Source organism: Heterodontus francisci, chromosome 35 (assembly GCF_036365525.1).
Source record: "Heterodontus francisci isolate sHetFra1 chromosome 35, sHetFra1.hap1, whole genome shotgun sequence".
NCBI lineage: Eukaryota > Metazoa > Chordata > Chondrichthyes > Heterodontiformes > Heterodontidae > Heterodontus > Heterodontus francisci.
Genome location: NC_090405.1, coordinates 22,574,660 through 22,646,748, shown reverse-complemented (window position 1 = coordinate 22,646,748; position 72,089 = coordinate 22,574,660). Strand labels below are relative to the sequence as shown.

Sequence of the window (72,089 nt, the reverse complement as noted above, 5' to 3'; positions counted from 1 at the left end):
GCAAGGGTGGAGGGGGAAAGGGAATCGGGAAACACTGTCAGGAGTGGGGGCCAATGTGCCAGCTCTGCAGAGGGAACAACACCAGGGTGCCATTGGGGCAGTGCCACTTCATTGAGGATGACAAATGAGGTAAATGTGGCTGGGTGTTGTTTACTGTGAAGGCCTTGCACTCAGGGAGGGGCAACCTGTCATGGGCCTCATTCGAGGCTCCCATTGAGGAGGAGGAGGAGGAGTAGAGAGGAAGGGAGGGAGGCGCAGGCACCAGCAGGGGCACCACAGCAGCTTGGGGGCCCACAGGAAGGCCAGCCTCGAACAGGAGGCTGGAGAAGGAGGCATAGGAACACGTCAGCCGAGGTTCAACTACCTGCAGATGTCCGAGTGACAGTGTCTCCGCAGACTGCACCTCTCCACGGAGGTCGTCACTGATCTCTCTGCCATGATGCAGCTGTGCCCCATGCGACTTGGTGGGCACCTGATGCCAGTGTCACTGAAGGGCACCGTGCCACTGAACTTCTGCACCACCAGATCATTGTGGGGATCCACTGGAGATATGTGTGGAATCTCACAGTCTGTAGTGAATCAGTGCATCAAGGAGGTCACCAATGTCCTGTTCAGGAGGGCCGGTGACTATGTGCACATTGATCCAAACAGTCAAGCTGAGAGAGCTATAGGATTTGGGGCCATCGCTGGATTCCACCAGGTGTAGGGTGTCATTGACTGCACCCATGTGACCATCAAGGCTCCTGCAGACCAGCCAGCAGCCTTCAACAGGAAGGGCTTCCACTTGCTCAGTGTGCAATTGGTCTGCGACCACTGCAAATGGATCCCATAGGTGTGTGCACAAATCCCGGGAAGCAGCCACAACGCCTGCATACCAAGGCACTCCCAGGTGCCAGAACCTTTCCGCGGCCCCATCCGCTTTCAGAGATGGATCCTTGGAGACAAGGGCTACCCACTGAGGACATGACTACTGACGTCTGTGAGGAACCCACGCACGGATGCAGAGGAGAGGTACAACACCTGCTGCGGGTCAACCCGAGCGACCATCAAGGAGGCCATTGGTCTCCTGAAGATGAGATTCAGGTGCCTAGATCGATCCAGTGGAGCCCTTCAGTATGTCCCGGCGAGGGTCTCGCATATCGTGGTGGTTTGCTGTGCACAGCACAATCTGGCATTACAGAGGGGTGAGGTGTTGACTAGTGAGGATATCGTGGAGTGTGATGTCTCCTCTGATGATGAGGATGTGGAGGAGGATGCTGCCCAAGCAGTGCCAGATGAAGAACCTCACGCACAGCAGGAAATGGGCCATGAGATACACACAAGGGAGACATGAGACACCCTTATACATTCAAGTTTCCTTTGAGCCTTACCACCTTCTGGAACCACAGCAATAAAGTCTTAGCTTTAAGCAGCCCTGTTGTCGCCTCCTTCCTTCTGCACTGCAGAGTCCAGGTACACATCGCACAGTGACAAGGCCGAAGCTTTGTGAACTCAGGGCTTGGTCCCTCACTTCCAGCCCCTTGGGAGGAAGGGTTTAAATGAAGTCCCAAAGGGCATCAACAATAGGAAGGAGATATAGTGAGAGAACATCATTTCTTTCTTCCGTGTGACACCAAACGCAACCCTATCCATCTGGAATGCACATTCACCATGAACCCTAAGTGAATCTAGGTGCTCTTCTGAAATCTTTTCCGGGTGCTCCTACGTGGTGCTCCCCCTGCTCTGTCAGCTGAGATGGAGACAGGCTGCTGACCTTGCTTGGGATGACATTGGTGGCCGTCCTCTTGCTGCCTGAGGCCTGGAGGGCCCCGGCACACTGAGGGCCTCCTGCACAGGTACAGAGACCCCCCTCTGTCATCGAGGGTGATGGAGGCAGGCACTGGCATCACTGGTGTCACTGGCAGAGGGGCTTTAGAGCTACTGTCCACACCAGGAGCACCCAGAGAGGAGACCCCAGATGTAGCAGCCAGCTGCTCCTCCCCAGTTATAAGACACACTTGTACCTCCCTGCTGACCTGAGAGGGACGTGGACCTGGTGGAGAGTTCAGGTGCCTCGTCCCCCCTCTCGCCTTGTCACCACTGGATGGAGCTCATGGACAAAGTGATGGAGTGCAGGTCTGCGCACATCTCCGGCAGCCACTGATTGGTCGGCTGGATCTGGCTCTCCATCAGAGTCACCAATCTCTCAAGGAAGGAAGCCAGACACACCCCCATCGGAGACAGTGCAGCATGCAAGGCCTGGATGGACTCCTCCATCATCCGAGCTTGGGTACACATAACCTCCGGCAACTCTGCCAGATGTTGCCTGACCTCTTGCTGCAGCTGCAGCATTTCCCGTGTTGCTGGTGACACCAGAGGCACGTCATCAGCCTGGGACTCAGCATGGGCCTGGCCTCCCACAGACTCCCAACTGCCAGTGGCCTCGGCTGTCACAGCCTCCGTCAGCTGCCCGGGCCTGTCTGTGACGTGCTCACCAGCTTGTGTGACCAAATCTAACAGCGAGTGGATTCCCACCGAGTGAGGGTTTCTGTGCTGGTGGAGGGTGCAGGGGAATGATGTGACGGTGCACCCTCTGAGGCTCCCACCTCCTCCTCAGAGGTGTCCGGCTGTCCCCCAGTCTCTCCAGCTCTTCATGCTTGTCGTTCATCCTAGCCTGCATGAAAAAACAGTGACATTGAAGGGTTAGGGTCTGCCCATCGCGACATTCCAACCACCCCTACTGTGCAGCTCCATTGATGCAGTGGTGAACAGATGTGCAGTGTGGTTCCTTTGCAGCGGATGCTCCCTTGTGCCCCAGGAGATGTTCAGTCACTCTCTTGGGTAGGTGACCCTGTCTCTCCATCAGCTATGGAGCAGCTGCCTTGCTGCCCGGCCTGTTCCATGGCCTCCTCCTCCATCGGGATGAGGACACGGAGATAAGGCACTCCACCGCCAGTCTTGACACGCTCTTTCCGATTGTGGGCTGTCTTCTCCTGCAGCCACTATGATCAACAAAATTAGTCTCCCAGCGGGGACAAACCCAATATCTCTGATGGTGATAGTCCAGCAGTCCATGATGGGGACACACATATTCCTCCTGCATGTGGCCCCCTCTCGAGGGACTGTGTGAGTTTATACAATGACTGACGTGCACCTCTCACCGAGATGCAGCCAAGCCTCAGGCAGCATGTCCTGCTGCCCTTCCCCAATACACATGACTTAGTGGTCACTCCCTTTCCACCAAACACTCCCTCTCACTCTGCCACATGCAATGTCCAAAGGGTCCAAAGTGTTTGGAGTTCTCACCTGAGCAGCCTGGATCAGGTCATTGACCCACTTCCTGCACTGGATCCATGTCCTGGGGGTGACCCCACAGCTGCTGACTTCACCTACTATCTCCAGCCAGCTTTACTTGGTCAGGTGGGCAGGTCTTCACCTCCCATCCCTGGGAAAGAGGATCTTCCACCTATCTCTTGCCACCTGGAGGCGAACCTGCAGGAAGGCATCGCTAAACTGTGGGACCATGGTCACTGCAGGCTCGCATTCAGCTCCTTACCTATCAGGCAGCAGAGGCAGCAGAACGGGTCCTGGGGCAGCAGATGCAGCAGAACAGGTCCTGGGGCAGCAGAGGCAGCAGAATAGGTCTTGGGGCATCAGAGGCAGCAGAACGGATCCTGGGGCAGCAGAATGGGTCCTGGGGCAGCAGAACGGATCCTGGGGCAGCAGAGACAGCAGAATGGGTCCTGGGGCAGCAGAGGCAGCACAACGGATCCTGAGGCAGCAGAATGGGTCCTGGGGCAGCAGAGGCAGCAGAACGGGTCCTGGGGCAGCAGAACGGGTCCTGGGGCAGCAGAGGCAGCAGAACGGGTCCTGGGGTAGCAGAGGCAGCAGAACGGATCCTGGGGCAGCAGAGGCAGCAGAACGGGTCCTGGGGCAGCAGAGGCAGCAGAACGGGTCCTGGGACAGCAGAGGGCTCTCAGGAAGACACTCCTTTAAACCAGGCAGCAGTGAATGCAGGTCTGGCAGCCCTTTCAATATGGTGCCAGCACCTGCCGTTGTGTCAGATGTCGGTGCCATCGGTGCCTCGTTCCCTGCCTCTGGTCCTTGTTTACATGGGCCCCACGCCTCCCCTTCATTAATTGGTCGGCTGCTCCGTGATCGGGGTCGGTCGGCCACATTTCACTCGTGTGGTGATGACACCCGCTTCCGGTGCCTCTGCCGAGAGCCGCACCGTTAGTTTAAAATTCAGCCCATGGGATCAAGAATGGAAAATCTCCCCTCTGATTCTCTCTACTTAAACTGATGGAGACACCAAATTAAAACTGATGAAACCAGGGATTGTCTCCTGGTTCTTCAATCTAGTGTTCTCCCAACTGAGCTATTCCATCCTCACTGTGAACTCATCTTCATTGGAGACAAATATAACTCCAGGTGGAATTTCCCCACCCGTTCATTCCTCACTTCAGAGGAATGGGACCCGACCAGATCGCGGAACTCAGATTATGTTAATGTTCTGCTCTTGATATCTTAATATTATCTTGAGTTTGAGCCACTTTTAATCAGGTTCACGGACAAATTCTTCCATCATCCCTTCTCCCACATTCTCTCTCTCTCATTCATTCTTTATTCCTCACAGTCCAGAAAGGGTTAGGAATCAGAGCTCACCTCCAAACCCTCTGCACACAGACCTCTGTCTGTTACCCTGTTTGATCCAAGAGACCAGTCAATAAATTACACTCTTTATAAACACAGAAAGCTGCCTCAGAGTGTTGGACAGAGTTAAAGACACTGAAGTCTTTTGAAAAAAGTTCATCTTACGGGTTGTTACTGAACCCACAGAGCAGGACGGGCCCAGGCTCCAGCTCCAGCCCCAGCCTGTGCTGTGTTAGCTGATGCCACCTGGTGTGATACTGAGCCACACGGAGCAGGAAAGGGCCTGGTTATATTCATGGCCTGTGTTGAGTTAACTGATCCCACTCAGTGTGGTAGGAGCCACACAGAACAGAATGGGCCCAGGCTCCTTCCTCAGCCTGAGGGATGATAGTTCTTCTCACACGTTGTTGTACAGAGCCCCACACAGAACAGGGAAATCTCAGGCTCCATCCCCGGCCTGTGGTATTTTACTACATCGCACCTGGTATGGTACGGAGTCCCCAGAGCAGGAAAGGTCCAGCTTCCATCTCCGGCCTGTGCTGAATTAGCTGATCTTACCTGGTTGGCACTGAACCACAATCAGAGAAGGATGGGCTGAGGCTCCATGGCCTGTGGTGTGTTAGTTATTCTCATTTGGTGAGGTACTGAGCACCATATAGAGCAGGATGGGCCTGTGCTCAGTGAGCTGATCTCACCTTGTTTGGTCCTGCGACCCATACACAGAGCAGGACAGGCCTAGGCCTAATCCTCAGCCTGTGTTCAATTAGCTGATCTCATTCAAAAGATTTTGATAAGGTTCCACACAAGAGGCTTCTCTATAAGATTAAAGTCCCTGGTATCAGTGGTAATATATTGATCTGGATTGGGAACTGACTGGCACGACGTAGGCAGAAAGTAGTTACAGATGGATCTGGATCTGTTTGGAGACCAGTCACCAATGGTATCTCACAGGGATCGGTGTTGGGACTGTTGCTCTTTATTATTTTTATTAATGATCTGGATGTAGGTGGAGGGGGCACCATCTGTAAATTGACAGATGATTTGAAGATCTGTGCGAGTGTTTAGACTGTAGACGATACTCGACTGTTTCAGGCTGATCTTAATGTGTTGGGAGATTGGGTTCATGACTGGTAAATGATGTTTAATTTGGGTAAGTGCAGTGTTATTCATGTGGACAGGGCGAATGCTCAACATTCATACACGCTTCAGGGAAAAACATTAAAGTAGGTGGAAAAAAGAAAATAATTTTGAGCAGAGATCTGGATGTTCTAGTGCACAGATCTCTAAAGGTACAGCAGCAATGCTGTGAAGTGATAGTTGGAGCAAATAGGGGGTTGGGCTGCATTCAGAGGACAATTGAGTATAAGATGAGGCATATTCTTTCATGGGATGTGAGCGACACTGACAAGTCCAGAATTTGTTACCCATCCCTAATTGTCCTTGACAAGGTGGCGGTGAGCTCCCTTCTCGAATTGCTGCACTCCATGTGGTGTAGGTACACCCACAGTGCTGTTAGGAAGGGAGATTCAGGATCTTGACCCAGCATCAGTGAATGAACAGCGATATATTTGCAGATCAGATGGTGTGTGACTTGGAGGGGAGCTTGCACATGGTGGTGTTTCCATGCATCTGCAGCCCTTGTCCTTCAAGGTGGTGGAGGTCTTCGGTTTGGAAGGTGCTGTCTGCGGAGCCTTGGTGAGTTGCAGCAGTGCATCTGGTAGATGGTACACACTACTGCCACTGTGCGTCAGTGGTGAAGGGAGTGAATGTTTAAGGTGGTGAATGGGGTGACAATCAAGGTGGCTGCTTTGTCCTGAACAGTGTCGAGTTTCTAGAGTATTGTTGGTGCTGCACTCATCCTGGTTTGTGCCTTGTAGATGGTTGACAAGTTTTGGAGAGTCAAAAATCACAAAATTATTACAGTGCAGAAGGAGGCCATTCGGCCCATTGTGTCTGCATAGAATCATAGAACATAGAAAGTTTACAGCACAGGCAGGCCAAAAAACGAGCCACCCAGCTGAATCCCATTGCCCAGCATTTGGACCGTAGCCCTGCAGGTTCAGGTACTTGAGGTGCACATCCAGACACCTTTTAAGTGAGTTGAGGGTTTCTGCCTCAGCTACCCTTACAGGCAGTGAGTTCCAGACTCCCACAGCCCTCTGGGTGAAAAAACCTTTCCTCATCTCCCCTCTAATTGTTCAACACATCACTTTAAATCTATGCCCTCTAGTCACTGACCTCCCTACTAAGGTAAATAGACCCTTCCCATCCATTCTATCCAGACCCCTCACAATTTTGTACATTTCAATCAAATCTCCCCTCAGCCTCTTCTATTCCAAGGAGAACAACCCCAGTCTATCCAATCTTTCCTCATAGCTGCATTTTTCCAGTCCTGGCAACATCCTCGTAAATCTCCTCTGTAACCTCTCTGGTGCAATTACATCCTTTCTGGAATGAGGTGACCAGAACTGCACACAGAACTCAAGTTGTGGCCTAACTAATGTTATATACAGTTCCAGCATAACCTCCCTGCTCTTATATTCTATACATCGGCTAATAAAGGAAAGGATTCCATAAGCCTTCTCAACCAACTTATCAACCTGTCCTGCTACTTTCAGGGATTTGTGGACATTCACTTCAAGGTCCCTCACTTCCTCTACACCTCTCAGCATTCACCCATTAATTGTGTATTCCTTTGCTGTGTTTGACCTCACCAAAGGCATCACCTCACACTTCTCCAAGTTGAATTCCATTTGCCACTTTTCTGCCCACCTGACCAGTCCATTTCTCCAGCTCTCCTAATGAGCATTTCACCACGTGCCTTGAGCTGAGTTACTCATCACAGAATTCCCACTATCTGATTTACTCTTGTAGCCAGAGTATGTATATGAATGGTCCAGTTAAGCTTTTGTCAATGGTAACCCCCAGGATGTTGATGGTGGGGGGATTCAGCGATGGTAATGCTGTTGAACGTCAAAGGGAGATGGTTACATTCTCTCTTGTTGGAGATGGTCATTGCCTGGTACTTATGTGGTGTGAATGTTACTTGCCACTTAGCAGCCCAAGTCTGAATGTTGTCCAGGTCTTGCTGCTTCTGGACATGGACTCCTTCAGTATCTGAGATGTCCCGAATTTGTCCTTTTATGAAACCTTGGTCAGGACTCACTTGGAATATTGTATCCAGTCTTGGTCTCCTCACATGATGGGTGATATTGAGGCTTTGGAAAGGGTACAGAGGAGAGACATTCGACGAATTCCCAGTATAAGACATCTTGGTTTTCAAGTTAGACTAAAAGATTTGGGACCCTACACCTTAGAGAAACCTAGACTGAGGGGTGATCCGATTGAGGTTCATAAATAATGAAGGGTCCAATTTAGCATGGGAGAGGAGTCATAACTTTCTATTGGAAAAGGCCAGATGGCACCCGGATCACATTAAATTTCATTTTCAGTGGTGGGTTAACGGACCAGGATGGCCGAGTGGTTAAGGCGTTGGACTTAAAATCCAATAGACATGTGTCTGCGTGGGTTCAAACCCCACTCCTGGTATCTGTGCTTACAAAATGTTACTTATTCTGTCCCTGACTTTTGCCTTGCACCATCATCTCTTCTGTCATTTAATCACTCTTGCCTTCCAACTGATCACAACTGCCGATTATTTGATCTGCCCCAGCACCGTTCCTTGGCTCTGCGCTTGCTTATAAACTGGTAAATCTTTAACTTAATCTCCTCTGTACCCTGACAATGACCTTCTCATCCTTCCTTGATTGTGGTTCCTCACAGGATCCGCTGCCTCTCCGACTCCCCTCCAGGTCACTGAAGGCCCTGAGCCTTGGTCTCGCTTTATACGCTAGCTGGTAGTTGATTCCTTGCAGGTCTGCCACCGCTCAGGAGAAGCTCAAGACCCAGATCAAGCGAAGTATCAAGAGGAATGTGAACAAAGGCTCCCTGGTGCAGAGCAAGGGACAGGGCGCCTCCGGCTCCTTCAAAATCAGCAAGAAGGAAAACCCAGTGAAAGGTGGGAAAGAAGGTGAAGAAACCAGCAGCCAAGAAATCTTTAGTGAAGAAACCAGCAGACAAGAAATCTTTAGTGAAGAAACCAGCAGACAAGAAAGTGACAACAAAGAAAGTAACAGCCAAGAAAACGAGCAGCAAGGCGGCGGCAACGCCAAATAAGGCGGTGAAGAAAGCAGTGCTTCAGAAAAAGTCTCCTGCGAAGAAGGTCAAAAAAGGCAAGAGTGCGGCGGGCGGAAAGGCGCTGAAGAAAGTGCAGACATGGAAGAGCAAGGTCAAGACGAAAGCAGCGAAGTCTCAGAAAGCAGGGTCTGGAAAGAAGTGAAAGCGCGGGAAACTTGTAAACATCTGAACACAAAGGCTCTTCTCAGAGCCACCCACATCTCTCAGGAAAGAGCTGATCCCCTGATCAAATGATCCCTGTCCCGGCCCCGCCTGCAGATTCCACATGGAAATGATTTGGAGTAAATCCAGGATCCCTGGTGACTCCCCTCCACCCAGCCCTTTCCCCACTCTCTGTAATAAAACAGAGGGATATCCGGCCCTCACTCTAACTGGGGATGTGTTCGGTGCAGTCTCAGTTCACAAATTCAGGGGGAGAGTCTGTAAGACAGTAACACTGGCGGAGAAACCCCACCTCACAACTCAAACCCCAACACGAGTTTCTCCAATTCAGCTGGAGTCGGGTGACAACAGGAGCTGGGATAGGCTGTGATCGGGAATGTTAGGAATGGATTTGTTCAGGGAGGAATGTACCTGGAATCTCCGAATATAATAGTTCCTTATTTCCCCAGATGACACATTCTGCAGTGAGAGTGAAAAGTCTCTTCACTGCTTCACATTTACTAATTGTTTGGTTCTAGATGAATAATGAGTCAGAGAGTAATGACAGGATCTGAAGCTTCTCTCACACCAGCCCTTGAATGACTCAGTGTGAAGTGTCCAATGTGTGAAGCAACTGCCAGGGTTTGTCAATCTGAACAGTTTCAGCTCAGTTCCTGGGGGCCTGAAATTCCAACAGTTTGACTCTGTCTCTGATTGGTCACCCGCTTCTCAATCCAATTCTTAACCAATCGGAGTGTCACATAAATTAAATAGAAGTTCTCATTGGCTGAAATTTTCCAATTGGAAAAAGCCCGGCAATTCCAGAGCAGGAAGGAATTGAAGTGATGGAAAATTTCAATTTTCAGGCAACAATTTTAAAACCTCTCATTTTATGTTCTGTTTTACTGTATTTACCGTCACAAAATCCTGACGCGATTTTAGGAATCGTTTTCATTTGTCAATCTGTTAACTGCAAGCGGCGGGAGGAAGGTCCGGTTCAGCAATTTAAAACGGGACAAATATCAGCTTCCACTCTGTAAAAGGAACAAATTAGCGACTAACCGCTTCTCACAGGCTTCTCGGGGACTGACAGAAACGAGCGGTTTCTGATCTTTTCTCCTGAAAGAGGCGGATAATGCTGCAGGGAGCAATGAACTGCCCTTCACTTTCTGGCTGCTAATACACCCCTGACTTTAAACAGTTCAAACAGCGACTGATGCTTCTGTCGGAAAATGAGCAGATTCACCAGAATGATCCCGGTCCATCATGGCCAAAGACATCCAGCTGGCCCGCCGCATCCGCGGGGAACGCACCTAAAACCCAGCTTCAGTAACAAGTGTAACAAGGGCTCTTTTCAGAGCCACCAAATCAGCAAAGGAAAGAGCTGCCATCTCTGTTCATCATCAAACCCATTAGATTGGAGGGGCGGTCACATGGTTTCTGTTTTGTCACATCACTTTCCCGAAAGGCCTGTTGGACTGAGAGCTAATCTGGAATTTAGAAAGCAGCATTACCGGAGACTCATTGCTGCTCAGCACAATCTCAACCCCGCTCCTGGGATCCGTTAGCTGGCATTTGGGGAAAAGAAATGGATCCCAGTTTTATTTGGAAGGCATTAATGGAGCCGGGTCCGTTCACATGAGGGTTATTTACAAACATTACCCAATGAGTTCACTAATATTTGAATCCATTGGAGATCAGTACACAGGATATGTGAGGCAGCTCGGTCACTCTGACTGAAACCGCCAGTTCCCCGGGGCTGCAGACCCTGACACTGCGGGGAGAGAATCCCCGACTCTCTCCCGCCGCCGGGGGAAACAGACAGCTCTGTGTCCGGAGAATAGGGAGGGCCGGGGGGAAGGCACATATTAAAGCGCTGCAATGGACTCAGCTCCTGTGTGTGCACAACTCTCACTGATTCCGTCCTCTGGGAACAGTGCGGTCGAAACAGATCAGGTTAGGAGAGAAACACACAGCCCGAGAATGGCCTCTTCCTTCCTGCATTTACTCTGTTCCGGGAGCAGATTCTCATTGAGAAGCGGCGCTCAGATCACCAGAGAGAAAAAAAAAACACAATTCAAACTGTCCAAATGAAAAACAGAGAATTAACCCGGACACTTCCATTATTAAATTAATTCATCAGCTCCGAACCAGTTCCCGTTAATGTACCGGGATAATCTCGGGATTTATAAAATCGAAGGCAGCGGGATTTATTAAATTGTTGATTCTGACACCCTGTAGTTCACTTCTTCACTTAACTGGAGGGGGAGATGTGTGAGCAGAGAAACAGAGCGAAATCCAGAGAGGGAACTGAAATCTTTTTTTTTATTTCCAAAATATACTTTATTCATAAAAATCTGTAAAAATTACATTGCCAAACAGTTTCCAAACAGCACCAAAAAATACAAACATTGCAAGGGAGATCAGTTTCCTTCAATACTGTCATGAGTTTCTTCCCAACCCTTCCGTTTCACAATTGTCATATCAATTACAGTTTTACATTTACAGCAATTGAGAATATTAACGATACAGTTCGAGGGGTTTCCCATGGATCCAGCCCCTCAGTCTAGCTTGGTGGGGGAACCTTACACTGTGGTCTTTCCCCATTGAGCCTTTGCTGCAGCTGCTCCAAGCTTTAGTGCGTCCCTCAGCACGTAGTCCTGGACCTTGGAATGTGCCAGTCTGCAACATTCGGTGGTGGACAACTCTTTGCGCTGGAAGACCAGCAAGTTTCGGGCAGACCAAAGGGCGTCTTTCACCGAATTGATAGTCCTCCAGCAGCAGTTGATGTTTGTCTCGGTGTGCGTCCCTGGGAACAGCCCGTAGAGCACAGACTCCTGTGTTACAGAGCTGCTTGGGATGAACCTTGACAAAAACCACTGCATCTCTTTCCACACCTGCTTTGCAAAGGCACATTCCAGGAGGAGGTGTGCGACCGTCTCTTCCCCACCACAGCCAACGCGGGGGCACTGTGCGGAGGGGGCGAGACTTCGGGTGTGCATGAAGGATCTGACGGGGAGGGACCTTCTCCGCCAAATGACTTTGACGGTCTGCTCGGGGAACCATCCGACAGGATCCACCGTTTCCTTTTCCCGTAGGGCCTTGAGGACATTCCGTGCAGACCACTGCCTGATGGACCGGTGGTCGAAGGTGTTTTCCCGCAGAAACTGCTCCACGAAGGATAGGTGGTACGGCACGGCCCAACTGCATGGTGCGTTCCGCGGCAATGTGACCAGGCCCATCCTTCGCAACACCGGGGACAGATAGAACCTCAGCACGTAGTGACACTTGGAGTTTGCGTACTGGGGATCTACACACAGCTTGATGCAGCCGCACACAAAGGTGGTCATCAGGATGAGGGCCACGTTGGGTACATTTTTCAACTGAAATCACACCTGGACAGATGTGTAACAGGTCAATCCACTGTGACAATAACTCCATCACTGACTCCCTCCTGACAGTAACCAGCCCTTTCACAGAGACTGTGGGTGGCTCTGAAAAGAGCCTTTGGGTTATTAGATGACATTTTGGCCGCTTTACTTTTTCTGGGAGCTCTGAGCGCTGGTTTTCTTGCGCAGCAGCACGGCCTGGATATTAGGTAGCACCCCGCCCTGAGCGATGGTCACTCCTCCCAGCAGCTTGTTGAGCTCCTCGTCGTTGCGGACGGCCAGCTGCAGGTGTCTGGGGATGATGCGGCTCTTCTTGTTGTCCCGGGCCGCGTTACTGGCCAGCTCGAGGATTTCAAGCGGTCAGATACTCGAGCACAGCAGCCAGATAGACCGGGGCTCCGGCACCCACACGCTCAGCATAGTTACCCTTTCTCAGGAGCCTGTGAACACGGCCCACCGGGAACTGCAGTCCAGCCCGGGAGGAGCGAGACTTGGCCTTGGCCCGAGCTTTCCCGCCGGTCTTTCCTCTTCCAGACATTTCCACAATCTCACAAATACTTTCACAAAGAATGAATAATTTCCTTAGCATTAATAATAGCCAGTCGGCGGTCAGGATGGCCGAGCGGTCTAAGGTGCTGCGTTCAGATCGCAGTTTACATTAGAGGCGTGGGTTCAAATCCCACTTCTGACAAGTTGTGTTTTGACTGAACTGGAGGCGTTTGGGAGCAGCGGTGAAGAGCAAAGAGAAAGCAGGAAAGAACATGGACAAACAAAGTAACAATGGACCCAAAGATGTTGCATCAAAACATTAGAGTAAGAGGCAACGAAGCAAACAGCAGGGCACAGAAAAGATCAAAAATGTAACCTTTGTATCGGGGTGGAAGATGTTGCCAATATCCTTAATGAATACTTTACTGTTTTTCCCGAATGAGAGGGTGATGCAGATATTGTTATTAAGGAGGAGGAGTGTGAAGTATTGGACGTGATAACTTAAGGAGAGAGGAAGTATAAATGGGATGAGCATCCTTGAATGTGGATAAATCACCAGGACCAGATGAAATGTACCCCAGGCTGTTGAAAGAAGCCAGGGAAGAAATAGTGGAAGGTCTGACCATCATTTTCCAATCCCTCACTGCATACAGGTGTGGTGCCAGAGGATTGGAGGTCTTGTAACGTTGCAATAAAAGCAAAATACGAGGCAGATCAAGCATGGCTGATCCTTTCGAGTAGAGAAACAGGGCTGAATTCCCTGAACCAGTGCTACAGCTTTCAGAATAGAAGGAGCCTATACACACCTGATGGGTTCCACTTAAACAAAAGAGCTGGAGGTGTTGACAGTCAGAACAGATAAAATGTGGAGGAGTGTTTGAAGCAGATGCTGTGTGGTTACTGTAGTTGTACTATGGAGTTATTTCAAGGAGGTGATTCTGAATGTAATGGATCAACGTGGACCCGTCCAAGGCAAAGGTTCTAAGCTTCCCTGTGGTCCAGCCTGGTTGAATGGAACTGAAGCAAACAAATCATCCAGAAGTGGAAAAGAAATATAAGGCCATGAAAGCACAGAATTCAGATGGATGCAATACCAGATGGTATGGCAAGAGTGTAAAACAGCAACAGACTGGTGAATAAAACTTTCCCATTGAATAAGACAAGAGAAGAGAAGGGTAATAATGGTGTCAGAGGTGAGTTGTGACACTATTCACATTCCACCTTGATCTGAATAGGACTGTTGAAGGGAGTGATTGAGAAGAATAGAGGAGAAATGAAAAGAAAGGAGAAATAAACAAAAGGTCTTTTGATTTTAGAATGCTTGTGTTTGGAAATGACAGAATGTAAAGTGTGTGTGTCAGAAGATATAGAGCGAAGTTGGGTATGACAAGATCACAGGAAAGTTGTGCCCTGAGACAAGGTGTGTGTTGACAGGAAAGCTGCTTTCTTTTGCACAATATGTATTTTATTCATATAATTTGTGCAATTACATTGCAAAGCAGTTCAAATTTAATATTACATAAGGTACAATACAGATCAGTTTCCTTCAATAATGTACATGATGTATCTCACTATCCCTGCCTGCACAGGTTATATTTACAGTATTTACATTACACATCAAACATTCTCTGGTGCAAACAGCCCGAGGGGTTTTACACGGGTTCCAGCCCCTCACTGTACTATGGCCTACTAGGGCCTTAGACTGCAGCCTTTCCCCATTGAGTCTCCATGGTGGCTTCCCCAAGCTTTAATGCCATCCCACAGCACATAGTCTTGGACGTTGCAATGTGCCAGTCTGCAACACTCGGTCATGGACAGCTCTTTGCACTGGAATACCTGTCCCACGGCCGGGCTCGTTCTCAAGAGAGATCATTTCAAATGAACATTTCCTAAATCCGTGCTTTCTCTCTCGCAATAAAGAGAACAGGATGTCTGGCAGATTCAGTGTGAGACAATAACACTGCCGGGTAAAGGCCGCTTTCCAACTCCAATCTTAACATAGGAGATTCCCCAAACAGCTGCAGTAAGGTGCTGTAAACTGCTGGAAGCGGATGTGTGTGGAAATGGTGATGTTACTGAGGAGGTTTCTTGTTATAGAATGGACTGTGTTTTGGTGGGAATATTACTGAGTGTTAATTGCATCGGGACCATATTTAAAAGCTCCGGCTTTCTGGAAAGCCTTGACTATGAAGGCCGAGTCTGGAAGGGTTTGTGTGGAGAGCTGGGTTTCGGTTCTACTGTTAATAAAGGGTTTGAAATTGGCAGCCCGGAGGAAACTGGAGGTGGAGCTGAAAGATGAGGGGCCGTTCTCTCTCTGTCTGTCACTCTGGGTGTCTCCTCCATCTAGCTCTCTGTTTAATCTTCACTCGTGTCTCCTCCCCTCGCTGCTCTCACTCTGCCTTTCTCAGCCAGGTCCAGGTGGCCTGTATAAAAAGGAGCCTGACAGAATCAGTCTCTTTTATTGTGCACTGATTTGAGGAAAGAATCAACATGTCTGCCAGTAAACAAGAGTATGCTCCAGGCTGGCAGCATGTTAGAATCCATGAGGAAAGGCATCAGCACCCTCATCGACAAGCAGAAGGGGGAGAGGACAGAAATCAGAAATTGGTGGCCCAATTTCTGCTTAATGCTGACTGCAAGATTCTGTCAAAAGACGTAGCCAGTTGATTCAAGTCTGCTCTGGAGTTGGTGATTCACCCTGATCAGACCTATACTATACCAGGCAGGACAATCTCTGATAGCATTGCGCTACTCAGGGATATGATCACCTATGTACGGGACAGGAGGGTGGACACCTGCCTCATCAGCCTGGACCAGGAGAAGGCTTTTGACAGGATATCACACACCTACATGATGGATGTGCATTCCAAAATGGGGTTTGGGGAGGGAATCTGCAATTGGATCAAACTACTCAGCACAAACATCAGTAGTGCAGTCTCAATCAATGGGTGGGAATCAGAAAGTTTCCCGATCCAATCTGGAGTCAGACAGGGCTGTCCTCTCTCCCCTGTCTTTGTTTGCAGTATTGAACCCTTTGCTGAGTCTATTGGGAAGAATGCGAGCATCAGAGGGGTGACAATCCCAGGCAGCGGAGGCACTCAGGTTAAAACCTCCCTGTACATGGATGACGTCGCCGTTTTATGCTCGGATCCACTGTCTGTGCGCAGAGTGATGAGCATCTGCGACCAGCTCGAACTAGCCTTGGGAGCCAATGTTAAACACGGCAAGAGCGAGGCCATGTTCTTTGGGAACTCGGCTGACCGATCCTTTGTCCCCTTCACCGTTAGGTCAGACTACCTGAAGGTGCTGGGGATATGGTTTGGAAGGGCTGGGACGTGCACCAAAACCTGGAAGGAGCGAGTAGCCAGGGTACAACATAAGCTGAGCATGTGGGAGCAGCGATCTCTCTCCATTATGGGTAAGAACCTGGTCATCAAGGGCGAGGTGCTCACATTGCTGTACGTGGTGCTGGTCTGGCCCATACCGCATTCCTGCGCTGTGGCGATCACCTGAGCCATTTTCCGCTTCATCTGGGGATCCAAAATGGTCCGAGTCCGGAGGGACACGATGTTCAAACCTCTGGATAAGGGCGGGAAAAATGTACCCAACGTCGCCTTCATCCTTAGGCTACCTTTGTGTGCGGCTGCATCAAGCTGTGTGTAGATCCCCAGTTTGCAAACTTCAAGTGTCACTACGTGTTGAGGTTCTATCTGTCCCCGGTGTTGCAAAGGATGGGCTGGTCATATTGCCGCGGAATGCTCCATCCAGTTGGACTGTGCCGTACTGCCTATCCTTCATGGAAAAGTTTCTGTGGAAAAACACCTTTGACCACCAATCCATCAGGCAGTGGTCTGCACGGAATATCCGCAAGGCCCGACGGGAAAAGGAGATGGTGGATCCTGTCGGATGGTCCCCTGAGCAGAAGTCCAAAGTCATTTGGCAGAATGCCTCATCACCAGAACTTTCAAACAAGCACCAAGATGTAGCCTGGCTGATGGTGAGAAGAGCCCTCCCTGTCAGATCCTTCCTGCACACCCGAAGTCTCACCCCATCCACACGCAGCCCTCGAGGTGGCTGTGGTGGAAAAGAGACGTTGCCCACCTCTTTCTGGAATGTGTCTTTGCAAAGCAGGTGTGGAAAGAGATGCAGTGGTTTTTGTTGAGGTTCATCCCAAGCAGCTCTGTTGCACAGGAGTCTGTGCTCTACGGGCTGTTCCCAGGGACGCACACCGAGATAAACATCAACTGCTGCTGGAAGACTATCAATTCGTTGAAAGACGCTCTTTGGTCTGCCCGAAACTTGCTGGTCTTCCAGCGCAAAGAGTTGTCCATGACCGAATGTTGCGGACTGGCACATTCCAAGGACTACGTGCTGAGGGACGCACTAAAGCTTGGGGCAGCCGCAGCAAAGGCTCAATGGGGAAAGACCACTGTGTAAGGTCCCCCCACCAAGCTGAACTGAGGGGCTGGATCCATGGGAAACCACTCGAACTGTAGCCAGAAAATATTTGTTTGCTGTAAAATGTACATGGCATGACAATGAAATGGAAGGGTTGTGAGGCAACTCACTCCTGTATTGAAGGAAACTGATCTCCTTTGCACTCTTTGTATTGTTTGCCTTGGTGCTTTTTGGAACTGTTTTGTGATGTATTTTTTTTTTACAGATTTTTATGAATAAAGTATATTTTGGAAATTAATAAAAGAAAGTCTGGCAGAGGTAAAGGAGGGAAAGGACTGGGCAAAGGCGGAGCAAAGCTGCACCGCAAAGTGCTTCCTGATAATATCCAGGGCATCACCAAACCAGCAATCCGCCGCCTGGCTCACCGTGGCGGGGTCAAGCGGATCTCGGGTTTGATCGATGAGGAGACTCGCGGGGTGTTGAAAGTTTTCCTGGAGAATGTGATCAGGGATGCGGTCACTTACACTGAACACGCCAAGCGCAAGACGGTCACTGCCATGGATGTGGTGTACGCTCTGAAACGGCAGGGCTGCACTCTCGACGAATTCAGCGGCTGAACAACTCGACCCTTTCCAGCAAACACAACAAAGGCTCTTCTAAGAGCCACCCACCGCCTCACAGAGAGAGCAGTGACCTGGAAACGGGAGCTGGGATAGGCTGTTTAGAAATGTCTGGAATAAATCTGTGCTGTGTTCGGGTATAAAACTGGAATCCCCAAATTTGACATTTCATTTGTAGCAAGGACGTGCAGTGGATTTGATTTTCGAAACGGGCTGTGTAAACAGTGCCTGAGGCTCCACATTTAGTTATTTCCCCCGTCCACACATACCCTCAGTGAAAAGCCACATCACTCCTCCAGAATCACTCATTGTTTTCATAGAATTTCAAAATGATTTCGCTGCCATGAGGGAATCCGGGAGTTTTGCAGCAGCCGTTAAATCGGTCACTGGAACCAGACCCACTTGTGATGTTATTTCCCCCGAGACGGTGTTTCCTGCACTGAAACTGACAGGGTTTGTGAAACTGATCAGTTTCAGCTCAGTCATTCAGGGACCTGGAATTCCCGCAGTTTGAGCCCGCGCTATCCAGAGCCCACTTCTGATTGGTCACCCTCTTCCCATTCGCATGTCTTAACCAATTGCCGAGCCTCGAATTAGAAAATACAGCAAATCATTGGCTTAAATTGTCGTCCTGGCAGAAAGGTTGAATTCAAAAAAGCTGCCAATTTCAGTGTTGGGCAGAATCGAATTCCTCAACGAATCTCAATAACGAATTGGCAGCACATTTTATACTTTCCCCGATTTTCCTTTCCATCGATTGGGGTGCTAATTCATTCGGGTGCGTTTGCTAATACTAACTGTAATCCTCAGATCCATTTAACATTTCAGTAATCCTATTAAATACAAAAGGAATTTTATGATTGAATTTCCATTGGAAGATAGTGAATTAGTACCCCGATCGATGGAAAGGAAAATCGGGCAGAGGATAAAATGTGCTGCCAATTCGTTATTGTGATTTGTTTATATAACTGACCAGGACTGACTTCACCCGAACGCAGCTACTAGCTCCCACCTCACTGACCGCTCTCCCCCCTCTGCAACTCGCTTTCTCCCCCTCCTCCCTACTGGCGAAATTCCGCACTCTGGCTGTTCGCTCTCCGCACCCCCACCCCCCACCCTGTCCCAGCCCAGCCCACAGCTGCTAGCTCTGGCCGTGACACTCGCTCCCACATTTCTTCACCAGGCGCCACCTGTAGAAGCAGGAGGGCCTCAAGGGGTGACGGGGCGACGTAGGAGTGAGTGGCTGAGAGGAGGGAAGCGGCACGGCCTGGAGCGAGTGGCCAGAGAGTGGGGTGGTACGAAGCGAGGAACAACTGGCCAGGGGAGTGGGGGGATGGGGGAGCAGCGAGGTCTGGAGCGAGCGGCTGAGGGGGGGAATCGTCGAGGCCTGGAGTGAGTTGCCGAGGTGGGAGAGCTACAGCTTCAAAATCTCCCATTCAGCCACTTCCTCCAGCCAAGTGGTGGGGGGATGGGGTGGCTAGATACCCAATGACGCTTTGTCACACATGCACGAAGATGGATTTGTTGCGGAAATGTGATGACGTTGGCGATGCAAAATGACATCATCCCGTGCACGCGCCACTCAATCCTGGCAAGATGTCAAAAATCACTGTGATTTTTTGGTCTTTTCAGTGCACTCCTCTTTCTTTAGTTGCTCTTACTCGAATGTATTGAAGAAACATCTTTGGGTCCATTTTCATTTTACTTGCCAATATTCTTCCATATTCTCCCTTCACCGCTGCTCCCAAATCCCTCCAGTTCAGTCAAAACACAACTTGGCAGAAGTGGGATTTGAACACACGCCTCCAGAAAACACTACGACCTAAACACAACTCCTCAGACCACTCGGCTATCCTAACTGCTTCACGCTTGTGCTAAAAGCTGAGAAATTATCCATTCTTTGTGAAAGTATTTGTGCGATTGTGGAAATGTCTGGAAGAGGAAAGACCGGCAGGAAAGCTCGGTCCAAGGCCAAGTCTCGCTCCTCCCGGGCTGGACTGCAGTTCCCGGTGGGTCGTGTTCACAGGCTCCTGAGAAAGGGCAACTATGCTGAGCGTGTGGGTGCCGGAGCCCCGGTCTATCTGGCTGCTGTGCTCGAGTATCTGACCGCTGAAATCCTCGAGCTGGCCGGTAACGCGGCCCGGGACAACAAGAAGACCCGCATCATCCCCAGACACCTGCAGCTGGCCGTCCGCAACGACGAGGAGCTCATCAAGCTGCTGGGAGACGTGACCATCGCTCAGGGCGGGGTGCTGCCTAATATCCAGGCCGTGCTGCTGCGCAAGAAAACCAGTGCTCAGAGCTCCCAGAAAAAGTAAAGCAGCCAAAATGACATCTAATAAACCAAAGGCTCTTTTCAGAGCCACCCACAGTCTCTGTGAAAGGGCTGGTTACTGTCAGGAGGGAGTCAGAGGTGGAGTTATTGTAACAGTGGATTGACCTGTTGCACATCTGTCCAGCTGTGTTTTTTAATTTGCTCTGTTTTTCTGCTCACACATCTCCCCCTCTAGTTAAGTGAAGAACTGAACTACAGGGTGCAGAATCAACAATTCCCAGGAGCGGGGGGTGAGATTGTGCTGAGCAGCAATGAGCCTCCAGTAATGCTGCTTTCTAAATTCCAGATCAGCTCTCAGTCCAACAGGCCTTTCATATTTTAAATATCACAACAGAGCTGAGCGGGGGTGAGCGCAGCCTCAGCTGCACCGAGTCTCAGGGGCTCTCAGGACCCCAATCAGAGCCACCAGGCCTGGCGGGCGTGCAGCAAGGACCCCGGGGGAGGGAGGGTGCACCATTAAAGTGATGGTGCAGCACCTCCCCCATCCTCGCCACCACTTCCCGGTTTCTTCTCCCGTTTATCTCAACATGAAGAAGACACTTTTGCTCTGGACTACACTGGTTATAAAGTAAGACCCAACTTTGTCTCTGAAAGTGATGAATAGCAGCAACAACAGCAGAATCCAACCCCTGCAGTTACATGTGAACTTGCTGATGTTGCAGCAGATTGAATGACTGAGTGAATCCCTTCCCACACACATGGCAGGGGAACGGCCTCTTCCCAGAGTGAGTGTGTTGGTGTTTCAGCAGATCATTACTGCTTTTAAAGCTCTTCTCACAGTCAGAACATTGAAAAGGTCTCCTCTGATTAGTGTGAACAAGTTGATGTTCAGTGAGGTTGGATGACTGAGTGAACCCCTTCCCACACACGGAGCAGGTGAATGATCTCTCCCTAGTGTGAACTCACTGGTGTTTCAGCAGGTTGACTCTGGCTGGGTTCAGTTCTACACTCATTGGTTCCTCTCTCTCTCTTCCCCTGAAGGTGCTGATTCTGACTGTATGTACGTGCTCTCTCCCCCTCCGACCCTCCCTGTCCAATGTAGCATCTCCCAGTTTTGGTGATGTGCTCTCCCTGACCTGTCTCCATTTCTCCTTCTTATACAGACTTGCCCTGACTGTCACTATTTCATAGAATCATACAGCACAGAAGGAGGCCAATCGGTCTTTTGTGCCTGTGCTGAATCTGTGAAAAAAATGATGCAATTAGTCCAACCCCCTGCCTATTTCCCCATAGTCCTGGAGAAATTCACTTTGAAATATTTGTCCAATTCCTTTATGAAAGTTATAATTGAATCTGTTTCCAGCACCCTGTCAGACAATTCATTCCAAATCCGAATCAGTTACTGGGTAAAAAGATCTCTCCTCACCTCCCCTTGACATTTTTGGCCAACAATCCCAGCTTCACCACCCTGTCCAGAGAACTGAAACCCCTCATCTCTGGTATCATTCTCGTAAATCTCCTCCGAACTGTCTCAAAAGCTTTGATGTCCTTTCTGAAACCTGGTGCCCAGAACTGGACACATTACTGCAGCTGAGATCGAGCCAGCGACGCCCACATCCCACGAACGGATTAAAAAACGCTCCCTGCCAAATCCCCAATTCTTATCCATTTACAGACGCTCCTTGCCCAGTCCCCAAATCTTATTCATTTAGAGACGCTCCCTGCCCAATCCCCAATTCCTATCCATTTACAGACGCTCTCTGACCAGTTGACCTTGCTGGCGGGCAGTTTCGGGAAGCCTCACAGGGAAAAGCTTCACCGCCACCCGCAGGGACACAAACGGGATTGTTCCATCCTATTGTGGCCTTGACGCCCTGCTCCAGCTGTGTGCACCCGCTACGGGCGCGGTCTCCCTGCACTTTGTGAATATTCCACTCCAGCTGCAGATGGAGCTCAGCCACTACCGCGCCTGCTCCTTATCAGAGACAAGGCAAATTCTGGAGCGCAGAGCATTCTGGGTACCACAACTGTCATTAATGCCAATCTCTGACATGATAATCAGGTTTTATTTCCTACATTACATTTCCTGGTATGTTAGTGCGTCTTTTCTTTTGTACCTGTCAGTGCCTGGGAGGAGAGAGTCAGCTTCACTTTGTAGCCGTGAATTTCTGGTGTGAGAATGTGGGTTTTTACTCTGGATGTTTCAGTTTTTGGTTTGTGACTGTTTCTGCTATTGCTATGTGAGTTAACTTTGTGGAAAGAGATGCAGTGGTTTTTGTCGATGTTCATCCCAAGCAGCTCTGTAACACAGGAGTCTGTGCTCTACGGGCTATTCCCAGGGACGCACACCGAGACAAACATCAACTGCTGCTGGAGGACTATCAATTCGGTGAAAGACGCCCTTTGGTCTGCCCGAAACTTGCTGGTCTTCCAGCGAAAAGAGTTGTCCACCACCGAATGTTGCAGACTGGCACATTCCAAGGTCCAGGACTACGTGCTGAGGGACGCACTAAAGCTTGGGGCAGCCACAGCAAAGGCTCAATGGGGAAAGACCACAGTGTAAGGTCCCCCCACCAAGCTGAACTGAGGGGCTGGATCCATGGGAAATCCCTCGAACTGGATCGGAGAAATTTTGTGTGCTGTAAATGTAAAAATGTATATGGCATGACAATGAAATGGAAGGGTTGTGAGGCAACTCATGATTGTACAGAAGGTAACTGATCACCTTTGCACTGTTTGTATTTTTTGACTTGATGCTGTTTTAAACTGTTTGGGAATGTAATTTTTACAGATTTTTATGAATAAAGTATATTTTGGAAATAAAAAAAAAATGAGTTTCACCACCTATCTTTCAACAACTTGTATGTGAACATCAGCTTTTGTCCAGATCTATCAGTTTCTGATATAGAGTCATAGAGTTACACAGCACAGAAGCAGGCCCTTCAGCCCATTGTGTCTGTGCTGGCCATCAAGCACCTAACTATTCTAAACCCATTTTCCAGTATTTGGCCCGTAGCCTTGTATGCTATAGCATTTCAAGTGCTCATCTAAATACTTCTTAAATGTTGTGAGGGTTCCGGCCTCTGCCACCTCTTCAGGGAGTGCGTTCCAGATTCCAACCACCCTCTGGGTAAAACTTTTTTCCTCAAATCCCATCTAAACCTCCTGCACCTTACCTTAAATCTATGCCACCTGGTTATTGACCCCTCCGCTAAGGTAAAATGTTTCTTCCTATCTAACCCATCAATGCCCCTCATAATTTTGTAAACCTCAATCTTATCTCCCCTCAGCCTTCTCTGCTCTAAGGAAAACAACGCTAGCCTTTTCAGTCTCTCTTCATAGCTGAAATGCTCCAGCCCAGGCAACATCCTGGTGACTCTCTTCTGCACCCTCTCCAGTGCAATCACATCCTTCCTATAGTGTGGTGCCCAGAACAGTACACAGTACTCCAGCTGTGGCCTAACTAGCATTTTATACAGCTCCGTCATAACCTCCCTGCTCTTATATTCTCTGCCTCGGACGATCTATATTGGCCTGTAATCTAAGGCTTTCCTCCTCACTATTTACGACACCACCAATTTTCGTGTCATGTGTGAGAAAGTGTTTGATTCTATCCCTATCAGTATCCGTTACATGCATGTGTTTTTAATCTGCACCCCCTCTGTTTTATTCTCTGTACTTGTCAGCCTCTTGTAGGTGAGTCTGTGTTTTGCTCTTTATCTCTCAGTCTTCGAAGTATGAGCCTGGGTTTGTACCTAATTTTCTTTGTACCTTGCAGGATGGATATTGAAGAGAGGTTTTTACACATCAACTGCCAAATCCTGATAAGTGATTTTTGGGTTTCACACAGTATCTGTCAGTTTCTTGTCTAGGACTGTTGGTTTCACTCTGTCCCTGGCATTTGCTGGTTTGTTCGTGTGGGGTTTACACTGTACCTGTCTGTTTCTCATATGTGAGTGTTGGTTTCACTTTGTATAGAATCATAGATCACAGAATACTTACAGCACAAAAGGAGGGATTCAGCTCATCGTGCTTGTGCTGCCTCTCTGCACAAGCAACTCAGCTCATGCCACATCCTCATGTATTCCATGAAAACCTGATTTTTTTTTCCCTTCAGATAATTATCATATATCCTTTTGAAAGCTATGGTTGAATCTTCCTCCGTCACACTCTCAGGCAGTACATATCAGATCTTAACCATTTGCTGCATAAAAAAGGTTTTTCCTCATGTTGCCTTTGGTTCTTTTCCCATTCACCTTAAATCGGTGGCCTCTGCTTACTCAGCCATGAGTAATATTTCCCATTGCTTTCTCAGCACTGATGAATTGTGAGGTGGGAGACAGCCAGAAGTCCCACTGAGCTGCACTGACTCCCAGCTGAAAAAGAAATGAGGTAACGTTCAATCTTTCACAGCGAGATGCTGCAGAGAGTTAAGAGTCCCGAATGAAAGAGAGCATTTCTCATACTGTTGTTGAATTTCATTTCAAACACTCCTTGTACTCTCTGCTAATGAAGCCTAAAAAATGGAAAAACTAAATGGCGCTCAAACTCACAACCCTGAGATTAAAAGTCCCATGATCGACAGACTGAACTGAATATGTCACTTCTACTGTACCTCTGTTTGGATGGATGCAACTGTATGCTCCAATGCAAGGGCAGTTTTCAAATCCTCCCATGGGTCCATACGTCAGACTAAGTTCCATGTTGTAAACTCAAGCAAAGGAAATCTGCTCACTTCCAAAACTATCAGCAAATTGAAGCTGATTACGATCAACATCATCAGAGGTCAGAACTACCTGGTGAAAGAAGACACCCTGAAGAAGAATCCACAATTATTCAAAGGCATCGACAAAGTGAAAAACAAGAAAATCGATGAGTTAATCCAAGCTAAACAGAAACACTGAAGAATTCCATTCCAGACCAGAACACAATTAGAGGCATTTTTTGTATTCAAAGCTGGGCATTAGTATTTAATAGTTGATATATAATTTTGAATATATTTGAATTTCTTTATTCATTTGGCACTGCTGAACATGAAGCAGTCTTAAATCATTTAATTTTTTTTTGTAAAATCTGACTTACCAGATTAAAATATTAGATCAAGGGAGAAATTTCAAAGATTACTGGACCAGTAATCCAGAGGCCTGGACTCAAGATCCAGTGACAGCCAGGACGTCAAGGCGGGAAACACTCTGCACTAGTCTGCAGTGAGTGATTCCATCGAAGGTAGAGCACAATCTCTTTAATATAAGAATGTATATTTTATAATAATTAATCACTCAAGACCTTCCTGGTCTCTGCATCTCAGCTGCTCTCTGGATAAACTTGCAGAAAGTATTTCAACCTGTAAAGCAGGAGTCTAGGGAATGTATAATGATATTTTCTCGCCTTCGGGCAATATTTTAATCAATACAGTGTGGGACAACCTGTCTGGGCACAACTCCATGACTTTCTCTTTAACTAGTGACCTCACAATCACTAACTTCTATGGTAACAATCTTCAGCTCATCACCTCCGGTACGTAGCTCTAATCTTAATGTACATTTAAACAACCTTTCAAGTCCAGTTACAGTTTTTGTTGCCTTACCTGCACAAGCTTAAAAAGTGAAAAACGGAAGCAAGTTTAACTGAACATTCTGGTGGTCAGTTCGGGCACGGGAAAAAAATGAAAGGACTCGGACCAGGCCGGATGTGGTGCTGTCAGGCTTGGGTCGGGTTTCATTTGCTGACCCGAGCAGGCCTTTAGTTACTGTTGCAACCTTATATTCCCACTTGACAATCTGTATATTTTGTTCATTTCAATTTTGTCGACAAGCTCTTTGAATCCAGTTCCCCAGTCCTCAAGCAGGCTCAGTTTGGAAATCGATTCCGCTTTCTGGAAGGCTGAAAGCAATCGATGACCTTAAACTAAAAATGGCAACAGAGAAGGGCTCGTCTGGGATTTGAACCCAGGACCTCTCACATATTAATCACTTATATACCCAAAGCAAGAATCATACCCCTGGACCAACGAGCCACCGTTGGCATGGTTTTTATTCGCTCCTGTGGAATTTCACTGGCACCCACAGCCGATCATGCATTTTTTTCAGATCAAAACAATATCCTACAAAGCTGAAATAAAAACAGAAAGTGCTGGAAATACTCAGCACCTCTGACAGCATCTGTGGAGAGAGAAACAGAGTTAACATTTCAGGGTTTTCACCTTTTGTTTGAGCCATCTTTTCAGACTGCTTCTGTCCATCCAATCTCACTTTTTACTCTATCCACATTCTAAGGGTGGTGCAGTGGTGAGCACTGCAGCTTCACAACTTCAATGACCCTGGTTCAGTTCTGTATACTGCCTGTGTGGAGTTTGCAAGTTGTTTATGTGGGCTTCCACAAGGTACTCTGGTTTCCTCCCACAACGAAAGACTTGTGGGTTGATAGATAAATTGACTGTTGTAAATTGGCCCCAGGGTAGGTGATAGGAGAAATGTGGGGATGTGGTAGGGAATTCTGGGTTAACATAGGATTAGTATAAATGGGTGGTTGATGGTCAGTGCAGACTCAGTGGGCCAAAGGGCCTATATCAGTGCTGTATATCTCTCTAACCATTCTCTAAGCAAATGCATTTTTCATGAATTCCTCATTTCTTTTATTAACGACAATTTTATATTTCCGGCCCTTGCTTCATACGATACCACAAGTGGAATCATGTTTCCATCAACCCGATCAAACCCCTTCACTATTTCCTCATATTGCAATGTTTCTTTAACCCTGACAGACTGTGGAGTTTCTGCTGCTTGATTGCAGTTCTTGCTTCCCGCCAGTAGATGTCACCTCACTCCAATATTGTGAAGTTTACAAATCTGAGAGAGACACAACAGGAAATAATTGTTGACATTATAGTGAATGTGTTGGATTTAGAAATACTAGGAGTGGAGACGAGTTATTATTGAATTTGTCAAACAAAACATATGTTATAATGTTGTGTTAAATCTGTCACTCTGTTGTCTTGATTCTGAGAGTGACATAGACTCATCGAGTCATTGGGTCATTTGTGGTATGGAAGGAGGCCATTTGCCCCATCGAGTACAGGCCAGCTCTCCATGGAGCGATCCAGTCAGTCCCACTCGTCTGCTCGATCCCCCTAGCCCTGTAAATTTATTTCCTTCAAATGCCCATCGAAATTCCTTTTGTAACCAACGATTGTCTCCACTTCCTCCGCCCTCGGGGGCAGCGAGTTACAGATCATTACCAATCACTGTGTAAAAAAGCTCTTCCGCACATTCCCCCTGCATCTCTTGTCCAAAACCTTCAATCTGAATCCCCTAGTCCTTGTACCAATAGTTAATGGGAACAATTTTTCCTGGCCAACTTATCTAAAACTGTCAGAGCCTTCGACACCTCTATCAATTCTCCCCTCAATCTCCTTTGATACAGGCAGAAAAAACCCTGTTTTTCTAACCTAACCTTGAAACTAAAACCCTCCATCCCTGGAACTATTCTGGTAAATATCCTCTGCATCCTCTCAAGAATCCGCACATCCTTTCTAAAGATTGGTGAGCAGATCTGAATGCAACACTCCAATTGGGGCCTAACCAGAGTTCAGCATAACAACCCTGCTTATGTACTCAATGTCTCTATTTATAAAGCCCAAGATCCCACATGCTTTGCTAACCACTCTCGCAATATGTCTTGCCAACTTCAAAGAATGATGGACATGTACTCCAGGCCCCTCTATTCCAGCACACTCTTCAGAACTGTAGCATTGAGTATATATTGCCTCTCCCTATTCCTTCTGCTAAAATGCATCGCCTCACACTTGTCACTATTAAATTCCATCTGCCACCTGTCTGCCCATCCTACTAGCCGATAACTATCCTGTTTCAGGCAGTTCATATCATCCTCACTGTTAGCCACTCCTCCAAGTTTGGTGTCATCGGCATATTTTGAGATTCTACTCGATATTCCAAGATCCAAGTCATTAATCTGTAGCAAAAAAAAGCAATGGTTCTAGCACTGACCCTTGGGGAACACCACTGTCGACTATCCTCCGGTCTGACCAAGAACCATTTCATATGACTCGCTGTTTTCTGTCCTTAAAACAATTTCCTATCCAAATGGACACTGACCCTCCTAATCCATGAACCTCAATTTTGTTAACCACCCTTTTATGTGGTACTTTATAAAATGCTTTTGTAAAATCCATATAAACAACATCCACTGCATTCCCTTCATCAACTTTCTCAGATAGTTTATCAAAAAATGCAGTTAGATTCATCAAGCATGAACTTCCATTTATAAATCCATGCCCACTCTCCTTAATTAACTCAAACCTCTCCAAATAACTTGATTTTTTCCCTGACCTGTTGGTCTTGTGCTTATAGCAAGCTCAGCACAGAGCATGTATTTGGCAATGTGACTGTCATTCATTTGGCCCAGTCAACAGAGCCGCCTCTGACTCAAGAGGGCAAACATGCTGTGGATCCCTGCACGCTGGTGTACTTCCTCATTCGGCACTCTGTCCTGCCAGGAGATGTCCAATATCCATCTGAGGCAGTGGAGGTGGAAGCTGTTCAGCTGCTTTTCTTGGCTTGTATAAGTTGTTGATGATTCTCTACTATAAAGGAGGGTGCTGAGAACACAAGCCTGGTACACGTGGAGCTTTGTATTTACGGTCAGTTTGCTGTCGGTTCACACCCGTCTTCTCAACTTTGACATGACAGCTGCAGCATTGGCAATCCTGGTGCTGATTTCAGCATCAAGGGACAGATTGCTGGTGATTGTTGATCCAAGGTATGTGAAGCTGTTGACAACCTCCAAAGTGATGTTGTCAATGTTGATGGAAAGTGGAGTCTCTACGTCCAAGTCTCTACGTCCAAGTGGAGTCTTGCCAAGATGAACAGCTTGTCGTCAGCTCTGATATACAGGTGAACACCCCCATCTGAGTCACTGAAAGTGTACAATAGCAGCATGGAGACGAATACACCAATTATAAAGGATGTGATAAATAGACAGTTAGAAAATAATGATATGATTGGGCAGAGTCAACATAGATTTATGAAAAGGAAAACAGGTTTGAAAAAACCCGTTGAGTTTTTTGAGGATGTTACCTGGAGAACAGATAAAGGAGAACCAGTGGATGCTTTGGTAATGTCCCACACAGGAGGTGAGTAAACAAAATTAGAGCACATAGGATTGGAGATAATATACTGGTATGGATTGAGAATTGGTTAACAGACCGAAAACAGAGAGCAGGAATAACGGGTCCTCCTCAGGATGGCAGGCTGTTACTATTGGGGTACTGCAAGGATCAGTGTTGGAGCCACAGCTGTTAACAACCAAAATAAATGATTTGGATGCAGGGATTAAATGTAATATTTCCAAGTTTGCAGATGACACAAAGCTAGGTGAAGTGTGAGCTGTGAGAAGGATGCAGAGAGGCTTCCAGGGAACCTGGAGAGGCTAAGTGAATGGGAAAGAACATGGCAGATGGAATATAATGTGAGTAAGTGTGAAGTTCTCCACTTTGGTGGAATAAACAGAAAGACAGAGTATTTCTTAAATGGTGAGAGGTTGGGAAGTGTTGATGTCCAAAGGGACCTGGGTGTCCTTGTTCATGAGACACTAAAAGCTCTTGTGCAGGTGCAGCAATCAATTAGGAAGGCAAATGGTATGTTGGCCTTCACACGAGGGGTCATGAGTACAGGAGTAAAGATGTCTTGTTGCAATTGTATAGAGCCTTGGTGAAACCGCGCTGGAGTATTGTGTATAGTTTGGTCTCCTCATCTAAGGAAGGATATACTTGCCATAGAGGGAGTGAAACAGAGGGTCACCAGACTAATCCCTGGGATGGTGGGACTGAAACTGGGCCTGTATTCCTTAAAGTTTCGAAGAATGAGAGGTGATCTCATTGAAACTGATAAAATTCTTATAGGGCGTGACAGTGTGGATGTAGATAGGATGTTTGCCCTGGTTGGTGAGTCTAAAATCAGGGGACCAAGTCTCAGAATAAGGAGTAGGCCATTTAAAACTGAGATCGAGTTGAATTTCTACACTCAGACGGTGGTGAATCATTGGAATTCTCTACCCCAGAGAGCTGTGGCATTCAATCATTGAGCATGTTCAAGACAGAAATTGTTAGAAATCTTGATACTCATGACATCAAGGGATATGGGGAGAGCACGGGAAAGGGGCGTTGAGGTAGATGATCAGCCATGATCGAATTGAATGGCAGAAAAGGCTCGACGGGCTGAATGGCCTACTCCTATGTTCCTCTGTTCCTAAGAGAGTTGGCGCCAGCACGCAGCCTTGCTTTACCCCACTGCTGATCTTGAAAGTGTCTGATGTTGCTCCATTGTAACTGATGGAACTGTGCATGTTCTCGTGGAAAGAAGAGATGATGCCCAAGAGTTCAGGAGGGCAGCCGAGTTTCCATCGCAGTTTGAAGAGTCCGTCTCTGCTGACAAGATCAAAGGCCTTGGTGATGTTTATCAAAATATGTGCGGCTCTGTGGCGCAATGGATAGCGTGTTGGACTTCTAAATAATGATAACGAAGGCATTCAAAAGTTGTGGGTTCAAATCCCACCAGAGTCAGATTTTGGACCAGAGACAGAAGAGCACGACGGAACAGAAAGTTAACAAGTGTGTCAAAAGCACCGACTCAGAGACAGAGTGAGAGAGAGAGGAGCACAGCAGGAGCAGAGCTGGGGTAAAAAAATCAAGGAGTGACATTACAATGGAGAGTGAGAGCAGGGGAACAGAGAGCCGCTGGGGTGAGTTCACAGGATTTGGTTCTTGCTTCGGTGCGGTGGAAGGAGCTGTTTGGTGAGGATCTGTTGAGCTGTGACATCACAGGCAAGCAGGTAGTTGATTGGTTTGGAAAAAGCTGCATGTTTGATGAGTATCTGGTAAGTGATTGAGGTCCATTTTAGTCCTAATGTTTAAAATAGTAAACAAACTAGTGGTAAGCTTAATAAAATATACAACAAAATAAACAATTGAATAAAATAATTAAGTAGTTAATTGAAACACGTTAAGGATGACAGGACAGGTGATGTGTCACAGCTGCAGCATGTGGGAGCTCCTGGATGCCAGTGTGATCCAGGGCAAACACGTCTGCAGTAAGTGTTTAGTTTCTGCGGCAAAACACCTTTGACCACCGGTCCATCAGGTAGTGGTCTGCACGGAATGTCCTCAAGGGCCTACGGGAAAAGGAGATGGTGGATCCTGTCGGATGGTTCCCCGAGCAGACCGTCAAAGTCATTTGGCGGAATGCCTCATCACCAGAACTTTCAAACAAGCACCAAGACGTAGCTTGGCTGGTGGTGAGACGGGCCCTTCCCGTCAGATCCTTCCTGCACACCCGAAGTCTCGCCCCCTCCGCACAGTGCCCCCGCGTTGGCTGTGGTGGGGAAGAGACGGTCGCCCACCTCCTCCTGGAATGTGTCTTTGCAAAGCAGGTGTGGAAAGAGATGCAGTGGTTTTTGTCGAGGTTCATCCCAAGCAGCTCTGTAACACAGGAGTCTGTGCTCTCAGGGCTGTTCCCAGGGACGCACACCGAGACAAACATCAACTGCTGCTGGAGGACTATCAATTCGGTGAAAGACGCCCTTTGGTCTGCCCGAAACTTGCTGGTCTTCCAGCGCAAAGTGTTGTCCACCACCGAATGTTGCAGACTGGCACATTCCAAGGTCCAGGACTACGTGCTGAGGGACGCACTAAAGCTTGGAGCAGCCACAGCAAAGGCTCAATGGGGAAAGACCACAGTGTAAGGTCCCCCCACCAAGCTGAACTGAGGGGCTGGATCCATGGGAAATCCCTCGAACTGTATCGTTGATATTTTCTTTTGCTGTAAATGTAAAACTGTAATTGGCATGACAATAGTGAAATGGAAGGGTTGTGAAGAAACTCATGATAGGAGAGAAGGAAACTGATCTCCCTTGCAATGTTTGTATTTTTTGGTGCTGTTTGAAACTGTTTGGCAATGTCATTTTTGCAGATTTTTATGAATAAAGTATATTTTGAAAATAAAAAATGTGTTTGCGGCTCAAAGAGTGAGAAAAAAGGAATGTAGTGGTAGTAGGGGACAGTATAGTAAGGTGGATTAACACTGTTCTCTGCAGCAAAGAGCAAGAGTCCAGACGGCTGTGTTGCCTGCCGGTGCCAGGATTCAGGACGTCTGCACAGGGCTGGAGCGAAACATACAATGGGAGGGGGAGTGTCCAGTCGTCGTGGTCCATGTCGGTACCAGCGACATAGGCAGGACAAGGATAGAGGTTCTGCAAAGTCAGTATGAGGAACTAGGCACCAAATTAAGAAGCAGAACCTCAAAGGTAATCATCTCTGGATTATTACCTGAGCCATGTGCAAATTGGCAAAGGACAAATAAGATTAGAGAAAGTAATGTGCGGCTGAAAGACTGGTGTGGTAGTAGTGGGTTCTGGTTCGTGGGGCATTGGCACCAGTACTGGGGAAAGAGGTGGCTGTACCGTTGGGACGGTCTACACCTGAACCGTGCTGGTGCCGGTGTTCTCGCGAGCCACATAACGAGGGACGTAGAGACGGTTTTAAACTGAATAGTGGGGGCAAGGGATCAAATTTGGGAAGATATGGTGAATCAAGGAGGAGAGGCAAGGCAAGAGAGAAAGGTATAAATATGGGAAATGATAAACAGACTGTGACAGGAAGGGACAGAATGTACAAATCTAAGAGTAAATCAACAGATAAGGCTAGAGGTTACAAAAATAATAAAAGGACAAAACTAAGTGCTCTGTATCTGAATGCATGGAGCTTTCGAAACAAAACAGATGAACAGAGAGCACAAATAGAATAAATAAGTACGATCTGATAGTCATTACAGAGACATGGCTGCAGGGCGACAGAGATTGGGATGTGAATATTGGAGGTGACATGGCATTTAGGAAGGACAGGAAGCTTGGAAAAGGTGGTGGGGTAACTCTGTTAATTAATGATGGTATTAGCGCAATAGAGAGGGATGACCTAAGTTCAGGAGATCACGATGTAGAGTTGAGATGAGAAATAATACAGGCAAGAAGTCACTTGTGGGAGTGGTGTACAGGCCACCTAACATTAACCACACTGTAGGATGGGGTATAAAAAAAGAAATAATGGCAGCTTGTCAGAAAGGTACAGCAATAATTATGGGGGATTTTGATCTCCATATAGACTGGAAATTCTGATGGGCAGAGGTAGCCTAGATGAGGAGTACATAGAATGTTTTTGGGATAATTTCTTGGAAAAATAAGTTCTGGAGCCAACCTGAGAGCAGACTATACTAGACCTGGCATTGTGCAACGAGATAGGATTAATTAATGACCTCATAGTTAAGGTGCCCCTCGGTAGTAGCGATCATAATATGATTGAATTTTACATTCAGTTTGAGGGAGAGAAGAGTGGGTCCCAAACGAGTATTTTAAACTTAAATAAGGGCAATTATAAGGGCATGAAAGCAGAGCTAGCTAAAGTGAACTGGCAAATTAGGTTAAGGGATAAGTCAATAGAGATGCAGTGGCAGACATTTAAGGAAAATTTCAGAATACACAGAATAGATACATTTCAACGAGAAAGAAAAATTCCAAAGGTGGGACTCACCATCCATGGTTCACGAAAACAGTTAAAGATACTATCAAACTTAAAGAAAAAGCCTATAATTGTGCAAAGATGGGAGGCAGGTCAGAAGATTGGACAGAATATAAAAAACAGCAAAGAATGACTAAAAGATTGATAAGGAAGGTAAAATTAGAGTACGAGAGAAAGCTAGCGAGAAATATAAAGACAACTAGTAAGAGTTTCGATAGATATTTTAAAAAGAAAAGAGTTAACAAAGTGAGTGTTGGTCCTATGGAAAATGTGTCTGGGGAATTAATAATGGATAATTAAGAGATGGCAGATGAATTGAACAGATACTTTGGATTGGTCTTCACTATTGAGGATACAAATAACATCCCAGTATTAGCTGTAAGTCAGGAAATGGAAGGGAGGGAGGAACTCAAGAAAATTACAATCACCAGTGAAGTGGTACGAAACAAATTGTTGGAGCTGCGGGCTGACAAGTCGCCAGGTCCTGAATTGGCTAGTGAGATAGTTGATGCGCTGGTTTTAATTTTCCAAAATTCCCTCGCTTCGGGAAGGTTCTGTTAGATTGGAAAGTAGCGAATGTAATTCATTTATTCAAAAAGGGAGGGAGACAGAAAGCAGGAAACGACAGGCCAGTTAGCTTAACATCTGTCTCAGGGAAAATGTTAGGAGCGATTACTGAAGATGTTATAGCAGGGCATTTAGAAAAAATAAAGGTATTCAGGCAGAGTCAACATGGTTTTGTGAAAGGGAAATCATGTTTAACCAATTTATTGGAGTTCTTTGAGGGAGTTACATGTGCTGTGGATAAAGGGGAACCGGTGGATGTATTGTACTTCGATTTCCAGAAGGATAAGGTGACATATCAAAGGTTATTGCAGAAAATAAAAGCTCATGGTGTCAGGGGTAACATATTGGCATGGATAGAGGATTGGCTCGCTGACAGGAAACAGAGAGTCAGCATAAATGGGTCATTTTCTAGTTGGCAAGAAGTAATGAGTGGTCCACAGGGATCTGTGCTGGGGCCTCAACCTTCTACAATTCTCGAAATGACTTTGATGAAGGGACCAAAAGTATGGTTGCTAAATTTGCTGATCACAAAGATAGGTAGGAAAGTAGGTTGTGAAGAGGACATAAGGGGGTTACAAAGGGATATAGATAGGTTAAGTGACTGGGCAAAGACCTGGCAAATGGAGTATAATGTGGGAAAGTAGGAAATTGTCCACTTTGGCAGGAAGAATAAAAAAGCATATTATCTAAATGGTGAGAGATTGCAGAGATCTGAGATGCAGAGGGATCTGGGTGTCCTAGTGCACGAATCGCAAAAGGTTAGTCTGCAGGTACAGCACGTAATTAGGAAAGCTAATAGAATGTTATCATTTATCGCCAGGGGAATTGAATACAATAGTAGGGAGGTTATGCTTCAGCTATATAGGGCATTGGTGAGACCTCTTCTGCAATACTGAGTACAGTACTGGTCTCCTTATTTATGGAAGGATGTAAATACATTGGAGGTAGTACAGAGAAGGTTTACTAGACTAATACATGGAATGGGTGGGCTGTCTTACGAGGAAAGATTGGACAGGCTAGGTTCGTATCCACTAGAGTTTAGAAGAGAAAGAGGCGACATGATTGAAACATACAAGATCCTGAGGGGTTTTGACAGGGTGGATGTGGAAAGGATGTTTCCCCTTGTGGGAGAATCTAGAGCTAGGGGTCACTGTTTAAAAATAAGGGGTCACCCATTTAAGACAGAGATGAGGAGCAATTTTCCCCTCAGAGCGTGAGTCTTTGGAATTTTCTTCCTCAAAAGGCGGTGGAAGCAGAGTCTTTGAATATTTTTAAGGGAGAGATGGATGGATTCTTTATCTGCAAGGGGGTGAAAGGTTATCGGAGGTAGATGGAAATGTGGAGTAATCAGTTCAGCCATGAGCTTATTGAATGGTGAAGCAGGCTCGAAGGGACGAGTGGCCCACTCCTGCTCCTAATTCGTATGTTCATATGTAAAGACAATGTAGAGTGGTCTGTACTGTTCACAGTACTTCTCCTGTAACTGCCGAAGTGAGACAATCATGTCGACTGTCGATCTACCAGCTCTGAAGCTGCACTGAGACTCAGGATAGATGTGTGATGCCAGGGTCTGCAATCTGGTCAGAGCAATGCGAGCAAAGACCTTCCCCACAATACTTAGCAAGGAGATGCCTCGCTAATTGCTGCAGTCACTGCGATTCCCCCTTATTGTTGTACAAGGTGACAATGTTTGCATCACGCATGTTTTGAGGTGCAGATCTTTCCTTCCAACAGAGACACAGAAGTTCATGGAGATGCTGCAGTAGAGCCGCTTTTCCACTTTTGATGATTCCAGGTGGAATACCATCATTTCCCGGGGATTTACCACTGGCAAGATGGTCAATGGCTTTGTTGAGCTCCACTATGGTGGGGTCACTGTCCAGCTCCTCCATGACAGGGAAGTCTGGAATGGCACTGAGAGCCACTTCAATGACAATATTCTCCGTTATGTAGAGTTTAAGGTAATGCTCCACTCACCTTTCCATCTTCTTGTTAACAGATGATTCCACTTTGACACCGCACTGAGACCTTGAGCATTGTTGTCTGAAAGAGCCTGATCGAGGATGTTGAGGAACTCCTGGGTCCTTTCTGGATCAGTGGTTCGTCAAGTGTTGATCTGAGGACGACGTTCTTCTTGGATGGATGAAGCTTCCTTGGCTGAAGCCTGACCTTGTTACACACCAGGGAGTGGTCAGTGTCACAGTCAGCGCTGTGATAGCTGTGAGTGATGAGGACACTGCTGAGGGTGGTATGTCTGGTGATGATAAGGTCTAGCTGGTGCCAGTGGTGTGATCTCAGATGTCTCCAGGACAACTTGTAGCACAGCTTGACCTGGAAGTAGCTGTTCATCACACAGAATCCATGGTGACAGCATAGCTCCAGCAACCTCTGTCCATTTTCATTCATCTTGCCAATCCCCTGGTGCTCTATGCTCGTTGGCCAAGCTGTAGTCAGTACCCAAGCTTGCATTGAAGTCTCCTAGAAGGTACAGTCCCTCAGTGCTGGGAATTCTACTGATGGCAGTATCAAGTGTCACATAGAATTGATCCTTGACATCTGGGGTGGAGGTGAGTGTCGGGACATAGATGCACATGAGATTAACTGGGCCCACACTTGTTGACAAGTGAAGAGTAAGAAGTCTCTCTGAGCCTACTGTGGGTGGTTCACTCATCTCAAGTGGCGTGTTTTTTACTGTGAAAACCACTCCATGCTCACGAGTTGCCTCTTGGGCTTTCCCCTGCCAGAAGAAGGTGTAGTGTTTCTCTTTGAGGGATCCACTTTGAACGAGTCTAGTTTCTTGCAACACAGCAATGTCCACATTGAGCCTTGTGAGTTCTTTGTCCATCAAAGCTGTCTTGTGTGTGTCATCAACCTGCAGAAGGGTGTCAGTAAGGCCAGGACACATGGTCCTCACATTCCAGCTTGCGATGCGAAGGACTGGTGTCTTCTTTGTTGAGCTTGTTTTTCTTGGTGCATTGATTATCGATCCGCCTGTTGAGAGATGACTCTCTAAGCTCCAAGCACCCATTGAAGCAAGCAGGTTGTGGCAGGACAGCACCTAACTGATTGGGGGCTGCCCAGCTTGGAGTGGGTGGTAGCTATCCAATGAGATGCGATGATCTCTTCAACTGTCAGAAGTAACCCCTGGTGCTCATACTCTGCACCAATTGAGTGAGAGCTTATAATCGGTAACCGTTTCTTCCCGTGTTGTGCTAATGTTTAAGCACAAATAGTGTCCTCTACACGGCACGTTAGTACTGAACACAAAATGGCTCCTTTGGTCATGTGTTAATTATAAAATGGCTTTCTTGACCTTGTTAGGTATTACAATGGATACATTATAAAAATGGTCAAATTAAACTAAGATCGAACTACCCAAGCTTACCTGCATCCTCCAGTCCTCTGGCAACATTCCCATATTCAAGGAGGATTGAAAGATTGTGGTTCGAGTCTCTGATATTTCCACCCTTACTTCCCTCAGCAACCCAGGATGCAGCCCATTCAAACTGGGTGACTTTTCTACTGTGAGAGCTGCCAACCTTGTAATTGTCTCCTCTTTATCTATTTTCATCCTGTCCAATTTCTTCATTTCCTCCTCCTTTACTGTGACATTTGCAGCATCCGCTTATTTTGTGATACTTAATTAGTACCTCAGCCACACCCTCTGCCTCCACAGGATCTCCTAATTGACCCACCCTTTCATTGACTGTCCATATGTTGGTAAAAGACTTCAGTGTTCCCAGTTATGTGACCTGCTAATCTTTTCTCATACATTCTCTTGCTGATCTCATTTCCTTTTTCAGCTCTCCTCTGTACTTTCTATATTCTGCTTGTTTCTCCTGCATATAAATCCTCACATGATTTCGATATTAATGATTTTTGAACTATTTTGTTGAAGGATTGAGTTTTGTAAATTTCTCCCTAGCTCCCCTCATGGTCAGGCAGAAAGTTTAACTGCTGTGTTTTCAAACAGCAACAGCTTTATTTGAAAAGCCATTGGGACAGGATTCCGGGTTTTAATCCAGTCACAAATCTGGTTCTGATGTCTTGTGGCTCCAGCTGTCACATGACCTGTCAGAGGATGACCTCATAATTGACCCAGTCATGGAGCTGTGGGTTGATGTTTAAATTGTTGCAAAATAATTTTCCAGAAGGACAATCAAAATGAATCGATATATAAAAGGTAGATTTTGTGAATTTGTGCTCCCAGTGGAAATCCCTGCAGAGTCTGCTGGTTTTCATATCCCCAACTCCCCACAGGAAGCTCTGTGTCGGAATCTGTATTCATTATATCAATATTATACAGAATCATTTCATGGGAGACCCCAGTGTGAATTGTAGACAGGTGGGTCAGTTTTAACTTTCAAATTAACACAGAAACAAAATACTGCAGATGCTGGAAATCTGAAATAAAAACAGAAAATGCTGGAAATACTCAGCAGGTCTGGCAGCATCTGTGGAGAGAGAAACAGAGTTAACGTTTGTGGTCTGTGACCTTTCATCAGAACATGGCTGAAATTGTCTGAGGGCCAAGTGGCCTCTTTCTGTGCCTTAAACTTTCTATGAGTCTAAGATTCTATGAGATTCTGGAATCAATTTCAGGGTCGACGACATTGCACTCTGTAAGGATAGGAAGATAGAGATTATTAAGTACAGTGCAAGAATATAGATGCTTTTACATTATTTTAATCAAAATTGATTTAAACTTTGTGTTCACGAATCCTATCTTTTGATCACAATGACACTGATAACAATGGAAAAAGCAAGACTTGCATTTCACGACCACAGGACATTGCAAAGCCTTTTATAGCCAATGAAGGACTTTCCAAGTGTAGTCACTGTAGTCATGTAGGAAACATGGTGGCCAATGTGCGCACAGCAAGCTCCCAGAAACAACAATGTGATAAAAACGAGATAATCTGTTTTTAAGTGATGTTGATTCAGGGTTAAACAATGACCAGCACCCCAGAAATAATTCTCCTTCTATTCTCTGAAATAGTGCCATGGTACCTTTAACATCCACCTGAGAGGGCAGAGGGATCCTCAGTTTTCTGTTTCACCTGAAAAACAGCATTTCTGATAGTGCAGCACTGCCTTAGTACTGTACTGGAGTGTCAGCCATTTTTAAAGGGCTGTTAGTCCTACTGGAAAATATTTAAAGGAAGATTAAATGAAATGAAATAAATACATTGCTTTTGCCTCTCTCCCATCCCCCCAATAACAGTTAAATTAATTATTTGCCCTTTCCCTCCCAAAACCTACCTTTACCATCTGACCTTCCGCCCAAAACTGCACAAACTGTAAACTATAACTCTTCCCACCATCCCCTACACCCATGACATTAATATGACTCCGTCCCCCCACCCCCACACTGAGAAACTTACCTTCTCTCCCCTCCCCACCAGTGTTGCACCTCATTTGCCCGGATGGGGCTCCGAAGGCACGGCAGTGCCAGCCACTGGGCTGAAGATCGCAGCGGGATATCAGGAAGTGATGGGATAATAATTAATGCAGGTTTGTGGTCCCGTTGCCGAGCGGTGGGGGTCCCCCACAAGGCCTTGCCGTCGCCGGCAATATTGAGCCAGGCCCTGCCGGCGTTGAGGTCCGTGGCGGGCCTCATCCGGGGCCATCTTCAGGCGGCTCCCACCCCACCCCCACCACAGATCTTGACGTCGAGGGATCTAGAGAATCCAGCCCATTGTTTCTGTCAATCTCAACTCCACAAGGATTTGTCTGTTAATTGTAGAAAAATTAAAGCTCAATAACCTTTTGATAAAAGGGGATTCAAATCCATTTCCAAACAAATGATAGTTCTCATTGTATCTAGAACATGTTTTCTTACATACAAACATACCAATTAGGAGCAGGAGTAGACCACTCGGCCCCTCGAGTCTGCTCCACCATTCAATAAGATCATGACTGATCTGATTGCAACCTCAACTCCACATTCCCACCTGCCCCCGATAACCTTTCACCCCCTTGTTTATCAAGAATCTATCTGCCTCTGTCTTAAAATATTTCAGAATTTCTGTCGTCCAGCAACTCTCACTTTTCACCTGAGAAATGTATTTCCACACTTTGGATATCCTGTACTTCATTAATGTTTTTTCTCTCTCGGGATCTCCCTTTAATTATATTCACCGCTGGTATTTTACTGCCACACACTGACTGAAAGTGTCCCATCTTTCTGCAGGAAAAACACTCAGCTTCTTTGGCGAGGCAGTTTTCCCACTTGTGTCTCTCTCGGCCACACCTACTGCAATTGGTTGCAGCTACCACTAGATGCTCTTCCCGTCTTTCTTGTCTTTTACCACTAATTTTTCCTTTTGCTTTCTGAACAAATTCAATTGAGTCTGCAACTCTCGAGATCAGACTCTCCCTGTCCCCTCGGACAACGGATTGGTTAAACTTTCTAACCTCTGTTTGTCTGCTCAATTGAAACTCTTTCGTTAATGTGAGATCAGCCCTGGACTGTAGATGATCTGAAAGGGTGTTGTCTAATACCCCGAACATAATCCTGTCTCCATTCAGCTCTTCTCTTAAGTTGCTGTATTCACAATCCTCCGTGAGATTGTACAAGTCATTGATAAATTAATGAATACTCTCCCCTTTCTGTTTTGTACGCTTATTAAATTCAAAGTGATTCCTGACAATGCAGCAGCCAGTCGACGTCATCAGAGCGCTCCAAGCTGCGCACATGCACAAACAGTCTCCTGCGCTCTGAGATGCTGCGCATGCTCAGCCTACGTCTTCCAGGACTAACTGGCGCATGCGCGGGAAAACTCTCTACCTCCTCTCAGCCACTCACTCCAGGCCGCTCACTGCCCGCTCCTCACTACCCCGCTCCCCCGCCCTCCGTCCGCTTGCTACCCCCCCACCCCCGCACTGCCCTCTCTCCGTCCACTCACGCCCCGCTTCCCCCCCACGTCCCTCCAGACACTAGCTCTAAGCCATGCTGCTTCCCTCCTCTCGGCCTCTCGCTCCAACATTCGATCATTCTTCACCGCACCACCCGATAAAGCAAGGCGAGCCTCGAGGGGTGATGGGGCAATGTTGGAGCGAGTGGCCGAGAGGAGGGAAGCGGCAGAGCCCATAGCCTGGAGTGTGAGCGGCCAGAGAGCAGGATGGGGGTGGTGGTGGGTGAAGCGGGGAGTGAGCAGTCAGAGAGTGGGATGGGGGGAAACGGGGAATGATCGTCCGGAGAATGGGATGGCACTGTTTAGAGGGGATTTGAGGAAAAAATGTTTCACCTCGAGGGTGGTTGGAATCTGGAACACATTGCCTGAAGGAGTGGTAGAGGCAGGAACCCTCACAACATTTAAGAAGTATCTAGATGAGCACTCAAAACACCACAGAATACAAGGCTACGGCCACGTGCTGGAAAATGGAATGAGAATAGATAGGTACTTGATGGCCGGCACGGACATGATGGCCGAAGGGCCTGTTTCTGTGCTGTATAACTCTACGACTCTATGAAACCTCACTGAATTACAGAGGGTGTGCAGCACTGTCAGAGGTGCTGTCCTTCTAATGAGACTTCAAACAGCGCAACGTTCTCCGAGTATCAACCAAAACGTGTCCTTTGTGTAGATATTTTTTTTTAGAGATACAGCAATGAAACAGGCCCTTCGGCCCACCGAGTCTGTGCCGACCATCAACCACCCATTTATACTAATCCTACACTAATCCCATATTCCTACCACATCCCATCATTTCCCTACCACCTACCTATACTAGGGGCAATTTATAATGGCCAATTTACCTACCAACCTGCAAGCCTTTTGGCTTGTGGGAGGAAACCGGAGCACCCAGAGAAAACCCATGCAGACACAGGGAGAACTTGCAAACTCCACACAGGCAGTACCCAGAATTGAACCCGGGTGGCTGGAGCTGTGAGGCTACAGTGCACGCCACTGTGCCACTGTGCCATATTTGCTTATGAAATGACAGTCACTGCTCCGAAAGTAATTCACTTTCGGTGAACTAAGATGACTTGGTACTGTATAACTGGCGAATGCGCAAGAGGGAGCGGGGGACTGTTGAGGGTGGGATGGAGGCGGCGATGGCAACCTTTGAGGGGATTTTTCGGTCGAAGTTGTTTTCTGTGATAAATTGAGTAGCTCCATCTTTAATCCTGGCAGCTGCCTGAATGTCACAGACAGTGACGTTTCAGTGGAAGAGGCTGCATTTGCGCATGTGCTAGTACAGCGTCACCTGGTGGTTGCGTTGTCAGCAAATGCAGCGTTTTAACTTTGGCTCCACGATGACATTTTTTTCCTCAATTAAAATAGGTCTTGAGTGCCTTAATAACTTCTTCACACGTAGCCTTCTGTTCTTCATGAGGATGTTGCCTGCACACTCCCTCCATTGCAGACAATAGCGTACTGACCTGCTCCATGTCTGGCTTCTGCACGAGACCCGATGCAGGACAATACCTTGCAAAGTTCTGGAAACATCTCGGCCACTCCTCGGCTTGGTTCAGTCCAGTGACCTTTTCAAAGGTACAGGCAAAGATTTCTCCATCTTCGCTTTGGTTTACTGCGGCCCCCATATAATATTCTGATATCTGTCAAGGCTTAGTACACAATTTATAAGAATCTGACGGTTAAAATAACCTGAGTTTACTCTGCACATCTTGCATTGAAGGTTTCATCGACAACTCTCCATGAGGTGCTGTACAGATTATATTACATCACTTCCTGTGATGATGCACATAGTCTATTTATATAATCTGCCCAGTAACAACCCAATGTCCACTCTTATATTATTGTACAGATGTGAGAAAAGCTGAGGATGGGAATGGAACGTCTGAATGAAGATTTCATGATGCTGATGATGGAAATGAGGCTGATCTGTTACCCATTCCACAATCCCTCTTTATTTCTGTGCATGTTTCTCGATGCTGTTTCAACCAAATTGAAAAAGAATCACAAATCCTCCTCTGGAGCCTCAGGTGTCCATTAACAAAAGGCATGGTGGCCAAGTGGTAAGGCGTCAGTCTTGTAAACTGAAGATCACAGGTTCAATCCCCGTACATGCCTCATGATTAGTTTCTCACTTTAAATGTGATGTTTCCAGAAAAGATGTGTGTTGCATTTGTTTTGGCCATCTGGAAATCAGTGTGATGTTGCACTTTGTCCTGGACACTGGGAAGAACATGAGGAGTAGCCACATGGTCCCTTGAGCCTTCTCTGCCATTGACAGAGTGAAAATATCTGAGGTCCAAGCACTGAACCTTAATACTGTGCATTTGCTTGATATTTAACAGAGCTATTCTATTAATCCCACATCCCACACTCCTGTCCTTTCCCCCATTGCCCTGTTATATTTTCCATGTCAGGTATATATCCAATTCCATTTAGAGTTAACATTGAATCTGCTTCCACTGACCTTTCAGGATTGCATTCCAGACCAGAACAACACACTGCTGAAAAAACAACTTCCTCATCACAGTTCGAATTCTTTTGTCAATTACTTTAAATGTGTTTCCTCTGGTTACTGACCCTTCTGTCACTGGCAACACTTTCTCCTTCTTCACTCTATCAAAACTCTTCAGGATTTGCATTTCCTGCTGCCTTTGCTGATATAACAAAGCTGAGCACACATCACCAAAAGGAATATGATTGGCTCTGAATCACATTTATCCTTCCTGTCAATCTGATGTGGACCTTGTATTTTCCCGGAACCAAACAATCTGAGCAGCAAGTGTGGGTTCCAGTGATTCCCACCGCTCTGAGAGAGAGAGGATGTGATAATGAGCCAGATAGAAGAAAGGAGTGAGATAGAGAGTAAAATAGCCCTGGTCTGTTTCTACTAACCCCCGGCCCCCTACTTAAAATGGCATCATTTTCTCCTGCCTCTCCACATTCTAATCCATTGATTAATGCAATCCTTTCATCTGGAACATAGAACATAGAACAGTACAGCACAGTACAGGCCCGTCGGCCCACGATGTTGTGCCGAACCTTTAACCTACTCTAAGATCAAACTACCTACATACCCTTCATTCTACTATCATCCATGTACCTATCCAAGAGTCGCTTAAATGTCCCTAATGTATCTGCTTCTACTACCACCGCTGGCAGTGCATTCCACGCACCCACCACTCTCTGTGTAAAGAACCTACCTCTGACATCTCCCCGAAACCTTCCTCCATCACCTTAAAATTATGGCCCCTGGTGATAGCCCTTTCTGCCCTGGGAAAAAGTCTCTGGCTATCCACTCTATCTATGCCTCTCATCATCTTGTACCCCTCTATCAAGTCACCTCTCATCCTTCTTCGTTCCAATGAGAAAAGCCCTAGCACCCTCAACCTTTCTTCGTAAAACATACCCTCCAGTCCAGGCAGCATCCTGGTAAATCTCCTCTGCACCTTCTCTAAAGCTTCCACATTCTTCCTATAATGAGGCGACCAGAACTGAACACAATATTCCAAGTGTGGTCTAACCAGGGCTTTATAGAGCTGCAGCATAACCTCGCGGCTCTTAAACTCAATCCCCCTGTTAATGAAAGCCAACACACCATATGCCTTCTTAACAACCCTATCAACTTGGGTGGCAACTTTGAGCGATCTATGGACATGGACCCCAAGATCCCTCTGTTCCTCCACACTACCAAGCATCCTGTCTTTAAGCCTGTATTCTGCATTCAAATTCGACCTTCCAAAATGAATCACTTCACACTTTTCCAGGTTGAACTCCATCTGTCCCTTTAATTCCTGTTTCCTAATCCATTAATGTTTCACAATGTACTGAACTGTCCCAATCCATTGATATAACTCAGTCTATAGAATTTCCCAATCCACTGATATTTTCCTGTCCATTGACTTTCCCAATCCATTAATGGTTCCTGACCATTGACATTCCCAATCCATTTATATTGCCTGTGATTTCAAAGCAACTGTGGAATACAAATAGTATCAGTATTATCAGATACATCGAGACGAGGTGCAATAGCCAAGTGGACAGATGTTGGGTTTATAAAGAAAAAAGCACTGGCTCGATATTTGTCCAGTCTATCACTGGATCTGAACTCTCAACCTACTGTTTTTCTGTGGGTCTGCTGACTTGTATATGTGAAGAACCATTGGATGTTTCTCAATCCTCTGACTTTTCTCATTCTTGTGCCATATTTGTTCCTTTGGGTTCACCAGTGAAGAAAATTATTCCCTATTACATTTGGTGAAGACTTTAATAACCTCACATCCTTGTGTCTCACCATCTCAGGTCAAACTCCCTACAGAAACTTTAAACATTTAACTATTCTGCTGGAAACATTTTCAAGAGCGCAGCCATTCCTTCATTACGCTTCCTTCTTTGACATGTGATTGACAAATATGTGTGTAATGGAGAGAGAGAGAGTGAAAAAAAAGAGAGAGAGAGAGTGCGATAGAAAGTTAGAGGACCAGCTAAAGACAGATAGAGAGAGAGAGGCAGAGAGAGGTAAAGCGATAGACAGAGAGAGAGAGAGAGAGAAGGAGAGAGAGTCATTGAGTCATGGAGTCACTACAGTACAGTAAGTCATTTTGCCCATCAAGCCCATGTAAATCAATCTATTCAGTCCCATTCCCCCGCTCTATCCCCATCGCCCTGTAAGTTATCTAAACCTGTCATATTTATTATAATCTTGTACATGTCTATCAAATCTCCTCTCAATCTCCTTTGCTCCAAGGAGAACAACCCCAGCTTCTCCAACCTAACCTTACAGCTAAAATCCCTCATGTCTGGAACCATTCTGATAAATCTCCTCCACCCTCTCAAGGACACTCACATCCCTCCAAACGTGTGTTGACTAGAACTGGATGCAATTCTCTGGTTGTGGCCCAACTAGAGATTTATACAGGTTCAGCATAACTTCCCTACTTTTGTACTCAGTACCTCTAGATGGCTTGGCCATGTGAGCCGCATGGAAGATGGCAGGATCCCCAAAGACACATTGTACAGCGAGCTCGCCACTGGTATCAGACCCACCGGCCGTCCATGTCTCCGTTATAAAGACGTCTGCAAACGCGACATGAAATCGTGTGACATTGATCACAAGTCGTGGGAGTCAGTTGCCAGCATTCGCCAGAGCTGGCGGGCAGCCATAAAGACAGGGCTAAATTGTGGCGAGTCGAAGAGACTTAGTAGTTGGCAGGAAAAAAGACAGAGGCGCAAGGGGAGAGCCAACTGTGCAACAGCCCCAACAAACAAATTTCTCTGCAGCACCTGTGGAAGAGCCTGTCACTCCAGAATTGGCCTTTATAGCCAGTCCAGGCGCTGCTTCACAAACCACTGACCACCTCCAGGCGCGTATCCATTGTCTCTCGAGATAAGGAGGCCCAAAAGAAGAAGAAAAGAAGACATCTATTTATGAAGCCCAAGATCCCATATGCTTTGCTAACTACTTTCTCAATGTGTCCTGCCACCTTCAAAGAACTATGCATATGAATCCCCAGGATTTTATTCCTAAAAATATGCTTTCTTCATATAAATCTGTAAAAAATGCATTATACAACAGTTCAAAACAGCACCAAGTTGACATTCCAAAAAGTGCAAAGGAAATCAGTTTTCTTCAATACAGGAGTGAGTTGCCTCACAACCCTTCCACTCCATTTTACCTGACATGGACATTTTACAGCAAACCCATATCTGGTGTATACAGCACGAGGGGTTTCCAATGGGTCCAGCTGCCCAGTTCACTATGGCGGGGGGACCTTACACAGTGGTCTTTCCCCATTGAGCCTTTGCAGTGGCTACCCCAAGCTTTAGTGCGTCCCTCAGCACGTAGTCCTGGACCTTGGAATGTGCCAGTCTGCAAAACTCGGTCGTGGACAACTCTTTGTGCTGCAAGACCAGCAGATTTCGGGCAGACCAAAGAGTGTCTATCACCAAATTGATGGTCCTCCAGCAGCAGTTAATGTTTATCTCGGTGTGCATCCCTGGGAACAGCCCGTAGAGCACAGACTCCTGTGTTACAGAGCTGCTTGGGATGAACCTCGACAAAAACCACTGCATCTCTTTCCACACCTGCTTTGCAAAGACACATTCCAGGAGGAGGTGGGCAACTGTCTCTTCCCCACCGCAGCCACCTCGAGGGCCGCGTGTGGAGGGGGCGAGACTTCGGGCATGCAGGAAGGATCTGACAGGAAGGGCTCTTCTTACCACCAGCCAAGCTACATCTTGGTGCTTGTTTGATAGTTCTGGTGATGAGGCATTCTGCCAAATGACTTTGGCAGTCTGCTCGGGGAACCATCCGATCGGATCCACCATCTCCTTTTCCCGTAGGGCCTTGAGGACATTCCGTGCAGACCACTGCCTGATGGATTGGTGGTCAAAGGTGTTTTCCCGCAGAAACATTCCCACGAAGGATAGCTGGTACGGTATGGTCCAACTGGATGAAGCGATCCGCGGCAATGTGACCAGACCCATCCTTCGCAACACCTCAGCACATAGTGACACTTGGTGTTTGTGTACTGGGGCTCCACACACAGCTTGGTGCAGCTGCACACGAAGGTGGTCATCAGGATGAGGGCGACGTTGGGTACATTTTTCCCGCCCTTGTCCAGAGGTTTGAACATCGTGTCCCTCCCGCCCTGGTCCATTTTAGATCACCAGATGATGCAGTTGAAGTCACCGCCTAGGATGACCGGCCTGGACGTCGCCAGCTGCTGGAAGACGGTCAGCCGCTCGCTGCGTTGTACCGGGGTGTACACGTTGATCAACCGGAGCGGAGCGTTGTTGTACATCACGTCTGCTACGAGGAGGCGGCCGCCCACCACCTCCTTAACTTCGGAGATGGTGAAGTTAGCTCCCCGCAGCAGAATACCCAGGCCGGAGGAACGGCAGTCATTACCCCCCGACCAGATCGATGGCCCGTGGGACCACCATCGCGACCACTGCCTGTAGCTGCTGAGGTGTGGTATTCCACACTCCTGCAGAAACAGTAGGTCAGCTTTGACCTTGGCAAGGTAATCCAAGGTTGAAACACATTGCGTAGTAGATTTAATGCTACGCACATTAATGGAAGCAATACTTACACCCGTTTTTTCCTAAAAATTAGTTGTTGCTTCCCATACCATTTGTCCTCGCCTCCTTGGTGAAGGGTCACTGACCCGAAACGTTAACTCTGCTTCTCTTTCCACAGATGCTGCCAGACCTGCTAAGTGGTTGCAGTATTTCTTGTTTTTGTTTCAGATTTCCAGCATCCGCAGTATTTTGCATTTATCTCGCTGTCTCTTGCTGGATTGCTCAGTACCTTTCTCTGTCTGTTCCTTTCTGAGTCCTGATAATATCTTCCTGGTTTTCTGTGTGTCTTTCTCTGTCTGCCTCATTGTCGGTGCTGTTACTCATTGTCCTTGTGTCATTGTGCAGTGAGGGTGAGTCCGTCAGCACGTGTGTTGCTGAGTCCGGGATTCTTGAGAAATCCGACTCCAATCCTATTTTTATAAAAACATTGGGGAATGAACATATTTCACTAACGGGCAGCTGAAATTGAAACCAGCAGTTAGCAGAGTGACGCAGCGGAAGCGTGCTGGGCCCATAATCCAGAGGTCAATGGATCGAAACCATTCTCTGCTATTTATGTTTGGTAATAATACAAACAGTTCACTTTCAAAACATCAAGTATTTACCCAAAATAACAAGATGCTTCCAAAGGCACTCCATTGCAATCAGCTTCTTCTTTCTAGTGAACACATCAATCAGTAACAAATCACTTTTGCTCACACGAACACAAGCTGCAAACACGGACCAGCCGAGTCTCTCCCACTTTGTCAACCCCTTCCTGCAGAGCCTCCTCTCCACCACCAGATGGTGATGTTGGCCACAATAAAACCAGGACAAATGGTCACAGAGAGGAGATGGTCAGTAACAGAAAATAAAACAAGAACAGGGAAAACCTTTACACAACAACAGGGGACATCTTTACACAACAGAAAACATATTTACACAACAGGAAATACCTTTAGATAACAGGGAGAACACAATCATACAAATGCCTTGTTTCTCCATCTCAGTCTCGTTGCCTCTCTCTCTGTCCCTCACTTTTGCTTCTTCACAGTCTATTCTTGGTTTTCTGTGTGTTTTTCTCTCTGTTCCGTTGTCGATGGTGTTACTCAGCGTCCTTGTAACATTGTGTAGCCAGGCTGAGCCTCCCAACACCTGTGTTGCTGTAATAAAAACAGAAAATGCTGGAAATGCTCAGTAGGTCTGGCAGCATCTGTGCAGAGAGAAACAGTTAACAGTTCAAGTCTGTTTCCTTAGCTCACATTAACTTTGTTCTCTCTCCACAGATGCTGCCAGACCTGCCGACTATTTCAAGCATTTTCTGTTTATGTTTCAGATTTCCAGCATCCGCAGTATTTTGCTTTTGTACGTGTGTTGCTATGTCTGGGACTGTTTGAGTGCAATGCTATTGCTTTATAAACAGCGTTGAAACAAACATTTATCTTGTTAACACACAGCACTAATACACAGCTGGATATAAACAGCAGCCTGCAGCAGAGGGCGCAGTGGAAGTTTATTAACACAAATAATTCACCAACACTATATTTACTGCTATCCACAATCACACCACACTTCATCTGAACACGTTTTACTCTTTATTTACATCAACTTCTTCCTTCCAGGAAACACTTCAATTTGGAACACAGCTTCCAAATCACCTTTATTCACAAACCCGAACACACACCAGCCCAGACTTTCCCCTTTCTGTCAACCCATTCCTGCATCACTGCCTCTCCACCAACAGTTGTTGCTAGAATCATACAATCATAGAATGGCTACAGCACAGAAGGAGGCCATTCAGCCTGTCGAACCCGTGCTGGCTCTCTGTTAGAGCAACTCACCTCATTTCACTCCCTAGTCAGTTCAATTTTGGAAGTGGGAAAACTTCTCGAAAGAATAATTCGGGACAAAATTAATAATCCCATGGACAAATGTGGGTTAATTCAAGAAAGCCAGCATGGATATCTTAAGGGAAAATCATGTTTAACTGTCCTGCTGTAGTTTTTTGATGAGGTAACAGAGAGGGTTGATGAGGGCAATGCTGTTGATGTGGTGTACATGGACTTTCAAAAGGTCTGGCAGCATCTGAAAGGTCACTGACCTGAAACGTTAACTTTGCTTCTCTCTGTGCGGATGCTGCCTGACCTGCTGAGTATTTCCAGCATTTCTTGTTTTCATTATGGAACAGAGTTCCCTTTTCAAACTTACAGAATTAACCACAATAATGTACTCTGAGATTCAAGTTAAATATCAGCCCAATATTGACACACATTATGAGTTTATAAGTTTCAGTATTAATTCCCATAGTGCATCCTGACATATACATTAGATATAACATAACATAAGAACAGAAGAAATAGGAGCAGGAGTAGGCCATTCGGCCCCTCAAGCCTGCCCTGCCATTCAGTAAGATCATGGCTGATCTGCCCCAGACCTCAACTCCTCTTTCATGCCAGCTCTTCATGGACCTCAACTCTCCAATATTTCAAAAATCTATTTACATCCTCTTTAAATACTTTCAGTGATTTAGCCTCCAATACTGTCTGGGGTAGAGAATTCCAGACATTCACTACCCTCTGAGAGAAGAAATTCCTTTGCATCTCAGTTTTAAATGAGTGTCCCCTTATTCTGTAACTATGTTGCCTAGTTTGAGATTCCCCCACTAGTGGAAACATCTTCTCAACATCTACCCTGTTAATAAAAACAAGAAATGCTGGAAATACTCAGCAGGTCTGGCAGCATCTGTGAAGAGAGAAGCAGAGTTAATGTTTCAGGTCAGAGACCCTTCTTCACCCTGTTAAGCCCCCTCAGAATCTTGTATGTTTCAAAAAGATCACCCCTCATTCTTCTAAACACGAATGAATAACCTGTTTCGCCGTTCTTCAAAAGTCAACCCCTTCATCTCAGGAATCAGCTGAGTGAATCGCTTTTGAACTCCTCCAATGCCAGTACATCCTTTCTTAAGTCTAAATCTCAAGTGTGATATCAGATTGAGAGAATCTGAAAGATAGTATAACCTGAGATACAAACTGAGATTTCAGTTTAAAACTCCCCCGGATTGTGAAACTAAAAGATACAATAGCAATTTAATTTGTATAGACTGTGCTTTGGATCATATTCCAGCCCTCATACAGTATCAGACTGGAAGATACTGTAGCAATTCCATTAGTGCAGACTCAACTCTACATTACAGAGCAGGGAACATATTTAAACAACCGGGAACACTTTTACACAAGATGGATCATATTTACACAACTGAGAAGATCTTTACCCAACAGGGAACCATTTTACACAATAACAGAGAACATCTTTACACAACAGCGAATACAGTAACACAACAGAGAACATATTACACAGCAGGAAATATCTTTAAAAGAACACAGGGAACATCTTTACACAACAGAGAACACAATTACATAAATCATCAGTCTTTCGCTGTCTCTTGCTGGTTTGCTCAGTATCTTTCTCTGTCTGTTCCTTTCTGGGTCCTGATAATCTCTTCCTGGTTTTCTGTGTGTCTTTCTCTGTCTGTTCCTTTCTGGGCCCTGATATTCTCTTCCCGGTTTTCTGTGTGTCTTTCTCTGCCTGCCTCATTGTCGGTGCTGTTACTCAGTGTCCTTGTGTCATTGTGCAGTGAGGGTGAGTCCGTCAGCACGTATGTTGCTGAGTCCGGGATTCTTGAGAAATCCGACCACAATCCTATTTTTATGAAAACATTGGAGAAATGAACATATTTCACTAACAGGCAGCTAAAATTTAAACTAACAGCAGAGTGGTGCAGCGGAAGCGTGCTGGGCCCATAACCCAGAGGTCGATGGATCGCAACCATTCTCTGCTATTTATGTTTGGTAGTAACACAAACAGTTCACTTTCAAAACATCAAGTGTTTCCCCATAATAACAAGATGCACTCGATTGCAATCAGCTTTTTCCTTCGAGTGAACACATCAATCAGTAACAAATCACTTTTGCTCACACGAACACAAACTGCAAACACGGACCAGCCGAGTCTCTCCCACTTTGTCAACCCCTTCCTGCAGAGTCTCCTCTCCACCACCAGATGGTGATTTTGGCCACAATAAAACCAGGACAAATGGTCACAGTGAGGAGACGGTCAGTAACAGAAAATAAAACAATAACAGGGAAAACCTTTACACAACAACAGGGTACATCTTTACACAACAGAAAACATATTTACACAACAGGAAATACCTTTAGACAACAGGGAGAGCACAATCATACAAATGCCTTGTTTCTCCATCTCAGTTTCGTTGTCTGTCTCTCTCTCTCCGTTCCTCACTTTTGCTTCCTCACAGTCTATTCGTTTTCTGTGTGTTTTTCTCTCTGTCCCGTTGTCGATGGTGTCACTCAGCGTCCTTGTAACATTGCGTAGCCATGCTGAGCCTCCCAACACCTGTGTTATAGAACATAGAACATAGAACAGTACAGCACAGTACAGGCCCTTCGGCCCATGATGTTGTGCCGAACCTTTAACCTACTCTAAGATCAAAACTACCTACATACCCTTCATTCTACTATCATCCATGTACCTATCCAAGAGACGCTTAAATGTCCCTAATGTATCTGCTTCTACTACCACCGCTGGCAGTGCATTCCATGCACCCACCACTCTCTTGTGTGAAGAACCTACCTCTGACATCTCCCCGAAACCTTCCTCCATCACCTTAAAATTATGCCCCCTGGTGATAGCCCTTTCCACCCTGGGAAAAAGTCTCTGGCTATCCACTCTATCTATGCCTCTCATCATCTTGTACCCCTCTATCAAGTCACCTCTCATCCTTCTTCGTTCCAATGAGAAAAGTCCCAGCTCCCTCAATCTTTCTTCGTAAGACATGCCCTCCAGTCCAGGCAGCATCCTGATAAATCTCCTCTGCACCCTCTCTAAAGCTTCCACATCCTTCCTATAATGAGACGACCAGAACTGAACACAATATTCCAAGTGTGGTCTAACCAGGGCTTTATAGAGCTGCAGCATAACCTCGCGGCTCTTAAACTCAATCCCCCTGTTAATGAAAGCCAACACACCATACGCCTTCTTAACAACCCTATCAACTTGGGTGGCAACTTTGAGCGATCTATGGACATGGGCCCCAAGATCCCTCTGTTCCTCCACACTACCAAGAATCCTGTCTTTTCGCCTGTATTCTGCATTCAAATTCAACCCTCCAAAATGAATCACTTCACACTTTTCCAGGTTGAACTCCATCTGCCACTTCTCAGCCCAGCTCTGCATCCTGTCAATGTCCTGTTGCAACCTACAACAGCCTTCCACACTATCCACAACTCCAGCAACCTTCGTGTCATCGGCAAACTTGCTAACCCAGACTTCCACTTCCTCATCCAAGTCATTTATAAAAATCACAAAGAGCAGAGGTCCCAGAACAGATCCCTGCGGAACACCACTGGTCACCGAGCTCCAGGCTGAATACTTTCCATCTACTACCACCCTCTGTCTTCTATGGGCCAGCCAATTCTGTATCCAGACAGCCAACTTTCCCTGTATCCCATGCCTCCTTACTTTCTGAATGAGCCTACCATGGGGAACCTTATCAAACGCCTTGCTGAAATCCATATACACCACATCCACTGCTCTTCCTTCATCAATGTGTTTTGTCACATCTTCAAAGAATGTAATAAGGCTTGTGAGGCATGACCTGCCCCTCACAAAGCCATGCTGACTGTCTCTAATCAAACTATGCTTTTCCAACTAATCATAAATCCTGTCTCTCAGAATCCTCTCCAATAATTTGCCCACTACCTACATAAGACTGACTGGTCTATAATTCCCAGGGTTATCCCTATTCCCTTTCTTGAACAAGGGAATAACATTTGCCACCCTCCAATCATCTGGTACAACTCCAGTGGACAGTGAGGACGCAAAGATCATCGCCAAAGGCGCGGCAATCTCTTCCCTCGCTTCCCTTAATATCCTTGGGTATATCCCGTCTGGCCCCAGGGACTTATCTGTCTCATGTCTTTCAAAATTTCCAGCACATCCTCCCTCTTAACATCAACCTGTTCGAGCATATCAGCCTGTTTCACGCTGTCCTCACAAACGACCAGGTCCCTCTCACTAGTGAATACTGAAGCCCCCAGTGGGACGTCACAATGAGGAGTGGAGCGCATGCGCAGCCTTTCCCCAACCCAGTCTGTGAGGCCATTCACTCAATCAGGGGAAGATGCTTTAAATCAGCTGCTAATGGAGACTTCCCGGGCCCGGGGGAAGGGAACAAACAGCATCTGCTTCCAGCAGCCACTGCTTTGGGAGCGTGTCCGCAGATGTGCTCAGAGATTAGCATTGAGTGGTGGGAAGTTGAGGGGGAGTCGGGGAGTGTTTGTAACAGACACTGTGGAGCAGGAGCTGCTCCCGGAACATGGAGTGAGCCGGGGACACGGGGAAGGGAGAGTTCATTCTCGGACAGTGTCTGTACAGGCTCAGGGAGACACAATGGGAAGAAATCACTATTGAAAATCACTGACAATTTCACCACCCAAAGGAGAGGGAATTTTCCTGCTTTAGTTCCAGTCTCTCACTGTTTGTTGGATCGTGAACAGTGGGGGAAAATAGCCGCAAAATAACGATGTGGACAGTTAGACAAAGAACATTTATTGCAGACACCAGGTGAGAAGTGTGAAAGGCACATTTTAAATAGTGGCTGCTTGTTTTCTGTTGAAATAGAAATGTGACTGTGTAAAGGTTACTGCTCTATCGGACAGTCCCAGTCATTGAGCAGTGCAGGGCTTGTGTTGTTTCTGAATGTCACAAACTTGTTGGAAAACCACTGCAAACACCTGGTAAACAGAAGCTGAATACTGCAGTACTGCAGTGGAGTCAGACACTGACACTGTTTGTGTTCCTGGTTTTCATTTCGCGATTGTTCATAATGATTATTATTGGGACGATTACATTGATCGCTTTTGTATCTTCTACCTCACCAGTTCTTTCATTCCTGCAGGAAAATACATGAAGGAACCTGACTGGATGTGGTGATTCTTGGACACAAGGAAAAGTGCAGTGATCTCGTTCCAACACACAGTCGGTACAGGATCACTCCCAAAGCACAGAGATACTGCCAGTTCATCAGTTCCAATGGAGCAAACAAAAGAAGTAGTCAGACAGACACTGATCCCAAAGTCAAGAGAGACACATTTTCAATCCAACAGTCAAACAACAGCGGGAGAGACAGAAGTTGTTTCTATTTCACTCCAATTCAGTACAGCTGACAGGTTGATACATCAATCACAGTCCAAAAACAAACTCACTATCAGATCTAAATAAACTCTGTCACCATGGTGACATTTTAAATATAAAATCTGAAATAGAACAGACAAAATTTACAGAATTGAAAGGTACAGAATGAATGCAAGGAGGCTTTAAGGGGATTTGGACAGGTTAAATGAATGGGCAAGAACATGGCAGATGGAATATAATGTGAATAAATGTGAAGTTCTCCACTTTGGTAGAATAAACAGAAAGACAGAGTATTTCTTAAATGGTGAGAGGCTGGGAAGTGTCGATGTCCAAAGGCACCTGGGTGTCCTTGTTCATGAGACACTAAAAGCTAGTATGCAGGTGCAGCAAGCAATTAGGAAGGCAAATGGTATGTTGGCTTCATTGAAAGCATATTTGAGTACATGAGTAAAGATGTATGAAGTCTAGATGAGACCGCACCTGGAGTATTCTGTACAATTTTGGTTTCCTTATCTAAGGAAGGATAGACTTGTCACAGAGGGAGTGCAACAGAGATTCACCGGTCTCATCCCCTCGGATGGTGGGATTGTCTTATGATGAGAGACTGCAGAAACTGGGCCTAAATTCTCTAGAGTTTTGAAGAGTGAGAAGTGATCTCATTGAAACAGGCAAAGTTCTTACAGGGTGTCACAGGGTAGATATGGATAGGATGTTTCCTCTGTCTAGTGAGTCCAGAACAAGGGGACACAGTCTCAGAATAAGGGCAGACTGAGATGAGCAGGAATTTCTTTACTCAGAGGGTGAGAAATCTGTGGAATTCTTGATCCCAGAGGGCTGTGGAAGATCAATCATTGAACATATTCAAGACTTAAATCGATAGATTTCTAAATACTAACAAGATCAAGGGATATGGAGATGGCAGAGAAAAATGGCGTAGAGGTAGATGATCAGTCACGATCTGTTTGAATGTTGGAGCAGGCTCGATGGGCTGAATGGCCTAATGCCCCTATTTCCTATGATCCTATGAATCCCAATAATGTACATCAGAACGTTAGACCAAGTTATGCATTACATACCAGTTCAAAAATCCCACAGAGATTAAGACTGAAAGATACAGTATCAATTCCATTGCTACAAAATGAAGGACTTGGAGCTTGCAGACCAGCCCATGTATAAGATTGAAAGTTATATTTTCATTCGCAATCGTTTTCACAGAGCTGAATATTAAATACCAATCCACAACTTGCACAGGACTACCAAATAAAACCTACAACTGTAAAATACAGTTAATCCATATTTTAAATTAAACACAAGGCAAACAAATATTGATACATTAAGAGAGCGGGAAACAGTGAGAGCAGAGTGGAGCATAAAGAGCCCAGGAGAGAGAGGGAGCAAGAGTTCACTCGGAGAGCAGGGAACAGCGAGAGCAGGCGTCAAAAAAGGCAAAGGAATACACAATTAATGGGAGAACACTGAATGGTGTAGAGGAAGTGAGGGACGTTGGAGTGAATGTCCACAGATCCCTGAAGTAGCAGTACAGGTCAATAAGGTGGTTCAGCAGGTCCTTTCCTTTATTAACTGAGGTATAGAGTATAAGGGAGACCTGGGTGTCCATGTCAATAAGTCACTGACAGCTAACATGCAGGTGCAGCAAGCAATTAGGAAGGCTAATAGTATGTTAGCCTTTATCGCAAGATGATTTGAGTACAGGAGTAGTGAATTCTTGCTTCAATTGTATAGAACCTTGGTTAGACTGCACTTGGAGTACTGTGTGCAGTTTTGGTCCCCTTGCCTTAGGAAGGATATTATTGCCATAGATAGAGTGCAAAGAAGGTTCATCAGACTTGTTCCTGGGATGGTGGGACTGTCCTATGTAGAGAGATTGGGGAAACTGGGGCTCTATTCTGTAGAGTTTTGAAGAATGAGAGGTGATCTCATTGAAACCTACAAAATATTTAAAGGACAGTCAGGGTAGATGCAGCTAAGATGTTTCCCCTGGTTGGGGAGTCGAGAACCAGGGGATGCAATTTCAAAATAAGGGGCAAGCCACTTAGGACAGAGATGAGGAGAAATGTTGTTACTCAGAGGGTTGTGAATCTTTGGAATTCTGTACCCCAGACGGCTGTGGAAGCTCAGTCATTGAGTATGTTTAAAGCAGAGATTGATAGATTTCTAAATACAAATGACATAAGGGAATATGAGGAAAGTGTGGGGAAAAGGGCATTGAAGTGGATGATCAGCCATGATCATATTGAATGGTGGGGCAGGCTCGATGGGCTGAATGGCCGACTCCTGCTCCTATGTTCCTAACTCCACATTATCGATGAGACACAGCCTCAGGCCGACTTGTCGGGTGGAGTAAACAGATATCACTGCTGCTGATCTTCACCAGAACAGAGAGTGAGATGTAACATTGATCATCAAACAGACTGTGAGAGAATACAACAGAATAAAACACATGGAGAGACACTGTGGAATAACAAATAGATTTGATTGGAATGTTGAATTATGATTGGAATGGATAAAACAGCAGATTAAATTGGGACAGAAAAGAGAAACTGATGGGAAGAAGGAAGAAAAGAAAGGATGGATCTGTTCACTTTTTTCAGTTTTTTCACTGGTCCATCAAAGCTGGATTAAAAAAAGATGCAAAAAACAGAGAGTTTCACCAAAAAGGGAGATTAAATGCTGCCGAAACCTTGGATCGAAGGATGCCCCAACAGATCACCTGTTTAACTGTCTCCTCACTGGGGGATTTCAATCAATGAGCAATATTATTCTCTCCTTTTCTTTTGTTAAATGAAACCACTACTGTCACTTGGAGTTAATATCCCTGTGTTCCAACTCCTGAATAATAAAATTGTGAGTTTCGTGATATTTTCTGGACACATTTCCTGCTGAAAGAACTAAGAACTCTTTTCTAATTTACACAATACTATATACACACTCATCAAGCCTCCGAAACTGGCATCCTTGGTGCTGCTCTCTCCTCCCAAACCTCATCTCATGTGACTGTTACATCATCACTCTGATTGTGGGAGGGGTTAATCCCACTGTCTTCAGCATTAACCCTTTACATCCTCATACTGCACTGTCTGTCCAAAAAAATCAGTGGAGGGAACTTGAATTATCAAAACAGCAACAGCTGCCAGTTGAAAATCAACTCAACCCATCAGAGAGAGACTGTCAGAGAACTTGCTGCATCCAGTCCTGACCCCGTCACATTAAGCAGCTGCTCACCCGGACCCCACTCTCATCAACACTGAACATTTTTACTGAGACCCTTCAAATACTGTTTATAAAAGGCCGCAAAGATCAAAGTTCACACAGTTGTATTAAATACAACAAAGTTTAATATCTTCTCACTGTTTCTCGGTAACCACATGAGACATAGGTTTTCTTATTTGGTTCCTTTGATTTTTCTTGTTCCTGACTGACAAATATTCCAAACCTCAGATAAACCCTCCCACTTGCGTCATGTCCCAGTCTCGGTTAAAAGCAACACATAATGACACAAACACTCTCCTTCAGTGAGGTTAATATCAAGCTGTTTTCCAGGTTGAATGTAACTGTGAACAAATTTACGTCAAAGAAGTTACCTTTGATGAATCAGCACTGAAATTCTGCACAAGGAGGAACATCCATTGCAAACTCATATCCTTCACAAAGGCTGTTTTTTTATGTGATTCAAGTTCATCATGTATTTTGAATTAAAGTTCACAAGACACAGATGTCAAAGTTGATAATGAAACTTTTCAAGCATGTTGCTACTGTGAAATAAGACTCTGCTGGGAGTTGAACCCAGGATCTCCTGCTTACTAGACAAGTGCTTTAACCAACTGAGCTACAGAGCCAGATCACAAATGTGTGTGCAATTGAAATCAGAGGAAGGCCTTGTAGATAGTGGGCAGGCTTTGGCGAGTCAAGAGCTGAGTTCGTCACGGCAGAGTTCCCAGCCTCTGACTCGCTCTTGTAGTTGGAGCTGTAGTTGTAATTGTAATAGGCAACCGTCCGTCTCGGAAGACGATGGGCTACACCCGGGGTGTACGTCACTTCTGTATGAAACATCGTTTGTTGTGGCTGGAGAGGATGACTCGTGAGTGACGATCCCTTCCGCAGCTGGTACAGATGAATGTCATTGGCCCGAGGTCGACTGATAATTTTTCCTTCCTCTGAGCTCTCTTTCCCACCATCTGGTCATTTCTTTTGTCCTCTGCTTTTCCCATGGTCTTCCTGAATGCCTTTCTCCAGGAATTCCAGTCAGCAGGAAGGACTTCCCATGCATCGACTCCAATCCCAGTCTGCTTGAGATCTCGCTTTGCAGATGTCCTTGTATCACAGACGTGGGTGACCTGTTGGTCTCGTGCTGATAGCAAGCTCACCAAAGAGCATGTCTTTGGCAAAGCGACCGTCATCCATTCAGCACACATGACCCAGTCAACAGAGTCACCGCTGACTCAAGAGGGCAAACATGCTGCAGATCCCTGCACGCTGGTGTACTTCTGCATTCGGCACTCTGTCCTGCCAGGAGATGCCCAATATCCATCTGTACTTTCCCTGAGCTACAGGTTATTGCAAGTTTCTCTGGCTGTGTTTATTTTAGGTGATTTTGTACTCAGGTTCTTTTGGAATCCATGTGTTTGCAGATCTTTGTGAGTGAGAGATGTGGTAATATGTTTAAAAGATTTCCCTATAAATTATTCATATCTCCATCTTTCCCCGAACTTTGCACAAACACATTAATATGGGAATCACACACATCAGGCCGTCAAACCTGTCTGCTAAACATTGAAAGGTGACAGTGTTTATTGTGACGGGGTTCCATTTATGAGGACACATATTGATGATTCACACATGTAAAAATTTGTATATTATGTTCATGACATAATGACATAAATAAACATTTCCTTGCACTTGCCACGCTTGGTGAACATTTTCTCTGCTGATGCCCCTTGAATATATTAGAGAACATGGTGACGAGGTTGAGATAAAAGTCTGTAAATATAGGCAGCAAACAGCAGCAGGGACTGCAGTGAACAAGATTTACGTGACATATTTGTGCTTATATTGGTGGGTGAAATAAGATACTAAACACACAAAATCCTACATTTGAGCTCGCGTAAAAGATTGCTCTGTCTATGGAGATAGCATCAAAGAATGCTCAGGAATTTTGTCCTCTGCCGGTGATCGTAACACACTTCAGGGGAACTTAAAAAAAAATGGTAAAATGGGCTTTCACATAACAGATGAAATTTTACACAGAGAAGTGTGAAGTGATACAATTTGGAAGGAAGAATGCCATATAAATGAAACGTTACAGTTCTAAACTGGGTGCAGGAGCAGAGAGACAATGTACACCAATGTGAGAAGGATTGAAAAGGTAACTAAGAGCAAACAGGACACTTGGCTTTATTAATAGAGGCATAGAGTAAAAGCATATAAGTTATGCTAAACCTTTATAAAATACTGGGAATGAATGGCCTCCTCCTGTACCTCCACAGAAAGCTTCCATTCCAGGTTTACACACACTCATCAGGATCACTCTCCACAGATCCTGCCACTCCAGGCTCGGACACCCACTTCAGGATCACTCTCCATACATCCCAGCACTATGGGCTCGGAGACCCTCTTCAGAATTCCTAAATCTCCAGACATGGACATCCTTTGAGGACCACTCTCCACAGATTCTGCCCTCCAGGTTCAGACACCCTCTTCAGAATCACTCTCCATACATCCCGCCACTCCACGCACGGATATCTCCCTCAGGATCAGATCCAAGAATGTTGCTTGTCACATATCAGCTCAAGCCTGAATGTTGTTCAGGTCTTGCTGCTTGCAGGTACAGATTGCTTCAGTATCTGATGAGTTGTGAATCATCAGCGAACATTCCCACTTCTCACTTATGTTGAAGAGAAAGCCATCAATGAAACAGCTGAGGATGGTTGGGCCTAGGACACTGCCCTGAGAAACTAAGTAACCAGTCATGAATGGTGGTCGACAATTAAATAACGAACCAGATGAGGAGGCTCCAAAAACTTCCCTATCCTCAATGTTGGTGGAGCCGAGCACGTCAGTGCAAAAGGTGAAGCTGAAGCATTTGAAACCATCTTCAGTCAGAAATTGCTCAGTGGATGATTCATCTCGGCCTTTTGAGGTCCCCAGCATCACAGCTTCCAGTTTTCAGCCAATTCGCTTCACTCCACATAATGGCAAGAAACAGCTGAAGACACTCGATACAGCAAAGACTATGGGCCCTAACAAGATTTCCGGCTCTAGTCCTGAAGACTTGTGCTCCAGAACTAGCTGCGCTCTCAGCCACACTGTTCCAGTAGAGTTACAACACGGGCATCTACTTGACAATGTGGAAAATTGCCCAAGTGTGCCCACTCCATAAAAAAAATGCAGGACAAATCCAATCTGACCAATTGCCACCCCATCAGTCTACTATCAATCATCAGCAAAGTGATGGAAGATGTCACCAACAGTGCTATCAAGCACCACACATGCAGCAATAATCTGATCATCGATGCTCAGTTTCGGTTCTGCCAGGGTCTCTCAGCTCCAGGAAATAATTTGGCAGATAGAGTATAATGTGGGAAAATGTGAGGTTATCCACTTTGGGAGGAAGAATAGAACAGGAAAATATTATTTAAATTGTGAGAGATCACAGAATGCTGCGGTGTAGAAGGATCTGGGTGTCCTTGTACATGAATCACAAAAAGTTACCATGCAGGTACAGCAAATAATTAGGAAGGCAAATGGAATGTTACCCTTTATTGCAAGGGGGATGGAGTATAAAAGTAGAGAAGTCTTGCTACAAATGTACATGGTGCTGGTGAAACCACACCGAGAGTACTGTGTGCAGTTTTGGTCTCCTTATTTAAGGAGGGATATACTTGCATTGGAGGCAGTTCAGAGAAGGTTCATTGGATTGATTCCTGTGATGAAGGTGTTGTCTTGTGAGGAAAGTTGAGCAGGTTGGACCGATACTCATTGGAGTTGAGAAAAATGAAAGGTGAACGTATTGAGACATATAAGATTCTGAGGGGGCTTGACAGGGTAGATGCTGAGAGGATGTTTCCTCTCGTGGTGGAATCTAGAACTCGGGGACACAGTTTCAGATTTAGGGCTTTTTCATTTAAGAAGGAATTTCTTCTCTCAGAGGGACATTAATCTTTGGAATTCTCTACTTCAGAGAGCATTGGAGGCTGGGTCATTGAATGTCTTCAAGATTTTTATCTACAAGAGAGCCAAGGGTTATGTGGGCAGGCAAGAAAGTGGGGTTGAGGTCATGATCAGGTCAGCCATGATCCTATTGAATGGCGGAGCAAGCTCGAGGGGCCAAATGGCCTACTCCTGCTACTAGTTCTTCTGATATTATGTTTGTATGATCTCATTGCAGCTTGGTCCAAGCAGAGACAAAAGAGTGGAATTCCAGAGGAGAGGTGAGAGTGATTTCCCTTGAGTGAGTGTGGCATCAAGGATCCCCAGCAAAATTGAAGTCACTGGGAATCAGGAGGAAAACTCTCCACTTGCTGGAGTTGTACCTCGCACAAAACAAGATGGTTGTGGTTCGTGGAGGCCAATCATCTCAGTCCAGGACACTGCCTCAGGAGTTTCTCAGGGTAGTGTCCTGGACCCAAACATTCCAGCTGTTTCATTGACGACTTTCTCTTCAACATAAGTCAGAAGTGGGAATGTTAGATGATGACTCACAACTCTTCAGATACTGAAGCAGTCTGTGCATGCAAGCAGCAAGACCTGAACAACATTCAGGCTTGAGCTGATAAGTGACAAGCAACCTTCTGGCCACACAAGTGCCAAGCAGTGAACATCTCCAATGAGAGAGAAAAAAAATCTACCTTTTGATATTCAGAAGCATTATCATCGTTAAATCCCCCACCATCAACATCTTGACCAGAAACGTAACTGGACCGGTCACATCTATGCTGTGGCTGTAAGCGCAGGTCAGAGATTACGAATTCTGCAGCAAGTATCTCACCTCCTGACACCCCAAATCCTGTCCACCATCTACAAGGCACAAGTCAGGAGTGTGATGGAATACATCCCACTCAACAACACTCAAGAAGCTCAACACCATCCAGGACAAAGCAGCGCACTTGATCGGCACCTAACCCACCACCTTAAACATTCAATCCCTCCACAACCAGTACACAGTGGCTGCAGTGTGTACCATCTCCATATGCACTGCAGCAACTCGCCAAGTATCCTTCAACAGCACCTTCCAAACTCGTGACCACTACCACCTCGAAGGGCAAGGGCAGCAGATGCATGGGAACTCACTACCTGCAGGTTCCCCTCCAAGACACTCACCATCCTGACTTGGAACGATATCGCCATTTCTTCACTGTTGTTGGGTCACAATCCTGGAACTCCCTCCCCAATAGCACTGTGGGTGTTCCTGCACCATATGGACTGCATCAGTTCAAGAAGGCAGCTCTCCACCACCTTCTCAACGGCAATAGGAATGGGTAATAAATGCTAGCCTTATCAGCGATACTCACACCCAAGAATGAATAAAAACCAAATCACTCTCCACAGATTCCCCACAATCGGGGCTTGGACATTTACTTCAGGAGCACAGAGCTTTATATCACTGCAACATGAGTTCCAATCTTCATATTCTGTTCACTTTTCACATTATTTTCTACCAGTCCACTAGCTTTTATTAATTCAGTATTCGGGTCTCTGCTCCTGAGCCGTTTCTAACATCTCACCTCTTACAAAAAAACACACTGATCTATCGTAGGTAGTAGATGACCCCTCATTTCAAACTCCATCTGCCAAAGCATTGCTCACTCACTTAATCTATCACGAAGATTTGAAAATAAATTTCTTGCCAAAGGATAATTTTCTGCATCTGCTCCCTCGCCATTTGCTTTTCCCATTTGTCTTTCACTTGGTGCAAATCGAGAGAAAGTAAAGATGTAAGGAAGGAGGGGAGGAAAAATCCTGCTCTGTTTCGTGATCCCTATTTGATCTTCATTCCAGTGCAGTTTGGGTGAAGAATTCCAATTGTCTGTCTCAATTTTAATAAAGTATAACCAATTCTGGAATCACTGTCTGGACATCGACAAGAACAGGTTTCGAGGCTGACTTTATACATAAACATTACACTAAACAGTTCATAAACTAGCGACAAGGATGGGATTCAAACCCACATGTGCAGAGCACAACGGACTAGCAGTCCATCACCTTAACCTCGCGGCCACCTTGTCAGTTGTAGAAGCATAGTTGTCACCTTCAGCACAGTTTCTGGCTGTGCAGCCAGCTGTGGAATGATGGAAATATATCTTCCGTCAGTAAATGAAGTTGGGAATGGAGCAGTGTGAAACATTTCCAGACCATGTCCAACACGTTTCTACTCAGTGTGAAAACCCACCACGGAAAGACTGGAACATACAATCATTTCATCACATCATGATTAACATCACTCAGCCACCTGAACCATTAGGTCACTGACGAAGTCATGATGACCGAATTTCTCATGAAATTACAACTGAACTAACTGACTGGAAGAATTGCTTTAACCCCACATGATCAGCGAGGCACAGCATCAGGCCGACTTGTCGGGTGGTGTAAACAGATATCACTGCTTCTGATCTTCACCAGAACAGAGAGTGAGATGTAACATTGATCATCAAACAGACTGTGAGAGAATACAACAGAATAAAACACATGGAGAGACACTGTGGAATAACAAATAGATTTGATTGGAATGTTGAAATTTTGATTGGAATGGATAAAACACCAGAAACAGCAGATTAAATTGGGATTCTCATCATTATATTGATCTGGGACAGAAAAGAGAAACTGATGGAAAGAAGAGAAGAAGGAAGAAAAGAAAGGATGGAACTGTTCAATCTTTTCAGTTTTTTCACTCGCCCATCAAAGCTGATAAAAAAAAGTTGCAAATAACAGAGAATTTCACCAAAAAGGGAGATTAAATGTTGCTGAAACCTTGGATCGAAGGATGCCCCAAAAGATTACCTGTTTAACTGTCTCCTCACTAGGGGATTTCAATCAGTGAGCAATATTATTCTCTACTTTTTTTGTTAATTGGTCCCAGAACTGTCACTTGGAATTAATATCTGTGTTCCGACTCCTGAATAATAGAATTGTGAGTTTCTCGATATTTTCTGGACACAGTTCCTGCTGAAAGAACTAAGAACTCTTTTCTAATTTGCACAACACTCTATACACACTCATCAAGACTGCTAAGCTAGCATCCTTGGTGCTGCTCTCTCTTCTCCCAAACTTCATCTCATGTGACTGTTCCATCATCACTCTGACAGTGGGAGGGTTGATCCCACTATCTTCAGCATTAACCCTTTACATCCTTATACCACACTGTCTGTCCAAAAAAAATGGGTGGAGGGAACTTCCTTCATTTATCAAAACACCAACAGCAGCACAGTGGCGCAATGGTTAGCACCGCAGCCTCACAGCTCCAGCGACCAGGATTCAGTTCTGGGTACTGCCTGTGTGGAGTTTGCAAGTTCTCCCTATGTCTATGTGGGTTTCCGCCGGGTGCTCTGGTTTCCTCCCACCTCCAAAAGACTTGCAGGTTGATAGGTAAATTGGCCATTGTAAATTGTCCCTCGTGTAGGTACGTGGTAGGAGAATGGTGGGGATGTGGTAGAGAATATGGGATTAATGTAGGATTAGTATAAATGGGTGGTTGCTGGTTGGCACAGACTCGGTGGGCCGAAGGGGCTATATCTCTAAATAAGAAAAGTAAAATAAAAGCTACCAGTCGTAAATCAACTCAAACCCATTAGAGAGATAGAGGGAGACTGTCAGAGAACTTCCTGCATCCAGTCCTGACCCTGTCACACTCAGCAGCTTCTCACCCAGACCCCACTCTCATCAACACTGAACATTGTTACCGAGACCCTTCAAATACTGTTTATAAAAGGGAGAAAAATTCAAACTTTATCACAGCTAGATTGAATAGAACAAAGTTTAATATCTTCTCGTCGTCACTCGGTAACCACATGAGACAGTCCTTAAATCAGTAGCATAAATTATCAGCTGTAAGAATGTTTGTCATTGGGTTGAATCATTTCTGTGTGAGGAATGTTCCAGCATCATAAACCAGGGGAACGTGTTGACTGAGCTGTGTCTTCATCTCTTCTGGACAGTTCACCCTTCATTCTGCTCTGATTCACTTTCCCAAAGCGGATCTACAGATTCTCAAATCTGGAGACTGGGTTTTCTTATTTTGTTCCTTTTGATTTTTCTTGCTCCTGAATGATAGTATATTCCAACCTCGGATCAACCTTGCCCTGTGTCCCAGTCTCGGTTAAAAGCGACAAATAACGGCACCAACATTCTGAAACATACAACACGGTCACATTCTGCTTCAGTGAGATTAATGCTGAGGCAGTTTCTGTGTCGAATGCGATTGTGAACACATTTCTCTCAAGGAAATTGTGAGTGATCAAGTATTTGCACTGAATTTCTGTGCAAGAAGGGACAGTTTCAACCAGCCATTCCCAAATCACTTCCTTCACAAAGACAAAGACTGTGCTGTCTTAACGTGTGAATCAACTTCACAAACAAATTTCAACTCGAAGTTCAGGAGAAGACAGAGATGTGAATGATTGACAGTGTAATCTTTAAATCATAATTTTCCGTTTCTTCGTTGAGGTGAGGCTCAACCCTAAGCCACTGGAGATCGCGGAAAGCTACAAACTTGGATCCAGAAAACAGAAAAGTAGTGAAACAGTTGGTGAGTACATTGTGACACTGAAGAATTTATCACCACATTGCAACATTGGCACATTCTTAGACCGTACATTATGAGACAGATTTGTGCTTATATTGGTGGATGAGGAAAGATACTAAACACACAAAATCCCAATTTGAGCTTGTGTGTAAGATTGCTCTTTCCACGGAGATAGCATCAAAGAATGCTCGTGAATTTCATCCTATGCCAGTGACAGTAACACACTTCAGAGGAACTTAAACACACTGGTAAAATGGGCTTTCACACAACAGATAAAATTTTACACAGAGACTTGTGAAGTGATACAGTTTGGGAGGAAGAATGAGACAATGTACACCAATCTTTTTTGATCAAGGTTTGAAAAGGTTGCTAAGAGCAAACAGGACACTTGGCTTTATTAATAGAGGCATAGAGTAAAAGCAAATAAGTTATGCTAAACCTTTATAAAACACTGGGGCTGAATGACCTACTCTTGTACCTCCACGGAAAGCTTCCACTCCAGGCTCGGGCACCCTCTTCAGGATCACTCTCCATACATCCCGCCACTCCACACACGGATATCTCCCTCAGGATCAGATCACAGCTCCACAGTCCTGCCACATCCAGTCGTGAATGGTGGTGGATAATTAAATAACTAACAAGATGAGGAGGCTCCAAAAACATTCACATCCTCAATGATGGTGGTGCTGAGCACGTCAGTGCAAAAGATGAAGCTGAAGCATTTGCAACCATCTTCAGTCAGAAATATTAAGTGGATTTGATCTGTGCTAATTTCAGCTCCTCATGCTCGCTGGTGCTTTGGTTCTCTGGTGCTAATTTCAGAGTAAATCATGCAGCTTGACAATTGGAGCCAAAAAAAAAGACACAGGAGAGGTTGAAAGTGCCAAAACCTGGGATTGAACCAAGAACTGTTTAACTGTTAGTACAGCACGAACTCAACAAAGCTATTTCAACAACACACTAAAGCCACCATTCTGTCACTGCTTTGGAAGACAATATATACATTAAAGTGTTTGTAAAAAGTTACAGAACACAACATGTGAGTAATATTCCCCATTGTTTTCTCAGTACTGATGGATTGTGAAGTGGGACACAGCCAGAAGTCCCACTGTGCCACACTGACCCTGAGCTGTGAGTGAAATGAGATAAAGTTCAATCTTTAGCAGAGAGATTCTAGAGAGAGGTAAGAGTCCTGAATCAAGGAAAGACTTTCTGACACAATAAAAGCAAAATACTGCAGATGCTGGAAATCTGAAATAAAAACAAAAAGTGCTGGAAATACTCAATAGCTCTGGCAGCATCTGTGGTGAGAGAAACAGAGTTAACGTTTCTGGTGTGTGACCTTTCATCAGAACTGACACAGGTTAGAAAATAATTAGGTTTTAAACAAGTGACGGGGAGGGGCATGTGGGAGAGAACAAAGGGGAAGGTGTTTGATAGTGCAGAGGGAAGGAGAGATTAAATAACAAAGCTGTCCTGGGACAAAGGCAAAGAGTGTGTTAATGCTTGTGGTTGCCTGACACCAGTCATGCTCTGATGTTATTGAACACAATGTTCAATCCACAAGGCTGTAGAGTGCCGAATCAAAAGGTCAGGTGCTGCTCCTTGAGCTTGGGTTGATTTTCACTGGAACACTGGAACAGGCCAAAGACAGAAATGTTGACATGAGAGCAGGGGAGAGTGTTGAAATGGCAAGCAACCCGAAGCTCAGGATCATGCTTTTGGCCTGAGCAGAGGTGTTCCACAGTTTAGAGGAGACCGCATTGTGAGCAGTGAATACAGTATACATAATTGAAAGAAGTACAAGTAAATCGCTGCTTCACCTAAAAGGAGTGTTTGGGGCTTTAGATAATGAGCAGAGAGGAGGGAAAAGGGCAGGTATTATATCTCCTGCGATTGCATGGGAAGGTGCCTTGGGAAGGGGACGAGGTATTGGGGGTAATGGAGGAGTGGACCAGGGTGTCGCGGAGGGAACAATCCCTTCGGAATGCTGACAGGGGAGGGGAGGATGCGTTTGGTGGTGGCATCACGCTGGAGGTGGCGGAAATGGTGGAGGATGATCCTTTAGATGTGGAGGCAGGTGGAGTGGAAAGTGAGGACAAGGGGAACCCTGTCGCAGATCTGGGAGGGAGGGGAAGGGGGAAGGCAGAGGTTGAGAGTCCTGTCAACTACACTGGGAGGGGGCGGGGTGGGAGTAGTTGAAATCTGGTGATGTTGTTGAATTTAATTTCAAACACTCCTTGAACTCTCTGCTGATGAAGACTGAAAAAGGGAAGAACAACCACACAACAAGGGTCTCAAATCCAAGACCCTGAGATTAAAAGTCTCATGCTCTACTAACTGAGTTAACAAGGCCTGATACAGTACTTCTACTCTGTCTGTTATTGGACGGATGCAGCTGTTGGCTCCACCCCAAGGGCGGGAATTTGTTCCACCAACTATGAAGCAGTTTCCTATCAATTCCCCAGATTATCAGTAAATCCACTTCCAGAAGCCCCAAAGTGTGATATATTCCTCTCACTCATCAATAATAAAACTGAAATCTTTTTACCTTCCAAATTCTGCCATCCATTTTGTCAGTATTTATTTCTCTCTCCTTTTTATTTAGTTCATGCATTTCTTCAGAATTTTTTTTTCAATTATATCTGAGGGAAGAAATGAACAGATCTGGCAGCTCAAAACTGGGCATCCATGAGGCACTGTGGGCCATCAGCAGCAGCAGAATTGTATTTAAACACAATATGTTACCTCATGGCCTGGCATATCCCTCACTCTACCATTACCATCAAGCCAAGGGAGCAATAGTGGTTCAATGAAGTGTGCAGGAAGGCATATCAGGAGCAGCACCAAGCAGACCTAAAAATGAGTGAAGCTACAACACAGGATTACTTGCATGTCAAATAGCGGAAGCAGCATGCAATAGACAGAGCTGAGTGATCTCACAACCAACAGATCAGATCAAAGCTCTGCAGTCCTGCCACATCCAGTCCTGAATGGTGGTGGATAATTAAACAATTAACAGGAGGACGAGGCTCCACAAATATCCCCATCCTTAATGATAAGTGAGACCAGTATATTAGTGCAAAATACAAGGTTGAATCATTTGCAACCATCTTCAGCCAGAAGTGCCAAGTAGATGATCAATCTCGGCCTCCTCCTGAGGTCCCCAGCATCACAGGTGCCAATCTTCAGCTAAATCCACTTCACTCCACATGATATCAAGAAATGGCTGAAGGCTCTGGATACTGACAACATCCTGGCTGCAGTGCTGAAGACTTGTGCTCCAGAACTAGCCACGCCGCCCGCCAAGCTACAACACTGGCATCTACCCAGCAATGTGGAAAATTGCCCAGGTATGTTCTGTATACAAAAGGCAGGACAAATCCAACCCGGTCAATTCCTGCCCGATCAGCCTCCTCTTGATCATCAGTAAAGTGATGGAAGGTGTCGTTGACAGTGCTATCAAGCAGCACTTACACAGCCATAACCTACTCACCAATGCTCATTTTGGGTTCCGCCAGGGCCACTTAGTTCCTGACCTCATTATGGCCTTGGCCCAAATATGGACAGAAGAGCTGAATTCAGGAGGTGAGGTGAGGTGACAGTGACTGCTCTTGCCAAGGGCATCAAGGAGCCCTTGCAAAATTGAAGTCAATGGCAATCAAGGAGAAAAATCTCCACTGGTTGGAGTCATACCTTGCGCAAAGGAATATGGTGCTGGTTGTTGGTGGCCAATCATCTCAGTACCAGACATCGCTCAGGAGTTCCTCAGGGTAGTGTCCTCGGCCCCAACCGTCTTCAGTTGCTTCATCAAAGAACAAACAAAGAACAAAGAAAATTACAGCACAGGAACAGGCCCTTCGGCCCTCCAAGCCTGCGCCGATCCAGATCCTCTATCTAAACATGTCGCCTATTTTCTAAGGGTCTGTATCTCTTTTCTTCCTGCCCATTCATGTATCTGTCTAGAATCAATAAACTTCCTTCCATCATAAGGTCAGAAGTGGAAATGTTCACTGATGATTGCAAAATGTTCAGTTGCATTAGTAACTCCTCAGATACTGAAGCAGTCCGTGTCCACATGTAGAGAGACCTGGGCAAGATTGGGCTTGGACTGATAAGTGGCAAGTAACATGCACGCCACAAAAATGCCAGGCAATGACCATTTCCAACAAGAGTGAATCTAACCATCTCCCCTTGACAGTCAATGACATTACCATTGCTGAATCCTTCACAATCAACATCCGGGGGGTTACCAATGAGCAGAAACTGAATTGGATCAGTCATATAAATACCGTAGCTACAAGAGCAGGTCAGAAGCTGGGAATTCTGCTGCAAGGAACTCACCTCCTGTCCACCATCTACAAGGCACAAGTCAGGAGTGTGATGTAATACTCCCCACTTGCCTGGATGAGTGGAGCTCCAACAACACCAAAGAAACTCAACACCATCCAGCACAAAGCAGATCACTTGATCAGCACTCCATCCACGACTTTAAATATCCACTTCCTGCACCACCAGTGAACAGTGGCAGCAGTGTGTACCATCTACAAGATGCACTGCAGCAACTCACTAAGCCTCCTTCGACAGCACCTTCCAAACCCCCAACCTCGACCACCTAGAAGGATATTGGATGAATGGGAACACCACCATCTGCAAGCTCCCCTCCAAGTTACACACTGTCCTGACTGGGAACTATATCACCATTCCTTCACTGTCACTGGATCAAAATCTTGGAACTCCCTTCCTAACAGCACTGTGGGTTTACGTACAACACATGGACTGCAGCAGCTCCAAAAAGGCAGCTCACCACCACCTTCTCAAGGGCAATTAAGGATGGACAATTA

The 72,089-nt window shown here is 45.9% G+C and overlaps 1 protein-coding gene and 5 non-coding genes across 6 annotated transcripts; 4 read left to right on the top strand and 2 right to left on the bottom strand.

Moving 5' to 3' along the window:
- Positions 1 to 8,098: 8,098 nt before the first annotated feature.
- On the top strand, positions 8,099 to 8,181 carry trnal-uaa (transfer RNA leucine (anticodon UAA)). Its single transcript has one exon. It is a non-coding gene; the product is annotated as a tRNA-Leu (tRNA).
- Positions 8,182 to 12,539: 4,358 nt separating this feature from the next.
- On the bottom strand, positions 12,540 to 12,897 carry LOC137350736 (histone H2A-like; the record flags this gene model as incomplete). The annotated part of the gene is given in 2 exon segments (XM_068015712.1): positions 12,540 to 12,713; positions 12,715 to 12,897. Coding segments are annotated over 2 exon segments (357 nt in total), but the record flags the coding sequence as incomplete, so codon positions are not given.
- A 70-nt stretch (positions 12,898 to 12,967) lies between these two features.
- On the top strand, positions 12,968 to 13,050 carry trnal-cag (transfer RNA leucine (anticodon CAG)). The gene has a single exon. It is a non-coding gene; the product is annotated as a tRNA-Leu (tRNA).
- Positions 13,051 to 30,629: 17,579 nt separating this feature from the next.
- trnar-ucu (transfer RNA arginine (anticodon UCU)) lies at positions 30,630 to 30,720 on the top strand. The gene is given in 2 exon segments: positions 30,630 to 30,666; positions 30,685 to 30,720. It is a non-coding gene; the product is annotated as a tRNA-Arg (tRNA).
- A 12,542-nt stretch (positions 30,721 to 43,262) lies between these two features.
- On the top strand, positions 43,263 to 43,334 carry trnat-ugu (transfer RNA threonine (anticodon UGU)). The gene has a single exon. It is a non-coding gene; the product is annotated as a tRNA-Thr (tRNA).
- Positions 43,335 to 59,273: 15,939 nt separating this feature from the next.
- On the bottom strand, positions 59,274 to 59,347 carry trnat-agu (transfer RNA threonine (anticodon AGU)). Its single transcript has one exon. It is a non-coding gene; the product is annotated as a tRNA-Thr (tRNA).
- Between the last annotated feature and the right edge of the window lie 12,742 nt (positions 59,348 to 72,089).